General features: G+C 40.9%; 6 protein-coding genes and 1 pseudogene across 25 annotated transcripts; 5 read left to right on the top strand and 2 right to left on the bottom strand.

The window, feature by feature from the left end:
- Positions 1–405: 405 nt before the first annotated feature.
- On the top strand, positions 406–4,193 carry CycY (cyclin Y). 2 transcript variants are annotated; one of them, XM_017177364.2, is made up of 3 exons: positions 406–446; positions 1,741–2,815; positions 2,870–4,193. In XM_017177364.2, exons 2-3 carry the CDS (start codon positions 1,999–2,001, stop codon positions 3,250–3,252), a joined length of 1,200 nt encoding a protein of 399 aa, XP_017032853.1. In that variant the 5' UTR covers positions 406–446; positions 1,741–1,998; the 3' UTR covers positions 3,253–4,193. The 2 variants fall into 2 exon arrangements, with proteins under 2 accessions (XP_017032853.1, XP_017032854.1); XM_017177365.2 differs by having other exon boundaries at positions 419–541.
- A 363-nt stretch (positions 4,194–4,556) lies between these two features.
- Positions 4,557–21,634, top strand: crol (crooked legs). Of its 18 annotated transcripts, none has more exons than XM_070283458.1 (9): positions 7,361–7,508; positions 9,221–9,313; positions 11,646–11,767; positions 11,891–13,222; positions 15,366–15,533; positions 16,367–16,537; positions 16,622–17,107; positions 18,498–18,710; positions 18,801–21,634. In XM_070283458.1, exons 4-9 carry the CDS (start codon positions 12,148–12,150, stop codon positions 19,436–19,438), a joined length of 2,751 nt encoding a protein of 916 aa, XP_070139559.1. In that variant the 5' UTR covers positions 7,361–7,508; positions 9,221–9,313; positions 11,646–11,767; positions 11,891–12,147; the 3' UTR covers positions 19,439–21,634. The 18 variants fall into 18 exon arrangements, with proteins under 18 accessions (XP_070139552.1, XP_070139554.1, XP_070139556.1 ...); XM_070283456.1 differs by having other exon boundaries at positions 11,891–13,306; XM_070283451.1 differs by lacking the exon at positions 7,361–7,508 and adding an exon at positions 4,557–4,824 and having other exon boundaries at positions 11,891–13,306; positions 16,367–17,107.
- Positions 21,635–22,943: 1,309 nt separating this feature from the next.
- LOC108081990 (uncharacterized) lies at positions 22,944–24,447 on the top strand. Its single transcript, XM_017177231.3, has 2 exons — positions 22,944–22,988; positions 23,049–24,447. Exons 1-2 carry the CDS (start codon positions 22,967–22,969, stop codon positions 24,353–24,355), a joined length of 1,329 nt encoding a protein of 442 aa, XP_017032720.1. The 5' UTR covers positions 22,944–22,966; the 3' UTR covers positions 24,356–24,447.
- A 258-nt stretch (positions 24,448–24,705) lies between these two features.
- Tsp33B (Tetraspanin 33B) lies at positions 24,706–26,013 on the top strand. Its single transcript, XM_017177232.3, has 3 exons — positions 24,706–25,592; positions 25,654–25,761; positions 25,822–26,013. The coding sequence occupies exons 1-3, from the start codon at positions 24,834–24,836 to the stop codon at positions 25,939–25,941; spliced, it is 987 nt and encodes a 328-aa protein (XP_017032721.1). The 5' UTR covers positions 24,706–24,833; the 3' UTR covers positions 25,942–26,013.
- On the bottom strand, positions 25,957–28,018 carry LOC108081971 (U3 small nucleolar RNA-associated protein 15 homolog; annotated as a pseudogene).
- Positions 28,010–29,351, top strand: LOC108081993 (uncharacterized). 2 transcript variants are annotated; one of them, XM_017177237.3, is made up of 4 exons: positions 28,010–28,140; positions 28,205–28,267; positions 28,338–28,484; positions 28,538–29,349. In XM_017177237.3, coding segments are annotated over exons 1-4 (738 nt in total). In that variant the 5' UTR covers positions 28,010–28,138; the 3' UTR covers positions 29,064–29,349. The 2 variants fall into 2 exon arrangements, with proteins under 2 accessions (XP_017032726.1, XP_017032725.1); XM_017177236.3 differs by lacking the exon at positions 28,010–28,140 and having other exon boundaries at positions 28,193–28,267; positions 28,538–29,351.
- Positions 29,352–29,520: 169 nt separating this feature from the next.
- LOC108081986 (uncharacterized) lies at positions 29,521–30,557 on the bottom strand. The gene is made up of 3 exons (XM_017177224.3): positions 30,420–30,557; positions 30,275–30,369; positions 29,521–30,214 (listed from the first exon to the last, which is right to left on the bottom strand). Exons 1-3 carry the CDS (start codon positions 30,487–30,489, stop codon positions 29,711–29,713), a joined length of 669 nt encoding a protein of 222 aa, XP_017032713.1. The 5' UTR covers positions 30,490–30,557; the 3' UTR covers positions 29,521–29,710.
- Between the last annotated feature and the right edge of the window lie 30,391 nt (positions 30,558–60,948).

The raw sequence follows: 60,948 nt of genomic DNA, 5'->3' as shown, positions 1-60,948 counted from the left end.
TATAAAACCTTTGTTCAGTAGACTAAAAACTTTGGCATTGAAAAGGTAAAGAAAAGTATCCCTCTAGTAAAGCCCCTTTGCTCGGAATTGTTAATCTTACATAATAAATTTAATCTAACGGATTTTAAATAAACAATAATAAAGAACATATTCAAATAGTTTAATAAAATCAAATCAAGTTATTGAACTCGTAATTTAAACATTTCACTGAAAACATTTTTAGCAATTTTTCTTAAAAATAAATGTTTTATAAGCTTTTTATACACCTGCAACTAGAATGGCTCGATTCTTAATGATCCAATTACGAACTGCAAGGGTATACAAACTTCGGCGTGCCGAAGCTAGCTTTCTTTTTTGTTTATCTTGAAATAAGCTAGATCTAGCCAGAAATACGCTAGCCTGGCAGCACTGACCGAGTAGTCGACTACAAGTATCGAATGTTATTGGTAATTAAACTAAAAAACGGAAGAAAAACAACTAAAATGTGTGAAAAAGTGGCGAATTAAGTGACCAACCAGTTCGTGACCATAGCCAGACCCGGGTACTGACTGACGCCAATGTCCAGGACAAAGAATCTGGGTTTCCTTTGCGGTCGTGGGTGTTGCTCTGTTCCGGGCAGAGCGCCGTGCAGTGCTGCCGACGCCGACTGCGGCGCCAGCGCTGCCATTCATTCACTTTGCCGTGATTAATGTGCGGGGGAGGCGGTGGAGCACCGTTTGACGGTGATACCCTAATCTGGAACTGGGCCATCGGTTTCTGGTGACGCTTCAGTCAGTCACCCGTCCCCGGCAACCGCCAAGACACAGTCACAAGCCTCGCCGCAGCCCCGCCCCTCCCGAAAAAAATTAAAGGGGAGCAGCCGTGAGGCGGGGAAAAGAAATAAAAAAAAACAAAGACCTCGCCAAATTAGGCAACTTGCAGGCGAGTGTCGTGCCTGGGGTTAATTAATTTTTTGCACAACCGCCTAACAATCTGGCCCCGGCCTCTAAGCCGGAACGATTCCGCCTATAAACGGAGCAAATAAACGGAGTCGGCGGCCGAGATACATAGATAGTCAAATAAGGCAAGGCAAAGCCAACGCGAAAGCCGAAATATTAAATACCCTACCCGGACTGTCTTCCGCTGTCTCTAAAACTTGACTGGAACTTTGTCAGTCACATGCATCGTCATGTGACATGTCTTAAGATCAGATAATAGTGTTTTAAGCACTCGAAGCTATTCATGATAATATATTGGTGGATAATAATATATATATGTATATTACATAAACAATATTAGCAACACCAAAACTCTTAAAAGCGCCTTTCTGGCGTGAACAGAGATCATAAATATCTTCTATTTTATAGACATTCCTATTTTACTCTATTACTTTCTTAAAAGCTATACCATTCTTTAATTTGTTATAACAACTACAGAGAGAGTCCTCTATCCATTTAATGATTATCTCAGAAATCTCCTTTAGCAGTTTAGTAGTGGGCACGGATTTCCCTTTAATTTGTATCCCATAAATGACTACGGAGACTTTAAGAGACCTAAAAATTAATATCCCTACAATAAAGGGGAAATGACTCAGTCCCCTCCTCCTTTTTCCAAATTGCTTCTAAAAATCCAATTACCCTTTTAGAAGAACAGCAAATTGAATAATAATAATGGGCTAATGGGATGAGTAAAGCAGAGATTTGCCAGATAAGATCGAATAGAATCCGCCGCTAATCGCCGTTATCTCTATATTCTTTGCAGTGAAACTTGCGCTCGCTCGGCAACGGTAATTGTGGAGCGATAGGAACGCACACCAGCGCCATGCCCATAGACATAGACATAGACCCACGACGACCAAGTGCCAAAAGCGAGAATCGAGCGTGAGCGACTGCCAGGAGTCAGGAAGAGGATCAGGGTCCGGGTTCGGAGTCCATTCCGCTAGTCAAGAAAGCAAAAGCCAACCCAAGTTGCATTTAGTTTGAGCGCCCAAAACCAAACCCATTCAGCCACACCAGCAAAATGGGCAACAAGAACTCGTGCTGTGCGTACTCCAGTCCGCAGTCGGACCGCAAGTCCAAGGACATGCCGCCGGTGTTCGAGGAGCGCCACCAGCTAAGCCATCCGCCGCACACGTCGCAGCACCATCAGACAGACGGCCATCACGGCTCCATGGCAGCGGTGCACCTGCATCACCATCATGGACATCATCAACAGCCGAATCAGGGAGGCGGCAGTGGCGACAACTTCGAGAACCAGGCGAATCTGCAGCACATCTCAGAGCGCGAGGCGTTGGAAGGCGAGGAAGATCCGTCGGTGGATCCAACGGCGGCCACCATGTTCCTGGAGCGATCCAAAGTGGAGAACGGCGGCATGACGCGTAAGCGCTCGCAGCAGCAGATTGCCCAGCATGCCGGAAGCGGCGGGGGTGGCAGCACACCCGGTGGCACCAGTTCCGGCGGTGGTGGCGGCGGCATGAAGAAGAGCTCCTCCTGCTCGACCATTTATCTGGACGACAGCACCGTCTCGCAACCGAATCTGAAGAATACGGTCAAGTGCGTATCTCTAGCCATTTACTATCACATCAAGAACCGACAGTCGGACCGGCGGCTCGACATCTTCGACGAGAAGCTGCATCCACTCACCCACGATCCGGTGCCGGAGAACTATGATACGCACAATCCGGAGCACCGCCAAATCTACAAGTTCGTGCGCACGCTCTTCAACGCTGCCCAGCTGACGGCGGAGTGTGCGATCATCACGCTAGTCTACCTGGAGCGGCTGCTCACCTACGCTGAGCTGGATGTGGGGCCCTGCAACTGGAAGCGAATGGTGTTGGGTAAGCGGAGAAGTTTAATGTATTTCTTGTTTATTAACATTTCGTTTCCCCAAGGTGCCATCCTGCTCGCCTCGAAAGTGTGGGACGATCAGGCCGTTTGGAACGTTGACTACTGCCAGATACTCAAGGATATCACCGTGGAGGACATGAACGAGCTGGAGCGCCAGTTTCTCGAGCTGCTACAGTTCAACATCAACGTGCCATCCTCGGTGTACGCCAAATACTACTTCGACTTGCGAACGCTGGCCGAGGCCAACGAGCTCAATTTCCCCACAGAGCCGCTGTCCAAGGAGCGGGCCCAGAAGCTGGAGGCCATGTCGCGGGTGATGCAGGACAAGGTTACCGCCGAGGCGCTCAAGAACGGGATCAAAAAGTGGTCCTCCATGGACAACATCAGTCAGGGCGGGCCGCGCCGCAGCGTGGCCATACTATCGTGATTTATATTAGCCTACTAAAACTAATGCAGCAGTCAAGAAAAGTCAAGAAAAATCCGTATTCTGTAGTGCGTAGAGTGAGTCCGATCGACCGTAACTTGTGAGCTCTTTGTCAAGAGCTTTCCTTTTCCCCTCATTTCGTTAAAGTACACTTTTTGCGAGAGAGTTTTTTAGCCAGCGCACTGGGACGAAGAAATCCATGCCCTCACATTATTAAGTGCATAAAAGCACATATATATACAAAAGAACACACAGAAAGCGTTTTAACCACACTCACACACACACGTCTCGAATTAAGGACCACTTTTTACATATACATGAGAAGGATGTATATTCTTGTAAGCGAAACTACCGATATGCAGTCAAGGATTTGGATGGGGATTTTAACAGAGATACAACAGATACTACGGAAATGCAACGCGTAACCAATTGCCAAACGAAAATCACACAATTAGTAGGAAATTGTTTGTAAAAAAAAAAACAAGATAAAGCTTAAATATTCTAATTGACTTTTCTAATCAATTTAATCTCGAAGAAATCTTCACTTAGCGTCCGCGCCCAGAACATAACAATTCCTTGTACATTTGTTACGAATTTAATTTCATATCGCTCCATTTTCTTAATATATGATTTCGTCGTGTGATTCTTAGAGTTTCTTAGAGTTAGCTTTATACGATGAGCGATGTATAATTTAGCTTGCCCCCGGCATCGGGCTTTATAGGCACAAAGAGGGGGGCGCGGCAAAACTGATTTGTTTTTTGGTTCTTAGCATTAGAAAACAAAACAAATGGATGAGTAAGAAAGAGCACAGCGCAATATTAACCCAAAAGATTTGTGAGTAAATTAATGTACTAGACATATAAGGATACGAATTATATGCAAAATGTATTTTATTTTGTAATTTATTTTACGATAAAGCTAAATAAAAGCAAATCAAAGAGAGACCGTGTTGTGTATTCTTGGTTTTGTTGATCAAAATATCTTACGTAGTTTAAAAATAACGGAAAAGTTTTAAAAAAGTCCGAAAATTATTTTAATTTTCGATGGCATAGGGACATAAGTTCCACGACATATCCGCCCGTTACATTTTTCGGTCGGAATTATGTCGCTTTTTTTTTGGCGGAGTTATGTCGCGCGGACTTATGTCGCGCGGACTTATGTCGCTATGCCATTTTCGATAGCGCTGTTCTTAGTTATCGTCGCCCTGCCATCTCTATGTGCATCGTGGGGCTGCCAACCCGCCGCATAAACTCTTTTTGTATCTGGCAACGCCACATACAGTCGCCTCACTTCTCTTGCTCCTCCTCTCGCAACTACAGCTACAAACTCTGGATCCGTGCTAAGTGTTAAAAAAATATAGAAACCAAACTAATTAATAGGCCAACTACTGGCGTACAGTGCGCGCAATGCAATTAGTGACCAGTTGGGTGTGATAAGCAATAAGCGGAGACGCAGAGCGTCCGCCATTAAGTGATACAGGAAGGGCGTCTGGGGACGCTGCTGCACCGACCAATAAAAAGGAGTGGTAGCTGTTGTAGCTGGCATCTTGTGGATTAAATCTAACCAAACCGGCGGGTGAGTACAATTGGGACGTGCGAATCCTGCATTCAAATTGGCCAGTTGGACCGGCCATATTTATGCTCAACAAATTTTGCCGCCTTTTTATGCCCAAGCCCCGAAAAAGCAGCAGCAGTGAGAAGGCAGCGATTCGTTAATAAGAACAACGCAATCCCGCGCACACACACACGTATCTAGCACGCATTGTATCTGTATCTTGCGGTGTCTCTCGTTGATGCTCTCTCTCTCTCTCTCTTTCTCTCTCTCTCTCTGTCGCTGCCTCCACACCTCTTACCAGTGCAGTACTGCGGGAATATAGCTACTTTTAGCGGGAGGAAGTAATAGTTACTATGCTACACAAACGTACTGAGTGAAACACAAATCATATCCGATCCCATATCCGTCTCAAGGCAGACGTCGTAGATAAACTAATTTTCATAAACAATTATGAAATCTTCAAAAAATAAGATTAGAATTAATATTTGAGATCGCTAACATTTAAGTTTCAAGTTTGATCTCATTAGTGTTTTTCTTTGAGTTATGATAAATTCTGAAATTTGTAGAAATATCGTAGATGTACCTATGAAACATCGAAAAAAAACATCGATGTATTTTGAAAAAAAAAAAAAAAAAAAAACACCTATGATAATAGAACAACAAAGCCCATAGACTACCCAAACTAAATCCCTCCAAACCGACTGCACTGGCTCCCCTACAAACTTAAGTTTACCCAGCAGATAAAAACCAGCAACCATTTCTACTTCCAATTTTATTTTTTTAGAATTTCAGTTTTATTAAAATGTTAGTCAAACATACATTTATTTATGTTAATCCTTACTTATTTTTATTTAACTTCATAAGTAAACATTAAACTTCAGATTAATGAACTTAAAAAAAAAACATTTCACTTAAGGTTTTTTCTTACTTAATATTAATTCTTATGAATGCTTACTACTTCTATGAACGCTTATATTTTGTATATTTATAAAGTTGTTTTAAGTTATTTATTATTGGACTTAGTTACTAGGTTCTGTGCATATTAAAAGTATTTTTGTGTAATCAAAGTCTGCGTCCTCCAACGAACATTTTTTCTTAAAAGCGGCTGTAAAAATATAAATTATTATAAGTAAATAATTATTTAAAAAATATACGAAAAATATGCACATTTTCAAGTTTGTCCCATGCCAGGAGCGGGATACTTTTCGGATCCATCTGCTCTTTGTTTGCTGGGTTGTGCTTTCGGCTGGCAGCCGAATGCGCGACACGAAGAACTTTTACGTCGTTCGCTTTCGCCTGCTTTAGCCTGCTTTGCCTTCTGCTGCCTCCGCGTTTCATTTAATTTTCAGTTTGCTTTGCTCTGTATCTTGTATCTTGCGGTTACGTTGAATCTCTCTCTCTCTCTCTCTGTCGCTGTCCCACTCTTGCCAGTGCCAAAGTAAATCCCTCCAAACCGGCTGCACTGGCTCTCTCCTAAACTTGTGCTTTCGGCTTCGGCTCTCTCGGAGCAAAATTCTGTAGGCTCTCAATTTCGGAATTCCATAAGCAAATTACGTTAAGGAGTTCTAACAGGTTCGATCGAACATTTTACATTCTACATGAGAATTCGACCCCAAAATAATGTTAACTAACAAATTTGACACTGTTATTCTGTAAGCGTGTAGGATTAACTCTTGCTAAATATTAATTATATGCATACTAAATGTAAATATAAACTAAATAATTATAAAAAAATTCAAGAAATTAATGAAAGTTAATTTTTTAAATTAAATTAAATAGTATTTCGTTGCCGATTTTCTCAAAATAAAGCGGGAAAAGTAAAGCATTTAAAAAATAGATTTTTAAATTTAGAAAATCTAGAAAAACTTACAAATCGAGGGATAAGTTTTTTTTTCATTATAAATATAATTATAATTTTCATTATAAATAAGCCGAAAGGTATTACTTTTATTTTATTAGTCATTATTCCAATTTGAAAATAAAACTATTTGTCAATTCTTATTAGTTTCCATTTACTGATTGGTTTCCTTTTTAAATAAGAAGTGCGTTTTTTGGAATCGTTCTTCTCTTCGTCATCGTTCGCCGTCTCTCGTTGCGAACTCTCGTTTTTCACCTTCCGCCTTGCCTCCTTCTGCAGTGTGGTGGGTTGGTGCAGTGTTGTCAGCTTAGCTTGTTTTAAGCGAACTCTATTATTTATTAAAACTGAAAAAGCTTGTTAAATGTGCATCCTTATTTTAAAATGCATCTAGCATATTCTAGTTTTAAATGTCTTTTGTAAGAAAAATATGCTTTTTGGCATGACAGTACAGGATCTTGTTCTATTTTTATTTCGTTTGATTGAAATTGAAATTTGAAATTAATTTCTAATGTAATATGTGGGCTGAAGTGGGAAATGTTGGGAAAAAACAAACAACAAATTATATACATCATTTATATTATATTTTCTAAAAATCAGCTTTTTGTTTTCTTTCCCCTTAGAATTCGGCTCTTTTAGCCGTTTATTCTGGGCGATCCAGCCTTTTTTGCTCGGAAAAATGGCATCACTGGCTGCCTTTGCTGCCGTCTGCTTTCGCGCCTTATTCATTCAGTTTGCTTTGCTCTGTACACCGTTCACCACCGCCTCTCCACCCGCGCGGCGTTTCGATTCTGATTTTCCACTACACGCACACGGCCAGAGAGTGTTACCACCACCACTGCAATATCAAGTAATTTTCATATACTGGCGTCACAAGAACCGTACTTTCAGCGCTTATAAGAACTGCAGCGCGAGTGAGGGGGCGTGCTACGAACCGAGGGGACGGGGGGATGCCGGGGCTGATTGGAAACAATTGTGTTTATTTGTGAAATTCGCAGGCGAAAAAGAATGCGAGAAATATTAATCAAATGACTTTGCGGTCGACTTTACTGCCCCTGTGTTGGTGAGAGTGAGTGAGCGCGTTGCCAGTGTGTGTGTGAGCTGTGCACATCCACAGCCACAGAGTTCCCATTAACGTCATCATCGTGTCATCTTGTTTGCTAGGCGGGGGCAGGGGGGCGCAGGGTTGCATTTAAAAAATTATTAGCATTACCACACAAAACGATCGGCAACATAATGTGCAAACTACCGCTACAGATGTGAACCCCGCCATATGGTTAGAACGAAATAGCCGGACTTTCCACTCCGGTTTCCTTTTGGCTTTTCTTATTGTTTAACCCGCTCTGTTTTGTTAAACAATTATGAAATGCACACTAATTGGCTGTAATGAAAATGTGTCTCTCGGCTCGACCCCCCTGCCACCTCTGTCCCGTGTCCTCTCGTTCGCCGCTCTCTCGCTCAGAAAGGCGAGCGACAACCAAACAAAATTAAAAATAAAGCCAAGCGGCAATAATTATAACTATAACTCGAGTTTCGGATCTGGCATATAGAACGTGAGCAAAAAGCAAAACTTGTATCGACGCGCCGCCTGTACTCGCTTCTTCCTCTCCTCTCTTTCGGTGTTCGTCGCGCGCGCTCTCTCTCTCTGCTGGCAGCTCTCAGCTTTCGTTTTTGTCTCGCTTTATTTTGTACTTACGCTTTGCGATTCAATTCGTTTTTATTGGTTTTCCGCTTCAGGCGGTTGGGAATTGTACGTAGCGTCGTTCGTGCAAAACGTCGGTTGGGAAGAGCGCTGGTTGGAATCGGGGACGGGCGGGCACGGCGTTGTCGTTCAATGAATAATGAGAGACAATGTAGGCGAAAGAGAGCGAGAGAGGAGAGCGAAACGAGAACAACAAAATAAAGCAAAACCGAGTACAAAAGTGCACGAAAAGCAGTGGGCAAGGGAGCAGAGAAGAGGAGGCGGCGGCGGAAAAGCAAGAAAGATACAACTTTTTTCCCTGCTGGCAGCCAAAAGCAAAGTGGGAAGAGCGAGGAAGCAGGAGAGGAGGCGTAGCAGCCGAAGAGCCCCCCGTCTAGATTCTAGAAGACAAGAGGAGACAGAAGAGCGAGAACGATGCACGCAGCTCCCGTCTAGATATAGATACAATTAATTTGATTTCTTAGTGGAATAGTTGGAAATGTAAAATTCGCACTGCCCGTCCAACTTTTCGATTCCGATTCCCGTTCCCCTTCCAATTAGAGTTAGAATATTCCTGTTAGGTCTTTTCCCATTTTGCTCTGCTTTCGACGCAGACGCAGCTTTCGTTACTTTTGTGTGCGTGACTTTTGCATATATTGACTGCAAATAAATTTTCGCTTGATTTGCTTTCGCCCCCTGTCCGTTCTGCCGCCCGCATGAGTGTGTCTGTGTGAGTGTGGAAGTGGAAGCAAAGGGAAACGGGGAAGACTGTACCGCGGGCCGTTTGAATATTTCGCGTAAACATAAACACCGCAAACAAACTGTTGCTCTCGCTGGTTATTATGATTGTTGCCATGTCTCAACGTTGTCTCTGCTTGCAGGTGATGATATCTGCACTTATATCTGCCGGATAAATATATCTTCAAGTCCGCTCCTGGCGAGCAATAATCGGACCAAATAGAACGCTACATGAGGTAAGTGAAGTGATTTCAATTGCTTTCACATCTCGCATCCGCACATACAGGGTGACTTTGTTTGTTTGTTTGGCCAAACCCGAAAAGGGGTTATTCAACCCCAATTATTACATGGAATATACATTATTGTGCCATATGGCTCATTGTTTGTCCCTAGAATCCGTTTTCCCATAGTTTATAATCCTTTCGGCACAGTAAAATGGTTTTGATTTACTGAAAACTACCACTATTATTATTGCTTTTATATTAAACGAAAATGCAAAACTTTAGGAACGGTTCGGTACGATTTATATAGTGCACTGCAAAATAGCACAGCTTAGATAAAATATGGTAGCTTTTTTATAAAGCCTAAAATTTTAGGATTTTAATTTTAAAATACTTCCTTAGAGAGCGTTTTAAAATATCCAATGCATCATAGATAGGCTTATAAATATATTGGGTGGCTTACCCAACCTTACCTAGGGTTGCCAAAATTTTTATGGCTAGTTTGTGTCAACTTAAGAGTGATTTTGAGGTTGCAGTTTTATTTAAATTAAATGAGGATCGGGAATGAATGTCTATTTTTAAGCAAAAAATAAAATTAAAGTCTGATATTGGTAAGTCAGTTTACAACAGATACTCCGATTGGGAAAATATCTAATATCTAATCTAATTTTGGTTTTGAGGATTGATTGGAGATTTAATAGAATAATCCATAAGACTTAAAGTTCTTTATTGGATATATTTTAAAGTTTGAAATTTTAATTTTGATGTTTGAATCCAATCCAATCGTTCATGACTCTGCTTGATATTAATTCTACCATATTTAATAATAAGAAATGAAATAGTTCCGTCAAGTTATTGAAGTATTTGTTTTGAGAAAAGCTTGCGGTTGCAATACAATTTTGTATTTGCTGTGCAGCTATGCTGGTAGTGTTACAGTTACTTAATTGGAGGGCGGTTGTTTGAGTGGGGGATGGGTGGATCACCCGTTCGTAGATTGGGCCATTTGTCTTGTGTTTTGTGCTTGGCTTCATCAGCATTTTACATGCCGAACCCGCCCACTTTTTCATAGTTTTTTTTTTCTGCTGCCCGGGCTCCACTCACACCTAAACACACAAGTGCGTGCAGGAGAGATATGTATTTGTACACACATAGTCTTTCCTACCTCACCACATTAAAAGTGGCGCCCTTTTCAGTGTCCTTTTCTCCCGCTCCGCTCTCATCTCTCACCGCTGAATTATTTGCGCCGAAGAAGGAGCAAGAGAGGAGCGAAAGAGTGAGAGCGGTGCTTAGCCTGTAAGCTGTAACTGTAAATCGCTTAGCGAAAGGGACAAAACCAGGACCTATGCAAACACTCCCCTCCTCTCCCGCTCATGCGCGCTCTCCTTGATTGCTGCCCCTCTCTCTACGTTGTCCATCTCCATCTTTAATTCGCAGCTCAGTTTTTCTTGCACTCACTCACACAAACGCACACACTTACGCGTTGTCTTTAATCGATTTGTACTTCTTGATATTTACATCGGCTCCCCAGTCTCTCTTGCCCGTTTTCCCCTGACTTTGCGCTCACTTGCTCTCCCTGTCTCTCGGTGTTTCTATCAAAACGCTTGCATACTCTGATTGGATATCTAAATCCTGGATCCTGCCCCTCCCTCGGTTTTTCTCTGCCTCGAATCCCAGCTCCACTCCCTTTTGTGTTCCTTGTCATTCGTTTTGCTGCCTTTTGCCATTTACAATTTATATAAAGTTATTTCATTGTGCGCCTGCCTCTCCTTCATCCGCCTCTCTACCTCCTCATTCTGCTCCTCTTTTTCTGCTGCTGCTGATGAAGACATAGCAATATGGGTGTGTGTGTGTGGGGCAGGGTGTGGAAATGGGGGGCCTGCGGTTCGCTAATGGGCAATTTATATCACTTTTAATGCCCGGCAGCAAAATCAATAAAGCGCTGAGCTGCCCAACATCTTTTTACATGAATTAGTCCTGCCTGATAATTGTATGCTGTGTGCAAGTGTGTGTGTGAGGGAAATGTAACTGTACTTGCATAATATACATACAAATAGATACATGTTCTATGACTTTTGCATTGTTTCAAGGGTTAATGGTCTCAAAAGAAACCATCTGAAGGTGCGAAACTCACCCCCTCGCCCCATAGTTTGATAGAATCCTAATTATGATTTTAAAAAATCTTTAAGTTTCTGTATGTTATATTCACCTATTATTTTATTTTGTGCTAATTACAATATTTGCTCAATTATTACTGTAACCTTAATAATCCTTTTAATCCCTTCAATTCATTTTGTTACTCCATTTAATCCAATTGATTTGATTTCTACCAGTGTTATTCATGTTTCAGGTGGAATACCCATTGAAATTGACTGTCCAAATATCATCAACTGGACAGTAGTAGCGGCAGAGCAGAAGAACACACAATCCTCCAACGGCAACATCAACATCTGTAGCAGCAGCAACTTCATGGTAATTGTCCCCGTCAGCGTCGATTGAATAATACCAATACGAAGATAAATATATACCTGAGCGCAGTCAGAGACTAAGAGTGACACCACCTCTCCACCTTCCACTTGCATTTTTTGTTTGTAGCCACGCTCAGCGAAAGCAGTCGACAGCAGCAACAACATCAATATGTAGGCGCTCCACAGCAGCGGCAGCAGCAGCACACAAGAAATACAATCAAGAACAGCAGCAACAATAGCAACAGCATCACCAACAAGAACCCTCAACAACCAACCAACCTACAAATAAACTCCCGAAAACACACAAAACATTGATATACATTTAGAGAAAAAGCGGCTGATACACGGAAGCGCCACGACGATCGCCCGGATCTGGACACAAGAATGCAGCACGTGAGCGCTGCCAGCTCGGTGCCATCAGTTGTAGCCCCCGTTGTGACCACTGGTGGGACGACGATCACCTTGGGCGGCCCACCACCGCTCCCCAAATCGGAGCACAAGGAGGATGGCAAGCCGCCGCACGGCATCGAGATGTACAAGGTGAACATCGAGGACATATCTCAGCTCTTCACCTATCACGAGGTCTTTGGCAAGATCCATGGCGATGTTGTGAATCATCAATTGGCGGCGGCACATGGAGGCCAGCTTCCACCACCGCCGCCCCTTCCACCGCAGGCCACTAGTCATGCGGCCAGTGCGGCAGCAGCAGCCGCAGCAGCGTCCACAAATAATGCCGCTGTGGCGGCAGTGATGGCCTCCGCCAATGCGGCGGCGGCGGCAGCAGCGGCTGCATCCGCAGCGGGCGGAGGTCTGCCGCCGGCCACCAGCGGCAATGGGGGCCAGCAGGTGACGGTAACGACGACCAGCAGCTCGACGGCCAGCAGCGGCGGGAGCACCACCAGTGGGGGCACCACGACCACGGCGGGTGAGTTGCTTATGCCTAAAATGGAGGGCGGCATTCATGGCGTGGACGGCAGCGGCAATGGCGGCGGCAACGGCGGGCAGAACGTGGCGCTGGCGCCGGACGGTACGCCAATTGCGACGGGGACGCACGTCTGCGACATTTGCGGCAAGATGTTCCAGTTCCGGTACCAGCTGATCGTGCACCGGCGCTACCACAGTGAACGGAAACCGTTCATGTGCCAGGTGTGTGGCCAGGGCTTCACCACGTCGCAGGATTTGACGCGCCACGGCAAGATTCACATTGGCGGGCCCATGTTCACCTGCATCGTGTGCTTCAATGTGTTCGCGAACAATACGAGCCTGGAGCGGCACATGAAACGGCACTCGACGGACAAACCGTTCGCCTGCACCATTTGCCAAAAGACCTTTGCCCGCAAAGAGCATCTGGACAATCACTTTCGTTCGCATACGGGCGAAACGCCCTTCCGTTGCCAGTACTGCGCCAAGACGTTTACGCGCAAGGAGCACATGGTCAACCATGTGCGCAAACACACGGGTGAGACGCCACATCGTTGCGATATTTGTAAGAAGTCCTTTACGCGCAAGGAACACTATGTTAACCACTACATGTGGCACACTGGTGAGTGTGATTGATTGGTGGGGGCGGACAATGCGAGCGGCGAGCGCCACAAAAACAACCAGAACAAGAACAAGAACAGAAAAGACAGATCAGAATCAATCTCTCAGAACCAAAAAAAAAACCCAACCTAATATCAACTCCAAGACCAACTCCAGTCAGACCAAATTCAATTCATAGAGTACAAGAACAACTACAACAGCCATCACCACATCACACCAACCAAACCAAACCAACCAAGAACCAAATCAAAATCAACCAACCAAAACAAAACAAAAAATTGACAAAAAGCACCGCAAAAAAATAATTATATATAGACTTCATCGTGCGTCCTACGTCTTTTTCCTCCCTAACTGTCTATCTATATCTCTCATACGCTTCTATCTCGCTCATCGCTTGTGCTTATTCCACCCGCCAACTCCCACAGTCCCGTCCACTGTACTCCTCACAGAGAGAAAAATGTTGCCTTAGATTGGTAAATCATCTTGGTCAAAACAGCTCGGTAATGTGATAAATAGTATTTTATAGTTAAAAAATCATGTGCCTAAACTTATCCAATCATAATAATATTCTCTAGTCATTTTCCCATTTTTTTGGTCTAAAAGAGTAATATATTCTCTATATATTTTATACTATTGTTGGACATAAAACTGATAAGAAACCCTTTATTTATTCGTGGCTTTTTCGAAGCATTTGAGGCAATAATATATTTAACCTTAGCCATGCATTACTATTGTAATATCTACATTGCCTACTTTTCGACGCCTCAATATCCTTTGAATACTCAATTTAGATGCAACTTTAGATACAGCCCATATTGTTCTGAATTTTTTTCTCTGTGCAAAACTAACGCTTGAAGCGAATGCAACTCCAATGCATCCGCGCATTAATCCCGCAAAAAAAAAACCAAAGAAAACACGCTCACTCGCTCATACCGCTCCATTTCCCCCCAACCATGATCTCCGCATCACACATTCCCAACAATCTTCACCGACTACAAAAAAAGAACTCCAAATCATGCTCACACGCACCACCAAAAACATATCATCCAGTGCTCGTTCCACTCCACCACTCCACTACGTCCACGTCCACGTCCAAGTCCAAGTCCAATCCTTCACTCCCAATTCGGTATTTTTATAGTGCCTGTAAAACTTTGTCTACGCTCTCTCTGCTGTCGAACAGGGTGCCCAAAAATTATATGAAAAGTCGAGAAAAGAAAAGAAAAATATTTAAAAAAGTTCGTTGTTGCTGCTTGTCGATTGCCAACGTCTCTGTGTAACTGCGACATTAACACACTCAATGCACACACACACAAAGCAATTGGAACACACAACACAACAACACCAGAAACACTGACACACAGTTCAGATCACCTGCTATATAGGAATCCTAAAGCTTTTCGGCGAATCAGTCTTCTCCTGGAACTGAACGTTCTATGCAAAAAAATTAAGAAAAAATGAAAGTAAAGCATCCTGAAGATCAGCATTGAGTAGAAGCAGAGTTGACAGGCACACCAAACATCACATCACACACCACCACATCCAATGAACATCATCCACACCACATACAATCCACATCTGACACCACCACCACCACGCCCACGTCCATATGCCCGAGCCAGCAGCCTCCGTTCGCTTCGTTCGTTCGAAACCACAACAACGCAAGCCACGGCCAGTTTCACACCAAACAAAAAAGAAAAAATACAGAAAAGCAAAGAAAATGAAGCATTTAGTATAAAAATACATTTAAAAAGAAACCCACCCATTCACGCAGCCACCCAATCACCACGAAAAACCACAAAAAAAAAAAACACTAAGCGGTGCGCGGGCATGGGTCGGGACGATTTTGAAAACATTTTGTTTTTTCTTCGACTTACCACTAGTTTTCCCTGGGATCCCTAGGGGAAAACCAGCGAGTGTCGAGGGAAAAAGAAAATATGCTTGCGCTGCTAATGCGAATGCGATTTTGTCTTGTCGAACGAGATCAAACGTCATTCTCCCTTTGTACAACAATTCCGTTTTGTTCTGCTCTCTGCCCTCTCCCCAAAAAAATAAATATCCAGGTCAAACGCCGCACCAGTGTGATGTCTGCGGCAAGAAATATACGCGCAAGGAGCACCTAGCCAACCATATGCGCTCCCACACCAACGAGACGCCGTTCCGTTGCGAGATCTGCGGCAAGAGCTTTAGCCGCAAGGAGCACTTCACCAACCACATACTCTGGCACACAGGTAAAGAGACAAAACGAATCGGACGTTCCGTCCCTCGACCGATTCCGATTCCTGAATTCTCCCCCAATCCGTAACCGATCCTGCTTCAGTCCACTTGAACACATGAAATACCACACAAACAGACACTTGGCGGCGGCAGCGAGTGCACGAGCAGCGATGACGAACACTCGCTAGAAATAATGGGAAGAATTGAGCAGCGATGACGAACTCTCGTTAGAAGTAAAGTGATCTATAGAGTAGCGTTAACAAACTCTCGCTAGATGATCTATCGAGTAGCGTTAACGAACTTTCGCTAGATGATCTATCGAGTAGCGTTAACGAACTTTCGCTAGATGATCTATCGAGTAGCGTTAACGAACTTTCGCTAGATGATCTACTAACGACAACGAGCTCTTGGTAGAAATAACCGAGTGAATCAATGATTTTGTCTATTAGGCTATTTATATTTTGTGATCGTTTTTACAAAGCTAACCTTTTCGTCAAGTAAAACTAGATAATAGTAAAATGTTGACACACTAGTCAATTGATAATGAATATGCTCATTTAACTAACACACATTCTTCCCTTTAATAAGGTTTTTAACACGAAAAAAGTAATTTTCACTATGTATATTTTCACTATGTATGTAGTATAAAATGTGTTCTTTTCTTCATCGATGTATGCACCAAAGCCAAATGCCAAAATTGTCTAGTGATCTTCCGCATACACAGCTTAGACCATACCACCAATGACCGCTCCTGCCTCGCCTGTATGCGATTGATGGCGACGATTACTAATCTCTAAATGTTTTCTTGTCCCATTCGCGCGCGACACCCACACATTTGCCACGCAAGCAGGCGAGACGCCGCACCGGTGCGACTTCTGCTCAAAGACGTTTACGCGCAAGGAGCATTTGCTTAACCACGTGCGCCAGCACACGGGAGAGTCGCCACACCGCTGCTCCTACTGCATGAAGACGTTCACGCGCAAGGAGCATCTGGTCAACCACATACGCCAGCACACGGGTGAGACACCGTTCAAGTGCACGTACTGCACGAAAGCGTTCACGCGCAAAGATCACATGGTTAATCATGTACGGCAACATACAGGCGAGTCGCCGCACAAGTGCACATACTGCACCAAGACGTTTACGCGCAAGGAGCACCTGACGAACCATGTGCGCCAGCACACGGGCGACTCCCCGCACCGCTGCTCCTACTGCAAGAAGACGTTCACGCGGAAGGAGCACCTGACGAACCATGTGCGCCTCCATACGGGCGACTCGCCCCACAAGTGCGAGTACTGCCAGAAGACGTTTACGCGGAAGGAGCATCTCAACAACCATATGCGCCAGCATTCAAGCGACAATCCGCACTGCTGCAATGTCTGCAATAAGCCGTTCACGCGCAAGGAGCACCTGATCAATCATATGTCACGCTGCCACACCGGCGATCGGCCCTTCACCTGCGAGACATGCGGCAAATCGTTTCCGCTCAAGGGCAACCTGCTCTTCCATCAACGTAGCCACACCAAGGGCCAAGAGATGGAGAGACCATTTGCCTGCGAGAAGTGCCCCAAGAATTTCATCTGTAAAGGTAAGTGTGATTTGCTATGATTGCTGCTAAACGTTTGCATGCATCCAGTGGAGGCACGCGTGGCGTGGCGTCAGCATAGTGTCCCAGCCCCAGCTCCAGCTCCAAAAATGACCACCCACCTCGCCCGTTCCCGTCCTGCCCTCCACTTCCAGTTGCTGTTGTGTGGGGTTCGTTCTCTCGGATATAATGGGTTACGTCTAGTCAGAAAGTCAATTAGATTATTTTTTTAATATCTGCAATATTTTAACCTGTTTTATTATGATTTCTTTATTATTTTGTAAGGGAAAAGTATAAAATAGCAGGAGTAACACGGTAATTAAAATTAAAATAGTTAATTGATGTATCAAGAATCCATATTCTAAGTAAATTGGTTTTCTTTTTTATACCCTTGCAGGGTATTATAATTTCAGTCAGAAGTTTGCAACGCAGTGAAGGAGACGTTTCCGACCCTATAAAGTATATATATTCTTGATCAGCATCAACAGCCGAGTCGATCTAGCCATGTCCGTCTGTCCGTCTGTCCGTCTGTCCGTCTGTCCGTCTGTCCGTCTGTCCGTCTGTCCGTCTGTCCACCTGTCCGTTTCTACGCAAACTAGTCCCTCAGTTTAAAAGCTATCTGAATGAAACTTTGCATATAGTCTTCTATATACTCTCACTGCTATATATGTCGGAACGGGCCGGATCGGACGACTATATCATATAGCTGCCATACAAATGTCCGATAAATTTTTAGAAAAAAAATTATTACTTTGCTGTTTTTCAATATTTTTGCACCATTTTTGAGATATGGCCATTTTATATTATTTCTGAATTTTGGTAAAAATTTTATAAAAATCGGACGACTATATGATATAGCTGCCATAGGAACGATCGGGAAATTAATAGGAAAAAAATTATAGCTTCGTTGTTTTTCAACGTATTTGTATCTACTCTGAGATATAGGCTTTTTTTATTGTTCTAGAATTTTGGTATAAATTTCATAAAAATCGGACAACTATATCATATAGCTGCCATATAAACCGATCGGTAGATGTATACAAAATGTAAAGCTGGGAATGCAAAACTGTAACTGTCAAACTGTAAACATAATAAGTATAGGTAAAATGTAATGAAATAATATCTGCAAGGGTATACAAACTTCGGCGTGCCGAAGTTAGCTTCCTTTCTTGTTAAAGTTAAAAGTTTAAAGTTTTTTTTAACCAAAAATCTGAACAGACAAAATCCAAAAATCATGTTTGAAAGCAGCAAACAGCATCTGTGAGAGCGAGCCCCCCCACAATAAAAAAAATATAAATAAATAAAGAACTTACCCGAGCCGTTTTCGAAATTCGAGATCCAACAACCCCCCGACGATCAGATCTTCATGTCGCTTCCATTGTCCGTTTCGCAGGTCACTTGGTCTCGCACATGCGCTCCCATTCGGGCGAGAAACCGCACGCGTGCACTCTGTGCAGCAAGGCGTTCGTCGAGCGCGGCAATTTGAAGCGCCACATGAAGATGAATCACCCGGATGCTATGATGCCGCCACCACCCGTGCATCCGCATCCGCAAATACCGGCTGGTGTGCTGACGCAAGTCAAGCAGGAAGTGAAACCGATCATAAGTGAGTCGGCAAACACGACTGCGCTAGCGCAAGCGAGTCTTCTCCCCGTGCCCAAGTCGTTCAACTTATCCGGCCCTCCTACCGTTTCAGTTCCCCACCACTCGGCGACCACCACGATGCACACCATCCAGCAGATAACCGCTGGTGCGGCGGGCGGTGCCGGTGCCGTGCAGCTAACACCGGGTCTGGTGCCGCTGGTCACCTCAACGCTTATCTCGCACAATGCCGCCGCCCAGCAGCAGTCGCAGAAGCAACAGGCAGCCGCCGCTGCAGCGGCCCAGCAACAGGCTGCCGCAGCAGCAGCGGCTCAGCAGCAGGCTGCCCAGCAACAGGCGGCGGCCGCCCATCAGCAGCACCAGCAGCAAGTGGCGGCACAGCATCAGCAACAGGCGGCAGTGGCTGCCCATCAGCAGCAACAACAGCAGCTGCAGCAGCAGCAGCAATTGCTGCAGTTGTCCATCCAACAGGCGGCTCATCACCATCAGCAGGAGCAGCACCGTCAACAGCAGCAGCAGCAGCAACACCAGCAACAGCAGCAGCAACAACAGCAGCAGCAGCAACAGCACCATCAGCAGCAACAGCATCCAGGCCAAGCGCCGCCGCCGCAGCAACAGCCGCCACCTGGAGTGCCCATCGCCTTGATAAGTGATCCCAGTGCTTTGGCCCGCGCCGCCATGCAGCTGCAGCATCTGCCAGCGAACGTGGAGCAACACCCGGTTGTTTACTAACAGTAGCCCCTCTTGCACGGCTACACACCCACCACAGCCCACTCCAGCAGCACCACCAGCACCTCCATTGCCGCCACCACGGCAGCTGCCGCAACAGCGTCGACGCAAGCGGCGTGGTGAGATGGGCCAACCAGTGAGCTAGTGGGCTAGTTGGTGAGCCGGGCTGAAACGACATCCTTATATAGGACACACAGACCATAACAAGCACCCCCCATTTAAGCAGCTAGTTGTATGTACAATAGTTTTTAGCAGCGCGCTGGTTACGCTGATCTATGGCCCAGAAGTGAAAACGAAGCATTCAGAGGGGTTATTCTGGGGTGCCTCGATTTTTAATATCGAATGAAAGTGGCAATCCTCCAATTTTTAAGTGCAATCTAAAAAATTCTATATATTTTTCAAATATATTATTAATTATAAATAACAAATTAACAATTTAATTATGCAAAGTAAACCTGCTGATTGTAGAATATCAACTTTATTCATATTTCTAAAGTAAAATTTAATTCTTGTTTAAATTTTTTTGTAAATTTCTTTATTTTTTAAACTTACAAAATTTAAATGATAAGCAAAAGCCTAACTTTAACATGAATTAACCATAATCTCCCTGTGCGGAGCTCCTTGTTTTCCAGTCTGTTTGATTAATATCGCAGAGAAACACAATAGAATTCAATTTTGTAGCCTTAAAAATTCAAGCACCCCAGAAAGACCAGTTCAGTTCTTTCTCATTTCGCAAACAAACAAAACACTCCTCTACTAGTCTGACGCCGCCAGCTTTAACGTGCAATACGAATCATCTCATAGTTTGTTCTCGGTATCTCCACCCCTTTTCTTTCTCTGTATTTTTAATGCCCTTGGGCGCTTAGCGTTCAATTTTATTCACGTGTTTTCAACATTTCTGAAATGTGTGCCAGGCGGCGCCGCGTAGAGTTGAATTTTTAGCTGTGCTAAATGCCACTCTCTTCTCGCTAGACCTAGACATTATAAGCAAAACATTTTGAGGGGCGTAACCAGCAGAAGGCGCTTCATCTTGTATTTTTATTGTTTTGACTAAGTTAAGGTATATAACATCCATATACGGAGCGACATTCATAGAAAGCATCCTCGTCATCATAAACATAAACCTATGCATAGGCATACGATTATATATACATATACACTTTATAGTTTGTAAATAACACACGCAACAACAACAACAACAAGAAGAAGAAAAACCCTTGGAAATTTATCGAAAATTATCACAACTGTATTAGTTTTGCATTTTCCAAGGACAGAAGCGCGATCACTTTTACACATATTATTAACCCAGTTTAGAAAGCGTGATGATAATGAGAAATCGATTAGTGTCGATCAGGCGATATATTATTATATAGATATGACAGTGGAACCGAAGGAAGCCTAGGCTAAGTCAACAGCAACCACAACTAACGAGATAATGATGAGAGATGAGATGGATTTAAAAACACACAACAAATTATTATATTTAATGTTAGTTGAACTACTAAAAGTAATAATTGAGAACGTATGTAGATGCGATGATGAATAGAACATGAGTAGGAGGAGAAACGAGAGCGAGTAGTTTTTAGTTGGGCGTGCCGGTGCCGCCCAATCATTATGATTACAATTACAATTACGATTTCGATATATGGATACTAAAACCTATAACAACAAGTTATTACCCCACTATTAAAGTTAACAAACAACAACAACCCATACATATATATATATATATATATATACGACTAGGCACAACTCTAAAATTAATTATAACCCCTAAACTGTGCTTATGTTGAAAACAGCAACAACAACAACCATAAACATCAAGAAGAACAAGTTGAAGCCGTAATGAAAGTAATTAAAAAATTGCAAGACACGCCCCAACAAGCGCCACAAGCAACAACATATCGCTTTAAATTTAACAACAACAAATAAATAGAAATAACACGGAAAATATGGACAAGAGGAATATAAAACAATATATTAAAGATGAGTCAACAATGTTTAATAAGTTAACGAGGTAACAAACAAACAGACGATCGACCGACAGACAGACCTACACACACACACACACATTATGCTTCCTTTGAATGAAACATTTTAATAATAACATTTAATTGTCGAAGAATTAAATGCTTAAAATACAAGTTTAATTTAATTTAACAAATTGTAACTTTACACAAATAAACGGAAAATGTAAAACTGTTTGTTTTGACCATTTAAAGACGCCACTTGGTTTTTTATTTCATATTATCTAATCTTAATCTTAAACTTAAACTTGATTTATTCACGTCTATATTGGCAGCAATGTGAATGTTTTAATTACACTCAGAATGCAGGGAACAATTGAAAATTGTAAAATAGAAAAACAAAACACCAACTCATTATACTTTACTCGAAATTTATATTTTTGGGAAATCGCAAACACACAACACACACGCGTCTATAATTATGTAGCTGTTTATCCGTGTTAGTTTTCGGTGTTTTTGCTTTTAGTGATGTGTATAGAGCGCAGTATATAGAGTATGCATATAGAGATATATATTATTGTACGGTTATTATCTAATATATAACGGATATGTATGTGTAGAGTATGCAAAAAGGCAATTTAAAGTACCGAGAACCGAAGATGGAAGAAATTCACTTGTGTTGCAATAATTTATTTGTAAGTTGCGTAGTTGCATAATGTGAGAAAAGCAGTACTTCCTTCCCAACACCACAGACAGACGCGACGCATTAAACTTTATGTTTAAAATAATGAAACCACAGTACGCTGGGAGAGCGCTGAATATGTTTCCTAAAACGCAGCAAAGTATGAGGAGGACGTTTGACAGGATTAAGCTGAAGAAAACGCTTAGAGTGCCCCACAATTAACATTAACATAAAAAAAGCAACAAACAGTAACAATACTAAATAGAAACAATAATGTACTATAAATCAGATACAATACAACACTATATATACCTACAATATATGCCTATACGACAGAAATTGGACAACAAATGAAATGCATATAAATATATATATATATACATATATTATATATAGTATATATTGTACAAGTTACGAGTAAATGTAATTAAAATTGATGACGTAGTAAGCACTAAACAAAAACAAATAAATGAGCAGCAAACAACGCGCAGCATAAGCATAAAAACCATGTTTTTTATATATTTTTTACATTTATATTATATATATTTAACTTGAATTTCGGGATGGGATCGTCGCGAAAGAGCTCACAATAATATCTGTTTCTTCGATGCGCAATTTCATAAATTATTGTGGCGTTCTTCTAATATTTAAATATTTGCCTTTAAAAGTCAATTTCATATTTAAATCATCGTAAAAATATCGCCTTGGTTTGACCATCCCTAGAAGGATAAATGCATAGCTTAGGTAGCGCGAATTCCGCCTGTTTTGCCTGGAAAACCACCCCTAAATGACCTTCGGCCTTGGTAGGTAGCGATCATCTGGCCATGACAACGGCGCAGTTTCGTTAGTATTCCAAACACCGCCTTCGAGAGCACAACACAGATGACGTCAACCGCAAATACAGGTAAGGAATGGGCCTGAGGAATAGCCTTGAAAGGATTTAACAGTTGTTTACTTCGAGTAGGATCTACGGCAGCAGCTTCTCTCCTGCAACTAAACGACGATGTCCTGGCTTTAATCGTCCGACAAGTGAATGTTTACCAGCAGTACGAGATCGGTAGGATGAACCGTCGATTGGAGAGCATAGTCCAGATGTTATGGAGGACCCGAGTCCGTAGTGTGGCCCTTCAAGACGAGATGTTCCGTCGATCTGGAACCAATTCGCGACAGTTTTTGGCCTTTATCCTGGCCTTGGCGCCTTACATGCAACGTCTGAGCTGCCAGCAGTTGGACGTTCGCCGCCTGCGAGTCCTGAGCAGCCACACCCTAGAGGGGATCACCTCGCTGGAATGGCTGGGCGACGGGAATCGGCGGGGACGTGTTCGCTTCGTGGACGAGGATGTGCGATTGCTAAGACGAGTATTTCCCAATTTAAGGAGGCTCAAGCTGAGGAGCTGCCAAATAACCGGAAAGTACCTGTGCGATCTAGAGTTCCTTAACGAACTCTGCCTGGATGACTGCCAGTTTCTGGAGTCGCAGCACTTTAGAGATCTCTTCCGACAGCTGCGCCTCCGCAAATTCGATATTATGGAGGATTGCGACGAGGTGAACTGCTGTGATCTTGCTGACTTGCATCTGTGCCCCACGTTGGAGCACATTAAGATTGCCGATTATCACCTGTGCATGGAGTCGGATATTACACAGCAGCTCCTCCGCCTGCCACGCCTTCAAAAACTGTCGATATACTCCAAGAATTTTGTCTTCGATGTTCTGTCACGGATAGCGCGTCCCAGTAATCCACCCGCAGCAGGCAGACCCATCGAAGGCTTTCGCTTCAGCGGCATACTGCACGACCATGAACGGTTTTTCCGGGAGCTGGGCAACCTCCGTCTGCTGAAACGACTGGAGTTGCATGGTCAGGCGGAGGAGGAGGAGGGCGGCCAGCTGCAGTGCCTGGAGGATCGGATGCTGCGACAACTTGCTAGTCAGCTTCCGGAGCTAACCGAACTCCATCTGTGTGGCTATCAGCTGGAAAGTCCCTTGGGCCTGTTGGAGTTCGTGATTAATTGTCGGCAGCTAAGGATCTTGGATATCACGCGCACCCGATGCCACGGAGAGTCCTTTGTTTGGAGCTGCCTCGGGATCTTAGCCAAGCAAAGGTGGCGCAGCCAGCCCCTGGAACTGTGGATCCGACTTAGCGACGTCAAGCCGGAGATAGTCCAAAGTCCTCGTTGCTTGGACAATGTGAATCTAATAAAGATCGATGCAAAGCAGATCGGACCTAGTATGGACTGCTTCTCCGGGGTTCTTAAGTTCAGCTTCGCGCGGTGACTGAAGACAGAACTAAGTAATATACCTAGGGCCTTCCAAATACAGCACTCTATACTGATCGCTTCAGAATCGATTAAGAAGTTTTAAACTGAACTCTAATTAAGTGTCTTTGTCATATAAATAAATAAATATTTCAAATAAAACTCTACGGCTTGCTTCGAAGATTTAAGCTAAAAATATTATTATTACCATATACTATATAGTCCAAATTAAAATACTAATCTTGGAGCCCTACAAGTAGGTTGACCTGAAAACAAGAAAGGAAACTAACTTCGGAAAGCCGAAATAGGATCATGGCATCCATCCCAAAATCGATCATAACTAAGCCAAAAGAGGATCAAAGTCAATTTGGAAAGCTTTTCTGTGCTAGTCTGTACAAAAAGTCTGTGCAATCAGCGTCAACTCCAAATGAAATTCGAATTCAGAGCAAACACGACGACTAATTAAACTTTGTGCCGATGTCCACAACGATGACCAAATGCAACAGCCCTTTCGCCGAGTCAACATCTACGTCACCCTGCTGTTGATAACCGAGGCTCTGATCGGAGTGCTGATGCTGGCGGTGACCACCTACTACCACAAGCTTTTTACAGGTTACTTGTCGCAGATCGAGTGCCGACTGGTTTACGGCTACCTGTTTGGGGTGTACATGTTCGGCGCCCAGTTGGCGGTGATCTTTCTTTGCAGCATCCTGATGTGGCGGCGACTATGGAAGCGCCGCTGCACTCCCAATGTGCGCCTGCTCCTGGACGTGTGGCTCTTCTACTCCTGCGTAATAATTGCAGCCGGCTTCGGGTGCGTGTGGATCATTTACCGGGGCGTTGATGTGCTGGAGAATGCAGCGGAGACGTCTCTTATCCGAGGCATAGACATGTACTACTCTTGTCCGGAGTGGAAGCTCCTGTGGGACAGCTTGCAATGGGATAAGCAGTGCTGCGGCGTTCATAGCTATAAGGATTGGGCGAACGCCGATTGGATGCCGAGGCGGGAGGATAACTGTTCGTCTTCGGTCCTGGCACCATATACATGCTGCAAGCGATCCTGTGAGAGCTGCTTTAACCACTTCCTACCAGGCGCTGGTCAGTCGTCCGGCTACGGCAGTGGCCGTCAGCAACCGTTTCCCCCACTCGCTGTGAACTCTATCAACGTGGATGGGTGTTTACCGGTGTTTAGCCGTGCTGTGTGGAATTACTTGTATATCCTGCTCGGACTCTGGGTTATGGCTCTGAAATTTCTGGTGAGCATATCTCTGCTTATAATGATAAGACTTCTAATAATATTTAAATTCACTACCTTAGATTACAATCTGCTGTTTGACCAAGTACATCCTCACCAAACAGAACTTGGGGAATGGCTGCTCCAACATGGGTCTTACCGATGACGATGGATATCCGCTGGTCGTGGTGGTGGGTTTAAAAATACAATACAATACAATATTTTCCTTAATACGATCTTAATTGGATCAGAAATACCCCCCTAATGTGCGCTGTGTGACAATTTCCGAGGACGATCTAGCCTCCGATAATGCCCCCGAAGTCAAGTACTGCAACTGCAGCGAATTGGATGATGAACAACATGATTACTAAGCTGTTATTTTATTATTTTCGTTAGAATTTATGTATATTTTTTATATTAATTTCGATGAATTCAAGCACGTACAAATTTTGTTCTATTATTTGGCAATGTTTATGCGTTGAAACAATTTCGAGAACTTTAGTTTATTAATTGAAATATGTGGCTAAATGTGCGAAGGTTCACGTTTAAAGATCAATCCCCGAAGATCGTATACCTATCCGCCGCCTTGGAGGGCAGCATTCTTGGTGCCTTGACCTCCTTGACATAGGCGGGCGGCTTGCGCGGCACATCGTCGCCATCCATTGAGATGCCAATGAGCATGTCCATGGCGCCCTTGAGCTGCATCAGCTCGGCGGTTAGCTGGATTTCCGCTTGGACAGCTGCCGCCAGCCGCTTTAAAGCCTTGATAAGCGGCTGACTGTTGGCCACCAGCTGCCGTTCGAAGACATCCAATAATGTGCTGGAGGCATTCATCAGCGGCCTCATAAATCGCGACTCGCTCAGATGCGTGCACAAAAAATCGATGAACTGGATGAGCACGGGCTCGGGGCGATCAATTAAAGCCTTGTCCAGGGAGCGTCGGTGAAGCAGGTCTACGATTACGGCCACCACTAGCTCCGGCTGCTTCTCCATCTTTTGGGGCTGCATTACATCGTCGAGAGCCTTTTTGTGACTAAACTGCCGCAGATGCACATCGTAGGTTTTCAGGCCTGTCCCCTTGGTTTTGTCCTTGATTACATGGTCCACCGGCTGGGCGGGGACATCGGGTGCCGCAGCCATTTTAGTTTGCTGCTGCTGCTGCTTTCGCGCCCTATCTGCACGGATCTTTTTCAGGTGACTCGGCTTGCTTTCCACCATCATCCGGCGAATCGAGATCAATCCATCGACCATGCCGGCTATGACAGCCTGATCCCCGCGCAACACGGCCAGGCTGACGACGGCATTTGGATAGTTCAGCGTGTGTACCGTCTTGTAAGTGCTTACATCGTAGATCTTTACGTGCCGATCCAATCCGCCGGAGAATAAGCGCCGACCATCAGATCCCAGACGCAGGCAGGTGACAGTCTTGTGGTGCTGCGACATCATTGTCAGCAGCCGGCAGCCGCTGATCATGTCCCACACGCGCACCTGGGTGCCGCCGGCGCTGACGAAGATCCCTCCGTTGGGCAGGAAGAGCATGGACTCCACGGGCGCCCCGTGATTCAGGGTGTGCACCACTTCCGTCTCCTGTCGCGTATCGTACAGATTGATCTTGCCGTCATAGCCGCCGGAAACGAATATGTACCCCGCCTGCGGATGCATGGCACCCGCCCGGATGTAGTCCGTGTGCGAATCCTCGTATGTCTGTACCAACTTCTCGTTGGCCACATCCCACAGTCGCACCGTCTTGTCGTCGCCAAAGCTGGCCAGTTGCTGTTTATCCACCGTGAAGAAGGTTCGATGTACCGGCGCGGTGTGTCCCTTGAATAGGCGCAGGATACTCCGGTTGCTGGTGTCGAAGAGCTTAACATGGCCCTCCTCATCGCCGGCGGCCAACAGCCGGCCATCCTGCCTAAATGTGGCTCCATAGGCGGTCTTCTGGAACCTCGAGAGATTCTTCACCACCAGTTTGGTCACCAAATTGTAGATTTCCACACGCACCGAGCAGGTCACCACAAAGTTGCCTGCTCGCTGGCACTGAAGTCCACGTAGTCGATGGTGTTGTGCTTCTTAAGCTGTTCCGGTTTCGCCAGGCGCTCCCAGTAGACTGTGTCCGGGGTCTTCACGTGCGCCTGCTGCTGGAGCCTTCGTATGTTCAGTGGGAGGAAGTTGCTGCTGTGCATTCTGGCTGTGGTAATATTTTTGGTTTGGTGTGCCAATCGTTTTGTTCAGAGAAACTTAGTATTTTTTTAGTTTTTTAATTTTTTTAAATAAAAAAAAAATAAAATAAAATAAAATTAAGTTCATTTAGTTGGAAATTTATCAATATATTTAAATAAAATTTGTTTCATTAAAATATCTTTATATTTAATGGATAAAAACTGAGTCAAAGTCAGAAATGCCAACTGTGCCAATAATTTAGTTGGTCACTGTAGGTACCAAACACGTGGTTTAACCAATGTGTACACATCCTTTTTTATAAAGTTGATTGAACTTTTCTCCTCTCGTCGTCACTTGGCGTTGAATTCTGTAGAATATTGGTTGATTTTCTTTTTTTTTCTGTGAAAAATGTAATTATAAATGCAAATTAAGTTACATATATGTATGTGTTTAATTATTAAGCATGCTTTACAGGCCCTTGCCACCAAATCTTCCTGTTCCCCATATCGTGGGCGACGATGAACTCGAGGCAAATGCGTAAGTTTTCTTCAACTCTTATTTTTCACAATTGTAAATATCGTGCGAGAAATATAATGTGTGCTCTCAGTCCAATATATCAAGATCATCAGCTGGAGACGGACTCGAGTCTCTCGGATTCGCCCTACGATGATGATGACGAGGTTGTGGAAGAGGGTTCCTCCAGCTCGGAGGGGGCTGATTGGTCCATGAATGTCACTCGCATAGCGGCCACCCCGTAAGTGTTTCATTATACCTTATAAGCAGTCTTGAATCCAGAATTTTTTGTAGGGGACGTGTTCCGACCTTTGGTGCCTCCACTCCGGTTATGGCAGAGGAGCCTTCGATTCTAGCCGGTGAAGCTAATGCTCTTCCAATGCCGAAAATGGAGGTTGAGGTGGTTAAGCAGTCGTCGTTGCCTTCTTTTCTCAATTTACACCCAACCAGTGACCAGGTGACTACCAATGGAGTTGACGTGGCCGCTGGCAATATCGAGGCAGAGGTGTCCGCCTCCACATCACCCAAGGATGACTCGTCGCCGAAACCAGGTTCGTCGAGGAACTTGAGAAATGCTGGCGCTGCTGCCCCAACCCAATCCAGGCGCATACTCCGTTCCGCTTCGGCAACTATATCAGGACGCATTACCAGGATGAGAACTAGAGAAATTAATGATAATACTCCGGTTAAACCACTCGAAATCACAAGTTACTTTCGTGTATTGTCGGCCTCTCTTGTCCGTAATCGCATGACGGTTAATTCGTTCCAATTACTTCGCGGTACCATCGATCGTGTTTTGTCCGAGATGGAGGTCCCATGAAGATCACTCTGTTATTCCCAGGTCGACTCATTCATCTTATTAGAAGGCCAGCCCCAGTCCAAGCTCGCATGTTTTTTTTTTTTTAATACAATATTGGTAAAAATTAGTCGTAATCTAAGATTTTTTTTTTTTTACAAATGAGTAACAAAACGTTATATTAACACAACATGTCTTGGTTTATGAACTTGTAAACCAGTTTTAAAAAGAAGAAATATGTAGAAAATGTATTGTACAAGGAGTTTTGGATAAATTAACGAAAGTCATAAACGAAATTTGTATTTAATTTCTATGAATAAAAATACTGATAAAAAACATAAACTATGATAAAAGAAAAACTAAACAACTAAACTTTTAGCCTGCACCTGAATGAAGTATACTTGAATTTATTAAATAAATTTTATTTCATTAGCAGATAACCCTTTATTTTACGAATTAAGTACTATAAATAAGCAGCAAATGAAAAATGGTTCACATATATTTCTGAAAACATGTTTACTAAATTTACTTAATACAAATCATAATAGATTATTGGTTTCTGCAATCGAATTTATTAGAATTTTACGGTTTTTTTTTTTTTTTCAAAAATTCGATTCATAGAAATTTATAACATCTATAAGACTACGTTCCAAGTTTTGCACAAGAAACTATTATTCGAATTGATCACGGCTAGATTCGTCGCGGCTTTCAGAGGATTCCGAGACGGCAACACTGCTGGTGCTGACCATATGACCACTGGGCATCTCTCCAATAGAGGGAATCGAGCTGCCAACGCTGGAAAGGGAAATTTCTTCCCAACTGATGCCCGAATCCTCCACTTCGTTTTCGTTCAGTGAAACGGGCGTGGCATCGGGATTATAGGGCGGCTCGTCCTGCTGCTCATCCACTTGTGTCTCCACACGGTCGCCCAGCAGCCGCAGGGAACGCTTGGCACCCGGCCCATGGCTATCCGCAGAGTTTCTCTTACGAGCGAGACCTAGCTCTTGGTCCTTCTGCGGACTCCAATCCATGGCATGATGCACCAAAGCCTGCACGGTCATGTAAATGGGTTCGGAGACCGGACTATCGCAAGGGTCGATGACAGTGCTGGTGGCCGCCTGAGTCACAATCAAAGTGGAGCTGTGCAGATCACCCAGAAACTCCAGCTCGTTCTCCTGCGGAAACTCACGTCAATTTGAGGGGGAAGAAAGGTAAATAATTACATTGAGACTCACCTGCTGTGGGCAAGTGTCAATAATTGACATTTGCATTGCGCGCGCCATCTGCTGCATCTCCTCTTCATCCATGCCATCCTCGTAGACACCAGCGTCTGCGGAGATGGGTTAGTGAAAATATAATATATAAGTGCCATTCTCATACCTTTGAGTATTTTCACCAATCTTTCGTGGCATGCTCCGACCGATTCCATGTCAACTAAAAATGACAACATACAAAAACACAGAAAAGTTCTACGAATATTATTTTTTTGTTCTTGTTCTTGCTTCTAACGGCATAACTGACCAGGTTGAAATCGATTGGCAAAAGCGCCATATCGATAGCTGGCAACTGATCTGTGGCGATAGTCACGAATAGAGATGGCAAGCCATGATAAGTTTTTAAGGTGGTTTAATTTTAAAAAGCTTCATTTTAAGACTTTAAAACTTTTTAAATAAAATATTTATATAATATATATAATTTGGTTTATTTAATTTTTTTAAAAATAAAAACCATTAAATGTTTTAAGTGATAGTTATTAAATAAAATATATAGTATTAAAACAACAATATATATTGAAATATTCTTTCAGTTTATATATTATTTGGTTGGCTTGTTTACTTTTAATATAACGGCTGCCGAAAGCGTCACAAAAATATTTAAAAATGATATCAGGCTTAAAAAACAATTTATTTATTAAAGGTTAAAGTAAAAAACAGCAAGAACTTTTAACACCATCCTTGTCAAGTTGTGAAATATAACGTGTAAAAAGTAAACGCTTTGAAAACTTTTTGTGTGGTCAACCTGCGAACCAAAGTTGCAGCTTTTCCTACCCGCAACGTTGGCAATTGTTTTTCTAATTTACCAAAAACAAAAAAAAATAAAATAAAAGAAAAATGTAAATGCGTCTCTCTGCGTTTCGTTTGCATGGTCAGCCACCTGCGAGTCCTCTGCCCTTTGACCCTTTCTCCTTTCACTTTTTAGCTCCCAAGCCAACGCACCTTCCCCCTTGACCCCCAGTGCCGTTCCCCAACGACAGCTGAGCTGAAATTCAACAAAATGTCAAAATGCCACTTGAAGTCAGTTTGGCTTTTTCGCTGCCATCCGCCCAAAAAATGTCGCTTTGTGGGGTCAGTTTTCTGCATGAATTTTCTACTCCTGGTAAGTTGGAATGCCCAGTATTTTTAATAAAGATCTTGTTTAATTTTAAAAAACTAATTAAAGTTTGATCTTTAATACAGTATAAAAACCAAACGTAATAATAAAAAAACTGAGTGCAATTTATAAAAAAATTGCAATATTAAGTTATACATTATTTTAATACTTTTTTATATCGACCATTTTAAATTATCTACTTATATTTTTTATAAAGCTCCTCATTTCATTAAACTATAAACTGATTTAATTTTTGTATGTTTTAATACATAAGAAATCTCCCAGGGTATTTTTTCTTGCGAGCCCCTAAAGCTTAGCTTGAGCCATCTCCTTTTTTGTATATTTTCAGTTTAATTTTTTTCCTGACACATTTTTCTATATGACCAAACTTTCTCACTGGCCAAGCCAACGCAGTGAAAATAAAACAAGCGCCGCAAAAATGAAAAGCACAAAAATGCTGCAAAAGTTTCGATGTCGTCGCGTTGGCGGGGCGTTGCTTCTTTTGCATAAGAGTCGCCATGCAGTCCCAACTGCATTCGGGTCCGACTCACCCTGGCCACCCACCCGACTTAACCTCAGCTAGAGTCGTCGCCCATCAAATGCAAATAAATAAAAAAGGTAATGAAAAAAAAAACTCGGAGCAAAGCCGTTTGTGTTAGCCCGCATTTTGTGCAATTTTTTTGGCTGGCATTTAAAGTCCGTTCAATTACCGCGAAACAAGTTTGACAGCGCTAAAATAAAATAAACGAATGGCCAACGGAGTAAAACCTTAAGTCCCCCGGGCTGTGGCTAAATTTACACAAAAATTTTCTGGCCTCACTTTAACCCTTTATGGCCACCCTTTGCAGCCAGTGAAGCAGCTAACACTCATTTGATTAGCAAATATGTATGTATGGGAGCCCCTCTCGATTTGCTTTTAGTGGCTACGTTTTATGTTTTCATTTTCATCGGGGGACTAAAGGATTTTCGCCATTAACTTTTGCTCGCCAGCTTTCCGGCACATTAGGCAGCCATTATTTGGCTAATTTTGCATCTTTCGGCCATATAATTTACACCAAATAACACACGACTGCACATACATACACACAAGCCCCATCGTACCTTGGCCACGCCCAGTTGTAAGTGCTGCGTGACTGCTGTTGCTGCTGAAATATATTCGCGTAACACTCATACGCCGCGTTGGCCAGGTCTGCTTAAAGGCTCAAAGCTGCCCTAATCAATGATTTGGAAATACCTTACACAACATTAATTTTACGCTTCGATCATTTCCTCATTGAGCTAAAGCCTTTGAGGTTTCGTATTGTGCGATTTACGCAATTTTTTAACATTTTAGTTAAGGGGTTTATGGAAAATAAATCCAGAAAATCTATTAAAATAGTGTGTTAAATAATAGGGAGCTTAGTTCTTTGTACTTTATTCCTTTGTTCCTTTATTAACAATACATGAGCACTTAAAACAGAATAAATGTATTTATATTAACAATATTTTTCATATACATTTCTCTACAATCTTTCAATTATGAGTTAAATTCGAAACTACAAACAGCATTCTACCAGCAAACGAAAATAAATAAAAGATTTTGCCAAATGTGAGCTATTATACAACAAAATATCTTTCCAACTAACATTTTAATCATATTTAAATGGCTTAGAAAATTTGTTTGGTAAATAAAATATCTTGTGAAATATAAGCCAATAGTTTTTTGCAATTTTAAAACGCCTATCCTTGGTCCTACGTTCACAAAAAGGGTTGAGTATTTGCATTTGCATTTTCACAACATACGCTACACAAATAAAATATGCAGGCAACAAATTTGTAGCCAGACATAGTCAATAGCACAAATTTATTGGCATTTTTGGAGATTTGCAGACTGTGTTGGCTCCTGCATCCTATAACCCGAGTTCCAGTGCCATTTCCATTTCCACTCCCATTTCCATTTCGAGTTCCTGCCTCCTGCAAGCCTTGCCAAGAGTTTGATTGTGCAAAATTGCAAATCAAACATGACTATGGAACACGCTCGTTTCCAGGGGAGAGGACAAAATCTGGGTGTTCTGTTTACAAATGGCAACAAAATGGTTAGAAAATTTCACTAATGGAGTATGGGAGTGTTGCATTCCCCGTTTGTCGTTTATCTAGCACAGCTGTTGCCAGCAGGTTGGAGTTGTGTCCAAGTGAAAGGATTTTTAATAATTTGTTCTCTAGCGAAATTTATGCAAAAATTGTAGCTGCTTCTATTATACAATTATTTATATTTATTTACTTTATTAACTTTATTAACATTTCTAGTATATTTCCCAATTAATTGTTTATCCGATTGGTTGGAATTTGTTGGTCAGCTTATAACCCACAAATGCATTTGCATATATGTACGCCTGAACACCATTATCGTAAACAAGTTGCTATAGTCTATGCAAAGATTTATAAAGGCACACCAGTTTGTATCACGTTGCCTTTGGCATTTGCTTCTATTTATTTAAGCAGACACCCTGGCAGAGTTCAAGAAACTCAGGAGCTTTAAATTTGCACCTCTACACGTTCTGACCATTACAGATACTTGTGTGCTTATTTATCGCATGAAGAAACAGGGAAGAAGCCAGAAAATTTACTAAAGGGGTAAATAATAAAGTGTTTTATCTTAAATATACTAAAATTATAAAACGTATTTTAATTTAAAATATGACAAATCTAATTATAATTTCTGGTAATTTAATTTCTGCTTTGTTTTAGTTTGAAGCTTTGAGAAAAAGGCTAAAATAGGATTTGAAATAAGCAACAGGTAATAGCTTTTCAGCACAGGAGCAGCACGTGCAAGTGTTTTTAACAATTTTTAACAAAATGACCCATGACACGAAAAAAGCAAAAGAAGCGTACATCACATGGAGAAATCCTTGTTAATGGGACGTCTAACCTTCAAGACTCTATCGTAGCCCGAAGAGTCGAAGTCACAACCCGAGAAGCATTGACTAAAATGTGGTGGTGAAGCAGGAAGAGGAGGATTCTGTTACGGAAGCCACGCCTCGATACCGGAAGAAGCTGAAGGATTAGATATACTTAACTATGTATGTCACCTGAAGTAGTTTTAAATAAGGTTACCAGCATCAACTGGGTGAATACTAAAGGGTTCAAATGGAGCAAAAACCCAGTTTGCCTGTTAAGAGACGGTTCTTTTTAATCCGTTTTTTTTTTATTAGTATAAAATCTAAAGTTTATGATTAAGTAAACTACTCCCTAGCCCCCCTAACCACACCTATGAAAAGAAATTCAAATGCAATTGTATATTCACCGCGGGGTGCCGAGAAGTATGCTATGTTTCATCTGGTTAAACCACAAATTTTGCGTGGTGTATGCTGAGATAAATGAGCGTGTTTTAGCCGCACTTCCTCTCCGCTCGTTTCGCAAGCAAACTAAAATAAAATAAAATAAAATATATGCAAATAAACATAAATAACGTGAAAAGAAGGAAACCGCAAGCAGACATAACTAACAGTGAAAAGTGAGTGCAAAATAAAAATGAAATGAATGCCGGGGCCACAACTAATGTGTGTCATGTGTGTGCATATGCTTATATTTATGCTTGTGTGCAGTTTGGAGCCATTCCCCCCTTCCCCTACATTCATCTAGCCCCAGCGGAATGCATTTATGTACAAGGGGCGGAAAATGTGTACATGTGTGTGTGTGTGCTCCTCATTGTTGCAAATTTCGTTTCCTTGCCCGCTTTTATTTCCGCTTTCTGGTAGTTGAGTTGAGTTTGATTAGCCGGCCATGAATGCAAAATATGTGTATTGGGAAATACGAGTGTGTACTATTTGTATTTGTGCTTTTCGGAAATTAATTTATTCGATTCGAGGAAGAAGTAGCAACTATTTAAAAAAAAAAGATACAGATATAGACAGTGCTGGCCTGGCACCAAAATATCGAGATTTTTGAAAAAATATAATAAATACTTTGAAATCTATAAATACAGTTAAATATTAAGCATATTTTCGTGCATTATTTATACTTCTTATATTTAATCCAAACAATTTGTGAAATACATATATAATACTATAGTAATCCACGACCAATAAATCCATATGTCAGTGCCCATAAAAAACACCAGCTTTTGCCTAGTTTGTGGTATGCCCATTTTGGATTGCATTTTATTTCGTTTTATTGCATTTGCATGTGCTTGGTGAGCTGACAACGTTATGTGCGGATGTCCTCAAGCCCTCGCATCGTGATCCTTCGAATGCAGTCCAACATCCGGTGCGTCCTTTTGCCACTTCCTTCGCTTTTCAATGGAGCGAATTTTCCTTAAAATGTGTTTTGCATTTTCTGCGGTGGCTTCCCTCTGTCTGTGTGATTGTGTGTTTGCACACATTAACACTTTATTGTTGCTGTTGTTGCGCATGCACACCGAAAAACTTAACGAAGCAACACATTTTTTGTTGCTTGTTGCATTTCCATTTTTCTGCTGCATTTTATGTCAATGTTTTGTTGTTGTCTCTCTTTCTATATTTGAGCTTAATTCTCATCCTGTTCGTTTTGCTTTTTGGCATTGCATATGTAATTGTACATTTTGTGCAGCAAAAGCAACAATAGCGCCAGAACTTGTTTAACAGCTAATATTTTCTAGCTGAAGGGGAAAAGGGAGGGGCCAACAGACTGTTACCTAAACCTTGGTTTTAGCTGCCAAACCGGGAAAAGGGGTGTCAGTGCAGGGCAAGGAAGGTTAATTGGGATATTTTAAGGGTTTTTTGAATAAATTTTTTGTAAATAAAGCATTTTATAAATTGGACATCAAGTAAATAATGTAAAAATAAACACATTTGAAAAATTAACGTACTATTTCTTGGTTTAAAATTGATTTAAAAGTAAAAATAATCATTTGAGTAACTTTAATCACTTGGGGGATCTTGCAACATTGGCAAAAGACTTCTCTTTCTCCGGAAAAATCTCCCCTTGGAATGCCCAACCCTGGAAGGGGTATTCATGGTTTTTTTTGCTAGCCAAACAACGTCGACATCGACATTGACAACTATGTTGTCTTGTTGCTTGCATGTAATTTCTTCTTCCTGCTGTTGCCGCTTGTTTGGCTTGTGGCTGTATTGGGCGGCTGTGGCCTTCAGCAGCTCCCATTTTTATCCACACCCTTCCGTCTGCCTTTAATGTGCCAATCTCAAGTCCCTGTCTTGGTGCACTTTGATTGCTCTGCTGCAGCCTCCTTCCGGTGGCGTGGAAAAGTGTCAAACGCAACTACAAGTTGCTTGGGGAAAACTCTCGAGGAGCTCACTTTCAGGTGGGGCAGCTAATTTTCCAATGTCCAGCTGTGGGCTTGGCCAGCCAAGGCATCTTTATGCTTTTAGTTACACTATTATTGCAAAATTTATCTAATTTCCTGCGATAAAGAAACTTTATTTCGTTGATTTATATATTTTATTATGCATTTATTAGAAAAACTCTACTAAAATTTACCTAATCAATCCAATGCAGCTTTTTATTATTTTTCGTTATTATTTTTGTATATATTTATTTTTTGTTATTTTTTTGGAGTTACACAAAACACATGTCTTTATGATATATATTAACATAACCAATAACACAATTTTACAACTAGCAAGCTTAAAAATTAAAACAAAAGTAAATATGATTAAATTTTTAGCCATTCAATTAGCATTTTTAATTTTTATTTATTTGTTTTGATGTATATTTGTACAAATAGCCTGTGGGCATTACAGGTGCAGGAAATCCATCGCCGACCCATATAGCTGAATAATTATAGTGAATAATTAATTTGCATAAATATGAAATGCTATTAGTCTCTCATCACAAAGCGTTGTGATGCCTAAACAATTGGTTTTAGGAGTGAGTTCATTGACCCAATATGCATTTAAATATTCAAAATACGTACTTTAAGATACGCAAATTTACTGAGTTTTAGTGGCTTTTTAAAGCTTCGATGCCTTCGATTCAGCTTACACTGTTATCCTTGCTACCCGCCGCAGGAGGCGTTTGAGAGCGCAATTAGTTGGCACTGTGTATATACGGGCAAACCCTAAAACGTTTACACTATAAAATATACGTTTTCTTCTCTTTTTTTTTTTTAGAAGCCAAAACGAGGTAAAATATAAAATTTTTTAGTGCTACTCCAGCAAGGTGTAAAATGTGTCCAGGCAGCGGGCGGTCCTTGTTGTCGTTGCCGGTGTCCTTGTCATTCTTACCCGCTATTCACCATTCGCCATTCGCAGCGTCAGTTGCCGGCGTTTGCTTAATGTCTTCTTTATTATACGAAATTTATCACCGAAACTGAAATTGGCCCAGACTGCTGGCTAGCGTGTCGTCGTTTAAGCCAAAGCTGCTGGAGAATCTCAAGCCAAGAGTAAAGGAAGGCCAAAAGCTGAAACTGCTTTAATGCTGTTTATATATGTTTCTGAAATAAATCATTAAAAATGAACTTGTAAGGGTTTTGATTTCATCTAAATTATTTTAGGTCAGTTTCAAGTAATACCTTTATTTTATAGCAGACATTTATTGCCATTAAAGCCTTGAATAATCCACAACTGATCCTTTCATATCCTTTAGAATCTTTGTTTAAACGGTTTTCAAGCGCCTTTTGGGTATGCAACGTTTTTTTTATTCATAAACTGGCAGTTATTGCCAGGTATCTCAAAGTCGGGACACTCAGCCAAAGTTATCTCCTGTTTTTGTCTACATTGGCACTGCATAAAGTAAGTAACACAAGCACACTTGCACAGAGCGTGCTAAAAACACGGCTTATATCCTTTATGGCGACAAAGGCAACATACATGAGCACACATACACAGACATACAGGGCTGCATTTTTACTCCCCCAGGATTAGCACCAGTTCTTTCTTACACAACCACCCACCCACACACACACAGAGACACACGAAATTAATGTGTGGGTTTTGTGCTAATGAACGGCACATGGGTACGCTAGTGTGTGTGTGTTTGTTGGCGCTGTTTTTGAATTATAGCATAATTTTTACCACGAAAGTGGGTGGCAACACTGGCTTTTTTACAGCGTGCTTGTAAATTGTTCAAGGAAATTTATACCACATATATTTGGACAGCGATTAAAGCGAGCAAGGGAGAGGGAGAGAGATGCATAAGGATAATATGCAAATGTCTGTGCTTACATCTTTTTTATTTAAATTTTTTTGTGGCAAGAAATGAGCGTATTTGAGGTTTGTCTGGGTGTTATGAGTGATTTAAAGTTTAAGAATTCAGTGGGAATTTGAATTTAAAAAGATTTATTTATCAAACAATAATACAATAATACAATACAGTAAAATTAGATCAATATATATCGTATGTCATACCTTTAAATACAGTTAGAACATTTTTAAAATTTAAAAAGCTTAAAAAGATTGCAGCCGAAGCCCGGCAACAGTTTCCCTCAAAGTCCTAGGATAAACACTGAATCCTGCCACAATGAGACTCAAAGGCAAAAAAAGAAGCTCGAAATCGCTTTGCGTAGATAAGGAAAAAGTCAGCAGATGTTTGGTCCTTGAAGCCGCGAAGCTGGCACGGTGTTCAACTGCCGAAAGGAGGGACAGAGAACGGCAGATGCCCCAATTGCACTTGTCATTTGTCGGCCCTTTTTTTGTCGACATTTCTGGAAAGAGAAGGACATAAAGACTCAAGAGTCTTGAGCGGACTTATGTGTGCACTTTATACCCTTTACCATAATAATTCAATCAAATAAATCAGATTGGAGAGTTGCTGATAGCTAAGGTACTTTTAACAATTTCAAGAGATGGGTTTGAGTTTTCTGAAGAAGAAAAAATTGTAATTTTTCATTGATAAAAAGACTTAAATAATTTTATATTCTTCCAAAAATTTGCTAGATTATTAAAGTTAATAATTACTATTTTGAAATTAAGTTATTAAAAGTTTACAAATTTTCTTAATTATTATTATTTTTTTCTTTTATATTTACTCTACTTTGCAATCAAGATTTTCTGAAAAGGGATACGCTTTTCGGGAAATCAATTCTCACTCCCTGACTACTTTTTGTTGCTCTCCTCACCTGCCACTCACTTTGCGACTCGCGACTTTTGAACGCATGTCGCCTTGTTTTTTCGAGCGTTTTTCCAGACCCCGGTCCTTTGGCCAAATTGAATTTGCATGGCTGAAGGCTAAGGCCAGCGTTAAGCGGCCAAAGGATCGGAGATGGACATGGAAATGGAAATGGAGACGGCCCGGCTGGCAATTGTCGCTCATTGGCCGAAATGGCATTGCATTTTCCGTGTGCTTTTCCTACGTTAACGTAATGAAAATGCATGACGCTTCTTGGGCCAGCGATTTCAGTTCAGAATCGCTTGAATGGCTCTTTGTGCACTTGCTGACTGCTGTTCCTTTTTGGTGAACTGTGCCGAGTGCGTTTGCTGCAATTATTTTCGCATTTTTAAGCAATCAAGTGGCGCCGGGCTCACCTTGGCCACAGGTGTGTGCCCCATCAGCCCATTCGGCGGAAGAAGGGAACTGCAAAGAACAGGAGCAGGAGCCCGGAGCAGAAGCGAAACCAAAGCAGCTGCCACTTGCATTGTTAACCTCTTGTCCTCGGCAACCTAAGTGCAAATAAATTGAGGCTGTTCCGGTTACTTGCTCGTCCCATCATCCCTTTTGTCCTGCCCCACCCTTCGATTAGCCCCAGTGAACTACCAACCCCTTCCTTTTGGCGCCCCCGTCAAATGACATGCAGCAAAAGCTGTTTTGCGGGTATAAAAAAACTATGATGATCGGTGAAAAAAGAAAAACGAAGCGGGCGGGGAAGCTGTGCTGACAAGCGGCGCGATAAACCGACAGCCATGTCAAAGACAACATTTCACTTGGTTAGTTCTGCACTGGTCTGCAGCTAGAGGTGGTGGCTTTAATCACGACTAGGGGTTAGAAAAATGTCACGCACATACGCATTAAAAAGAAAAATATGAAAAAACTTATGGTAGATTTTGTAAAAATATTTCAAGGCAACAATAATGTTAAATACCACACCACAGATTTAAATCATCAAAGAACAGAAACTTTCAAAATCTATAAAACTATAATGTAAACTGTCAATTTGAATAAGTTTTTCTGTGTGCAATCTCCTTAAAAAAAACTACTTTTCCCCCCGACACCAGCTGGGGTTAAATCAGCCAACAGAGTGCTGCCAAACAAAGTTTCAACTCCATTGGGAGTCCTTCTGCACATCTCTAGAACGGGGTTTAAGGGGCAGCCACTCGAGTGTTGGCTGGCTAACTGGCCAAATCCTTTGTGGTGGACACAGACTGGCAAACGACTTGACGCTTCGCTTAACTTAAGCGATTTTTTATGCGGCCAGTGGAGGAGTTGGAAAAATATGCCATTCATGTTCTAGCTTGGCTCAGATGTTGCCGGGTGGCTTTTTTCTTGGTTTTCTTTCTTTCTTCTCCGGTTGCAAATCTGCCAGCAGCTAATTAGCGGGACTCCAGAGTCCGGAGTGGCAAATGTCGACATCATGTATACGCCCTGTAACAAGTGCCAAACAAATTGCATTTCCCGTTTTGTTTCTCTTTGTGTTTAACTCGGGTTTCCTACACTTGCTCGATATTTTTTTAGGGTTTTATAATTTCAGTAAGAAGGTTCTCCCGGGTATCATATGGACGGACTACAGAAATTTATCTTGCTTGCTGAGCTACTGTCCAAAGGTTTCCACGACAAAGTGAAAATATGTTTGCTGGGAGAAATTGTGTTGGCGTTTGCTACCTTATCGAAGGATTGTGGGTGCGCCGGCTGTGGGCGGAAATTGCATTAAGCTCCATTACAAGCAAACTGCGTTGCCCTTGCCCTGGTAACATCTTTTGAAGCAGCCGTCGCCCTCCCGAGTTGGACCCAGAAACCCCTGGCGACTACCAACATTTCGCCCAATATGCCAGTGCATTTACTTTTGCCAAATTTATGTGTGCACTTCGACGCACTCACAGGGGAGCAGAAGAGGAGGGGGATAATGAAATATTATCGATATATATATTATGGGGCTTACACACTTGGCACAATGTGTGCCCCAACGCAGGACCACAAGAGAGGAACACGAGATTGCCTTCTCATGTAGCTCAGGATCCCCTTCAATGCCAAGGAAAACATTTGCCATGGAAGTTGGCAGAGATTTTCAAGATTATCCACTGTTTATTATTACTTTTACTTAACAGATTGAGTTTGATAATCCTAGAAAAGGCTTTGATGTAACAGTAACCCCAAGCGAAAGACTATGATAATAGCATTAAATTCATTTGAACAAAATTTTTTATATGGCCATAAAAAATTTTAATCAGGCATCGTTAATTTTATTCAATTAATTAAGTCGTTAACATTGTTTTTAGGTATATTTTTTTAAATATAATGGGATAATTAATTTGCCAGGAAAAAATGTGCTCAGCTGGCCTTGCTTTGACATGAATTTAAAACACAAATTTTCGCAGTGGAAAGGTAAATATATATGTATTTACCGACTCCCTCGAAAGTTTATATAAAGTTGCCATTTTTTTACACTTCGATTTTGTCTATAGGCACTGTGTATTGATTAACAATTTTGATTTATGCAACTTTCAGTCAAGTAAAAATGCAAAATGCACAACGCCCATGCACACACGAAAGAAGAGTTGGCAAAAAAACAAAAATAATATAGAAATATAATAAATATGGTTTTACTTTTGCTGGTAAGAGAGATTTTCAATGGGAATGTGCGCTTAAAATGTATAAATAAAAATTGATTTCTCTTTTTATTTTCATAAATTTAATGAACGGCTGACTGGTTGTCTGACTGGCGCCCCATTTGCCAGGTCTCGTTGCACAACGAATGAATAATTGACAAAGAAATGATTTTTAATTGAATACAAATTTACAGCTGAACGATTGCCCATCTGGAGTGTGAGCTACTAAAGGTTGGTCCCTCTGCCAAAGGATTGCAATCATTTACATATATGATACATTGAATCAAAAATTTTAAGCGTCAGTTCAGTCATCGCTTTATTTAATTAATTGCCCACAGGAGAATTAAGTTGAAATTTCAATAATTAATGCTTGTTGGTGGTATTTTCAATTAAAAAGCTGAAAAATAAAGAAAATTTCATAGTTTGCTCAAAATTATGCCAAAAGAAAAGTATAAACTTCAATTATCAAAACCTAAACTCTGTAGAAGTAAACAGATTCAGTGTCAGCTAACTATTTCAAAATTTATTACTTGGCCAGAATGGTCGTTCATCACGGTCTTACGCTAAACACAATTTGAATTTGAATTTGCCGACTTGGAGCCGGAGCCAGGACAATCAGCAAACAGCACAAAAGCCAAGTGCAGCTGCTCATGTTTAAGCCGAACAGAAACAGGAACAGCAATAGCGAACAGGAGCAGCAACCAAAATCGAGGAAGTCGGGTAAGTTTCGAGTAATGGAGCCCGGAGCCGGTTTTGGTATTAGAGCTAGGGTTGGGGTCTCCCCATTACCCCTTTCAGGCGGTGGCAATAAATGCCAAATGCAAACCGCCTTCATGGACCAAAAACATCTGCCCATCTCTATGCTGGGGTCCAAGCAATTGGAAAATCCCACGCCCATTACAATCCCACCGATACCTCCTTTGATGGTCGAATGCAGGGCCAAGCTGTAAATCTTTGATGCAGTCGAGTGAATTTACAGTTGAGCGGCCAATTAAATGTTTTGTGGGGCAGTAAAGTGCGTTGTTGTGTTTTTAGCAGCCAACACAGACACCAGGTAGAAGGTATCCATTAAAAGGGAAAGCCATTGAAAACCAATAGAATGTAGCTTACTTTAATTATCAGATTTGGACTAGACCAGCTCTGGGCTAAAATGGAGTTAAAGTTGTGCACAAAAGGTAAAAATATAGGTTAATAACACAGAAATGTGGAAAATTAGTTATGTTTGTTTTTATAATTAAATTTATTTCGAATTTTTTTTTCTTTTAATGTGAATTATATTTAATACAACCTAAAGCACTTCATTAATAATAAACACCCACCAAAATGCATCCTCTTGTGGTGCGCGTTGAGCGTTAATTGATGAGCTCATTTGTAGTCCACTTATCCTGCAACCTCAATGCAGTAAATATTCCCTGGAAGCCATTGAATGGGAAGCCCCAAAAAAAAAAAGTACAGCAAACCAAATCCAAACAACTTTGGCTATTTTTCCCAGGCAGCTTTGGACTGGCTTCGCCATGGCCACAAGTAAGCACAAGTACAGGGGCAAGAAAAAAGCAAAGCGACTTCAATAAATAATTGATTAAGCTCAGTTAAAGGAATTGTGCCCCGGCAAGGATGGCGAATGCAGCTGGACTGGGCTAGGATAAGGTCTGGCAACCACAATGTTGGCTAATTACTCAACGATGCTCATTAAGAGCGCTGAATTTTCACTTTTCAACGCTTTCCACCTCGCCCGCCATCGCCATAGCAGTGCACTAATGAAGATTTATGAAGGCCAACCCGAGACGGGAGCGCCCAGAGCTGGGAATTTGTATTCTTTAAACTTTAACTGCCCCAGACATTGTGCGCTGTATTGTTGATGAAAGTTTAATGCATTTTTTAGGTTGTGCGCTAATTGTAAGGCAAACTGCAATGAATTATGCATTTGCCGGCAGTATGTATTCCCCCATTGTCTTTATGGCAAACTTTAATCAAGTTCTGCATATCGAAATGAAGCAAAGACGGAGTTCAGAACAGATACAAAAATGAATACAGATGCACTGGAAATAAATGCAGATAATAAATATAAATTTTAGGTAATAATATAACATTTTTAAATATAAACTGTAAGATACATTTAGCTTTTTCAGACGCATTTATTATTTTATTTATTTAATTTATTTTATTATACGTGTATAGTGTCTAAGTTTAAGTTAGAGTTAAATAATTGCTGCGTTTTCCAGTTAATAAGCCGGAATTAAACACATTTTCTTTTGCAGTGTTTACATATTTAAAGACACAGGCAAGAAGGCAGCACAAACATTCTTAATTCAGCATAATTCAAATTCAAATAATCCAAGAACGAGAACCCCCCGCGTGGCAAACTTTGTGTTACATTTTTATTTAATTTTACTATCTGGTTGCTGGCGGCCAAGTGGAACTTGCAGCTCGGAGCCTGGCTTTGTGTGCTGCGCGTGCTGCTAAAAAATGCGCCGGCAAAAGCAATTTGATAGCTGCGCGGAATACGTAAAAACAATACACCCGGCCAGCCCTCTAGTTAAGACAAAAAAAAAAATCCCAACAAAAAAATGAACAGGAAAAATGAAAATGAAAACCCAATGCTAACCGTTCGCAGTCCCTCTTGCCTGTGTGTGTGTGCCTGTGTGTGTTGTGTAGTTGTGGCAGCTAATTTTCATTATTCTTTCAAAATGCAATCAAGAAATGTTGCTCTAGCCTGGCTGCAGCATCTCTGCCAGGAAAAAGAGAAGGAGAGGCAGCCTCCGGCAGACAGCGCAAGAGGAAGGAGTCCTCGCGGAGGGCTGTCCCGGCCAAAAGGCCCTCTGGAGGGATTCGAGGTCTGATTCTGATGCGTTGGTTTAGTGAATTGGACAACACGCTCTCAGGTAAGTAAGTAGTTCCTTAAATTGCTCCCTGCCCAAGTGCTGGGATTACGATTTAAAAGGGCCAAGTCGAGTTGAACATTTAAATGGGAATTACAGGGCTAAAGCCGCTTGAAAGACACTCGGCTCATTGCAGCTTATGCAAAGTGCATTTAGCAGAGTCAGTTGGTATTTAAGCAAAAGAATTAAAGTCGTAGATAAGAAATACAACTTAGCTTTACTTAATATAAAATTATAACTACGACATCCTTGTCTTAGTCAGAAATATACTTTAAGATAGGCAAATAGTAAAGTAAATAGAAAGTATTAAAGAACATTTTCTCCAGCTCTTTATTGGCAAAATAGCGCAATCAAGATTCTAAGCTGATTATATTTTATTATCCTCGTCTCTATTCTGTTCTGCTGACTTAATCCAATCCAATTAGACTTCCTGTGGCTTCCTTTCAATCCCTCTTTGAAAGGAATATAATTTGACAATCAATCAATATGCATACGCTACATGCATATTCTTTGTTGCGAACTTTCTCCCTCAAACTGCAGTTCAAGTCAAAGGCAAACAATGCGGTAAATGCAACAAAGGAGCCACTTCATTTATATTTATAAGAAAAATGGAAGATGCAGGCTGCCCTGCAGGTTGGCACCGCTATGCAAACACAATGGGAAACCGCTGAGGTAGCCAAACATTAAATGTTATTAAATGCACAGCATGTGGTGGGCGAAACCAAACAATGGCCAAAAACTTTCGATGGCCTGAAACTGGGGCCATAACATATTGCTAATACATGGTGGGGTCTGGGGTTAAGACTGGCAAGTCGACTTGAGAGTTCCGTCTTTTAGCTAATTATTAATTTCTTAGTATTCAGGTAAGAACTATATTTTTTATATCAAATCTATTTACGAATATAAATTAATAATTAAATATTTTTAAAGGTCTTTAAGGAGTTTAGTTTAAGCAGTTGTAATTTTGTAAAATTTTACAAAATAAAAAAGGGAAAAAGCGAATATTTTTTTCAAGAATATATACTCTTTTTACCCTCTTCTTGTAGCCAAAATATCCATCACGCAACAACAACTTGAACCACGAACTGTGAAGCCACTGCAATTACAAGGACTTGAGGATGCAACCCGGGAATGATGTCGAAACGGGATATGGGGATAAGGGATAGTAACGAGGACCCCCTTCATTCAATGGCAGACGACAGGCATCGGGAATTGTGTCAGCCACAAAATACACATACGCGCACACACAGCCAGCCTGTTGTCGTTGGTGTAACATGGGCCGAAAAGCTAACCAATTTAAACGGCACCATTGTGCACCATAACCCAGAAACAATGGTGGCGAGAGCGGAAACGCCGCCTGGTGATAAAGGCTGCCAGTCCTGCAAAAGAGTATGTATGTGTGAGTGTGCCTGAATTCGGCGTATTAATGCCACTTCAAAGTTTTTGCCTCCACCACAAGTTTTACCCACCAGCTAGCCTCTCCTCCCCTCTGAATTATCAAAATTTACAACAATGCGAAGTAGCTGTGGCAGGAGCAGCGGTAGCGGCAGCGGCAGCAGTTTGCTATCAGCAGTCGGGCTGCATTGAAATATGGCCAAAACAGTGGAAAAGTACCTGCGGGCATTTTATAGATAATACCCATTTGGCCACATATGCAGCGCAGTGGGAAAGGGCCAGAAGCAGGAGGAGAGCCTTGTGGCCAAGACAAGGGGGAACATTTTCCAAAGAAAATGCAAGGCAAACGCTGCTGAAAGGCAGCCAATTTTATACGATATGCATATTATAAAACTTCTTAGGGTTTCACTGCACTGCTGAAAATATATAGTAAATGAATAACGAAATATAATTGGGGAAACTTTTTACTTTTGGAAATGATTAACTTAAAAATGAATAAGCTGAGAAAAAAAATGTAGATATTTATAGTGTAAAAAATGCAAGATTGAAACAGTTTTTCTGGTTTGGTTTGCATGTATCGACTTTCCACTTTCCATTTAAGTTAATTCTACATTTTTTATTGTGTATATATATTCCCGTTTTTGGACAAAAAACATAACAAGGTATGGGTGACTTCAGAGGAGAAGCATACTGAGCGACAAGTAGGAGGAGAAAGTTGGTTCGAGCGATGCATTTGTCTGATTTGCATAGTTTGCGGCTGCCTGCTGCTGTTTCTCCTGCATTTATAATGTTGCCAATGTGGCAAACATGAAGCAGAATCTGAAAAAAAGGAGCAGACATCACCACGCATGCAACTTTTGTGCGGGGCAAACATACATCGCTGAACATGGAACGACCCCTGTTCCACAGCCCCTAGCTGAGTTTTTCCCCGCTGTTGCATTTTAAACAGAGCCCGTTTGGCTTTTTCGCGCTGACAGCAGCAGTTACATACATTCAAATTACGCACACGCAATCGGAGCAGTATCCCATAAAATATGAATAAAATAGCCCTGATTTTGTGGAGCCACATCAGTGGTTATGGATATAATATACGCTATATTTCAGTCGAGGGAGAGAACTTATTTTTTATACATTTTTGTTAGGGAATAAACCAAGTATTAACTAGTAGTTGTAAGAACTAGTATGTGGAACCGACTTATAAGCCATAAGCTGGCATAATCGGCTTAAAAATAAATTATAGCAATGCATAAACTAAAGGATTTATTTAATTTACAAATATATACATAAAGTTTCAGTTAATTTTCTTTCCTGGCATTTTCTAACCAAACCCATGAAGGATGCAAAAATGATTCCGTACCGCAAACTCATTTTCTTCTCACAATATTTCCCCTGCCTTCTGCTGGGTTCAGCTGGAGCCAAGCCAGTGTCAAGACGCCGGCCACAGGAGGAGCTGTCGCCCAGTTTTGATGAGTTTGGCTTGCAGCCACCTTTCATCCTTGAGAAGTGTGTGTGTGGGTGGGAGGTGCAGCAGCGTGTTTGCTTGGCATGCAAAGCCCAGGAAAAGTGCCAAAACTAACGAAGATTAAGCGTGGCCAAGTGGCACGTGCTGACCTCAAGGAGAGTTGTGAAATATTTTACGTGCTCGCCATTGGCTGGCCATTGATTTATGCCACTCGAATGGAGCTTCAAAGTGTCAATAGCTGGACCTCGACCCCGATGCTTGGCTCGGTTGCATTTTAGCCAAATTGCTTGGCGGATACAAAAAAAAAAAAAAATAGAAGAAAGTGGCAAGCAGCAAGCAGCAGCCAAAGAAGCCGAAGCAGCCGCTTTGGCAGTTGCTTCCGGTGTTGTTAAGTGCGCACATGGTTGGCACTTAAAAATAATATAATAGCCCAAGCTCGAGTAAACTTTGTAACTAAATACGAGCGCCCCTTTTCGTGCTTATGCCATGCACTCGAACACATACACAAAATATATATATATATGTGTATATATATATATGGCATTTAAGTGTAAGTGTGTACAAAGGTCTACAGAAATGTATATAAAACTGTAATTCCATTAAAGTCCATTACATGAAATGCGCTTCGCGGAAACTTACTCACACATACAAAAGCGAAATGGGTTTCCAAGTATCGACTGTGAAATTTCCAGCTTTTTCCACTGATTTAAAACCTAGTTAATAAGATAAATGTTTATGAATCGAAACTTATTAAGGTATATAATATAAGTTCAAATGTATAGTTGAAAATTAAAGGTTTTTGGAGTAATAATTAAAGATGCTCATCTTGTCCAAAGGCTTTTATTACAAATTCAACATTTTCTCTTCAACCCCTAACATCAACACAGATATACCCACCCAAGGTGGGCATTCCAGGGTATCAAAAGAACTCAAGCAAGTGCAGCATGGAGGCAAACTGCAACTGTAAGTTAAAAGAAGCAAAAATTTTGCCCTTTCACTCGAATTTGTTGGCGCTGTAGCATTTGTAGCTGCTCCTGCCGTTGCAAAGTTTGCCCTTGGACGGTAGCATAACATTTCAGCATTGAAAATAATAACTTAAGTAATATCATTAGCTGGCCAAAATGGATTAGTTGATGCCGCGACCGGATTGCTCTACTACTCTATTTCGAGTACTTTTTTCGTACACAGTCCAAATTCTAGTTTATTTTCCCGGATGGGGGACAAACACTCTGTTTTGGGATATAGTATTAAATATAGATTGTGCAATTTACCGTTTTTGACTTGCAGCTGCATTTCTATTTAAGCTGGCCATAAATTTGGGGATTGTTCGATGGCAATGGGAAATCTATGGTCTTCATATGCGTGCGTGATTACAAAATTTCTGGCAAGGCAGGATTGCCAACGAATCAAATCGAGAACTCATGCAATGCATCCGAAAAACCGCATTGATGAAGTTCTAGTTCGGTTTTGTGGTTTTCCCCCCGATGTTTCACGCATAATGAATGGCTTCTGGTGCTGTTGTCGTTATTATTGCTTTGCTTGTTGCTATTGCTTTTGCTTTGACGGCAATGGAAAACAAGATGCCTGTTGCTGACAACGACTGCAGACAAATACACAAAGCCATATGGGGTTGTCCTGTTTGACAGTTGTACAAAAACAAAAAGATTTCGATGTGAAACAAGGAATTAATTAATAAAATTTTATATAAAAATAAATACAAAATATAAGAAATGCATTACAAATCATTAAAATAATAATTCGGCCCAGCGTGGGCCGAAGAAATTCTTGTTTTATATTTAAAATACTTTTAAATATAACAAGTAATTTTTCAATAGAAAAAGTCTTATTTCGATTTTTTTTTTCAAGTGCATTCAATTTCTCACCCGCTGTGACTGTAGACATTTTTAGCATATTTTCCGGGGGCAATTGCGCATCAAGCCTGACAATTATATGATGAATGGTGATAATACCTGCTGTTCACTCCTTCTCAAGGCTGCAAAGTGCCCCTCTTCACATTTTCAACTGTTTCCTGTCTAGGGTGAATGTCTTTTTGATGGAGAATGCATATCACTGGGCTTTCCCATAATTAACCAAGGTACTCCTAGCTGGTAGCCACCCGATAAACAACAACCCACAGCAGACTTGAATCACGTGTTTACAATCCCTACAGCTGGCGACAGGTCTCATGTCGAAGGGTGCTTCTCATCATGCAGGGCATGTAAAAAATTCAAGCACGAGCTTATGAAATATTTGACGCCATGTGCCGGGAGTGTCGTCACTCGCATTTTACGACACGCCAATGATGGCCGTCGTAAAAAGCCATAAGATGTACAAAGAAGTCCACGGAAATTGCGACAAAAGCAGGATACAGATGCAGATTCAAATGCTCATCCTTAAAATACTTTGGCTTAAAAAGTAAAGCCTTGTTTTAAATTGAAAAGTATACTATAAAGATTAAATTTCCTTTAAAATTATTTATTAGGGAAACGGTTTATGATTCTACTTGTACATATTTTTCATATTATGTCTAGTCTCATCACCTTTCCTCTACTTTTGTTACTTTCCTTTCAGCTAATTGCCTTTCCCCGTAAATTTTTCTGAAAATTTGCAAAAGAGATGCCTGAAATATGTCTACTTGGATGGTTATGGTTCAGACTTGATGCCGGAAACCGTCACGCAGCGCAAAATGGCGCAACTTCCGCTGGAGACTTGTCAACCAAAAAGTGGCAGACGACCAGACTTCGCTCTCGACGTCTCCACTGGCCGCCTGATTTATTGCACTTTAAATTTGGCGACATTTTTTCGTTGCATGTCGTTTATCTTCATTGCGAATGCCAAAAACTAAAGCGCACGAAAATTTCTGCCCATGGCCCATAAATATAATGCCAGAAAGTATATGTAGATTCCATAGAGTGTTGTGTTTGTGCACAGACAAATCCTTATCAAGCTCTGGACTTGTAATTTTCTAAAAGCTTACTTCAGAGTTTTGCATATTTTTTGCATGCAAAATGCATCAACAGAAGCGAAGTGCCTCTGAGAATACTTTAGGCCAGAGCCTGGGCTTTCTTTGCATTTGTTTTCAGTTAGTTTTCTGTAAGTATTTCGCTTTTTAAAACACACAACCTGAATTGGATTCGCACCGACTTGCTTAATCAATTCTCACAATAAATGTAAGTGAAATTTGCAATATGAAAGCAATAACATTTTGCCGAATTTCTGAGTTTACAAATAATTAATTAAAATATGCCATAATCTGCTAAAACGTTTCCACATTCAACAGGCCAGTGCCTTAATAACCACTAAAATCTTTAGTAAGCTGCTTTTAAAATTCAAATTCCAGCCAAAGGGGATTTAATTTAAAGAAAATCGCATGAATATTAAGTCTTTGCATTCCACAGATTGGCCGCAGCCTGTCAATTTAACCACATTTTAATGATTTGGAGTCGAATGTCCTCTGGTCATGCAATTTTTGGGTTTGCCTAAAAGCCAAGCTAAACCCAAGACCCATCATTTTGTGGCAGAGAAATATCAGCAATTTGCTAAATGCATTTTATGGAATGGGCAAACTATCTGGCACGTCACATGCACAACGGATTACTCATACGCCCCATGAACATCAGCGCACGAAATGTGTTTGGGCGTCTCGTATTATATATATATTTTTTTTTGTCTGGACTCTAGCTGCACCTAGTATGGGGGCTTAAACGAAGCGCGAAAAACGCCACTAAATCTTGAGCGCCAATAATTCAATAATTTTACGCTTAAATCATAGCAAATTAACCCATTTCCGGCGTAGACAGCGCCACATAAATTATGCTGCGCGACGTGAGACTTGTGAAGGCTGAAAAGGTGGCGCTGATGATGACGGTGTTTCTCAGTCTCCGCTTGGCCGTTGGCTAGGATCAAAGAATCTCTCTTGGTTAATACCCTATATTCAGATTGGAAATAAGAAAGAGGCATACTTTAATGGAATATGTTGCTAGTTCCCTCTGATAATTAGCATCTCTTTAGCATGTTGTATTTCTTGTAAGTCTTTCTCCTTTTTTTATCTGATTTCCTAATACATATCCTTGAAATAGGTATCAAGTAGTTGACTCCCATATATCTTAAAGTTCGAAAAAAAAATGCAGAACGCCTTTTGAGCGGTCGTGCTGGTGCTTATCTCTGGGGCCAAGAAAGTGGCCAGTTGAGGCAAGACAAGCAACTTGGTGGATTGCCAGGTGTGAGTCAGTTGATAGTTGTGGCAGTGGCTGCAGAAAATAAAAAGGAAAAAAGGAAAACCAAAGCGGAAGGAAAACGAAAACTTGCTACAAGCATTCGCGTGAGCGTGAAAATGGTTTTTCGTTTCGCTGTCGCCCACGACCACGCCCCCTCCCCTCTGAGATTCTCGAGACCAATGGGCGTTGGCTTTGTGTTGCGCTTCGCCGAAGACAAGCTGACAAATGCTGAAACGTATCGTATGCCATCTATCATCGTGCATTAGAGCGCTGTCCGTCCGGCAGTCCGCCTGTCCGTCCGCTTGGCTCTCCGACGTTTCCGTCGGTTAGTTGGCAGCAAGTTAAGTGCCCGTTCAATGGCCAGTTTGGGCCACGTTTTAGGTTACAATGTTAATTTCCTCCTTGGGCCGTGGTCTAGACTCTGCTTAAAACTGATTGCTAAAGTCGAAGGGCTGCTACTGGGGATTTTAGTGGGGGGGGGGGGGCTTAGGCCTTTTTGCGGGGCTAGAGGGCCTGGTACCAGAGAGTGCTAGAGATTTATGCGCCAGCGGGGCAATCATGTGGAATGCATGTTAATTATAGTACATGGAACGAAACCAACCGAAATGAAATGAAATGAAGCAGAGCGACACAGCAAAAAATTAAATATTTGTCGCTTGAGTTGAGAAATCAGAAATACTAAGTTATTTCTTGGAAAACTATAAACAAGACTTTAATTTTAAAATAATTTATATTATTAACCAAGGAATATACATTTATTTCAACTTGTTTTTTGTCAAGACCCCAAGTTAAAGTCAGTTGATATGTTATTTTTCCAGTGCAAGGGTACCGAAGCGAGTGAGCCATGTGGGCCCTATGATCTGGATGTTGTTGCAAATCAATTTGATGTTATTAGTTAATAATTAGAAGCCGAGTGAGGCAGAGGCAGAGGCAGCACCACCATCAACAGCGTCGCGCACTTAACCAGGCAGCCTGGGGTTAATGCATGCGACGTGTTTGAACTGTAAATGAGGTGGAAATGTCAGATGGCAACGGAGGGCGTTGTACTCCTCACCTGCTTCCTGCTCATCGAGTTTAAATCGGTGGCAGTTTGCGGCTCTTATTTATGAGTGGAAAATGTCTGCGAATAATGCCACTTAATGAATAACTCAGCAACAGACGAGGCAATTTACAGTGCCAACAACTACAACAGTGTATTGGCAATAATTTGACAATATTTCCGCACGTGCCCTCCAAACATCCGAGTCACCCCCCAAAATATATACATACAAGGTATACATGTACATAGGACGAGGACCTGGGGAACCCATCGATCTGCTCTCTCACGCAGCCAATTGGCCGGAAATGTTGCTGCGGCATAATTTGTCAATTGTGCGTGTTGATTTCTGAATTAGCTAATTTGGATTTTAGTTATTAGATGCTGATTACGTGTGTTTCTCCGTTCGCTGTGTGCGTGCAATTTTCTATTTATATTCGTGTCGGTGAGCGAGTGTTTGTCAGTGTGCCTGTTAGCCTCGAAAATTGCCCCCCCGCTTTGTCAAATGAGCTTTATAATTATTTTTTAACTATCACAATTTGTCGATTTCCTGCCGGTTGAACTGCTTATTTTTGTGGCCGCGGTTTAGCCCAGTTACAGAATGCCAAGCGTAGTTCTAATTTCTATGTTTAAGTCCATTGTTGGAAGGGATTGAACGAGGGAATACTCTTGTCTATATATTTAGGATAATAAAATACCAATTCCTTATAATTCTATATGATTTACATTCGGATATTAATCGAAACCTAACTTTTTTCCTTAATTTTATTACGTTTTTATTTAATATTTATCTAAACGTATGCAACAATTTTTAATAACAGAGCCTGGGGTATGCCATGGTCTTTATTTATTTAATATTTATATTTTTTTCGTTTTTTTTCTTTTGCTCATATCACATTTTTATTACATATATGCTTATTTGTTGCAAAAGGCTTTAACCTTCAAAATGTTTAATTAGAAACGTTTGGGAATTTTGGCATTAGCAAATTACATTTATTGCATTTATGATAATAAGCGCGTTGTGGAAAAATGCATCCTCTAATAGATGCCAAATTATTTTCTGATGTACACATTTAGGCGGACTTAAATGTTATTTAGTTTGTTAACACATTTTTCGTGGTCGTGTGTATAATTATTATAGCCCCAAAATGGATTTTATTTTTCCCTATTGAATAATTATTAGTTTTTGCAAATAATTTATTCCAGGAATATTCAGCAAAAACGGAAATGGATTTAATTGATATTAATATACGGTGAATGGATGTATATATTTATGTTTGTCTTGTGGCATATACATAGCTCATATTTTGGATGAAAATAATTAAGTGCATGAAAATAATTAAGTGCATTGTTGATGATATTTAGGCAGAAGTTATTGTATTTTAAAATGGAGTTTTGCATAAATGTGTTTTTGTTTTTATTAGCTATGCATATTTATTATATTGACCTCAATAACATAGAATCTAGTTACCGTTGTCACACATAAATAAATTATGCCTAAGTAGGTGTATGCTTTTATTTATTTATGTTTATGAGTCACTTAAGATTGCAATTTATAATTAAACTAAAATCTATTATGTTAACTATATCTTTGCTTATTTATTGTTTAATATTTATAATTAGTTTTATTTTGCTCGTAACTCTTAAGTATTTAATATAATCATTAACCCAAACTGTTCCCACTATAAAAATTCCCATTGCTGAACCCAAATCGCCGTATAATTATTAACTCTTATATTTAGTCGGCTTAGTCTTAAAAAGCTTTTGCTCTTTTTAAGCCAAATACTCTCCCAGTGTTGTTATACAATGATTTTGGGAGTAAAAGCTCTCCGAGCAAAGCTGCCTGAATTTAGGTTTGCAGCGGTGTGAGCACTCCAACAACTAAGAACAGCTGATACCTGACCAAACCCAAGAATCAAATACTTTACCTACCTACCTATCCAACATTTTTAGTCTTGAAAATTTCATTGGTCTTTGCATTTAACAATAAATAAATATTTGAGACGTCTTTAAAGTTGGATGAGATGGCCAAACATCCGTTTGAAGCAGGTAAGCCGATGCGTTTGCTCTTTTGCCATTGGCAATTACCCACGTTTGACATTTCGTCTTGAGAAAAAAAGATCAAATCTGTTTTTATAATCAATTATTATTGATTATGTGTAATGCTTGTAAAAGAATCCAGAATAATTCAACAAATACTCATTGATATTTATATAAAGACATTTTCAAGCGTATGAATATGGTAACTTGGAAAAAAGTATAAGCCCAAAGCACGTATTGATAATTTTTTAAGTAAACTGGACTTGTTTTTATGACAAATATTTAATTTTCTACGGGTAATATGAAGTAGTATAAAAAAAATAACAGCAAATGAATTAATTGGTGTGTGATTTTATTTAAAAGCGTTAGACCGCATTATTTATTGAGAGCAATGCTTTGGAAAATATAAATGAAAAAACTGAACTTTAAATAAATATATCAATGTGATAAATATATGATTTTTATTTATAAGTGAAAACAATCATGAACAGAGCTAAGATTTCCAAACAATAAATTCCATTTACTATCTGAACATTTAATATTGAATTTGCCTTAAGGAAATAGTTCAAACATATTTTATTTTCTTTTGTTGGCTCGGTAAAGTTCTAAAGATATATGTATGTATGTATATAGCTGAACAAAATGCTTCGGCGTTGGCATTTTCCCACACACACCAACGAACTGTGTGCATTTAGCAACAAAACAACAAGAAAAAATAATAACGTGGCAGCGCATTTAAGTGAGCTTGCGAGCGTATTATTGGCTTTAAGAGATAAGATGGAAATAAACTACTTTTAGTGAGCAGTATCTGTGCGATACACATCCGTACACATGCGAATGCAGAACACATTGCACTGCCACCGACCGCAAATTGACTAAAACCATGCCCAAAGGGGGCCACATGAGGAGGCGGAGGTTGGAAAGGGTTCGTTGGTGTGGATGGAGAAAGGAGGTAGCCACAAAATCCCCGGCGCCGCTTCTGTAGTTTTCACTGTCTGTCACAAGACAATTTGTGCGCGCAAAACACAAAATAATACACACTCAAACGGGTTCACTGAAAAAAAAAGAAAGCTTAGTAAGCAAAATATATATAAAAATGGTTTAAATCTTTAAGAATCTGTTAACTAAACATTTAAGGACTTATTACTATTTCAAGCAATACTTTTAGGACAAGGAAATGTAAAATTAATATTAATAAGTATAAGAAATAAATCATTGTTTTAAAATAAATTATGAATTTCATAAGGATTTTGCATACTTGAAACGTAAATCCTTAAATTTGCAACTATTTTTTAACCGTGTTAAAATGCACATACATATTTATAGGACCCCCTTCACACAAATAAGCATATGCATGGCCCTGTTGTTCAGCTGCTGCCTGGCATCAGACTCGTGGGACGTTGTTCCACCGCCTTTGGCTTTGGCACACATCGCGTATACGTAACGCAGCCAACTACAATACGTCTAGAATATGTGATACACATACGTAGAGTATAAGTATATATATATAGGGATATACGGATGCTGGAGTACAAGGATACCCCAACACATATACACGTAGAGCCCGCTGCAGTGTAGAGATTTCAAGTGAATAACTTGTGCGGGTAAACATTTTAGATTTTGATAAATTGCAACTTATACGTTCTCTGTATAAATAAAAGATTTACGTAAATCGCCTGGTAAATGGCTGTAAAGAAAATGTGCGCGGTGTCTTCGCCTTCCCTTAGCCAGGACCTGGTGTGGCTGTTGTGTGTGTGTGTGTGTGGGCATAACAAATGCTTACCAACTTAGCCACTGACTCATCTGGCAACTGTGCCTGGACAGCTTATATCATAGCCAGTTTGGTAACGAGAGGGAAGGGGAGATCTGCTGGTAAGGTAAACCATACGAGTATCATGAATTTGGCTATAACATTTTTCACGAAACCATTTTCATTGTAATTCTTAAGCGGAAGCGAAGGGAGAGAGAGAAAATCAGTTGGCTATGGAGAATGTGAAAGAATGTATAAGAATTTAATAAAGCAAACACTTTTATCTATTTTTGGTAAGAGAGTTTCAAGGGGGAAAATAAAGAATTTTTCGGAGAAAAGTTTGCATATAGGAAAAGATATTTCTCGATTGTTTTTTTTGAAAGAAAGAGGTAGAACATAAAGCATAAAAGTTAAATAAATAATAATTGTTAAATAATAAATAAATAACGTCAGGAACCTTCTAAAAATGGCTTTAATTAACAATTTTTTTTTATTTCAAACAACTTAATTATTTTGATCATATTTATATTTCTAGCTCTTGTAGAGCATGCCATGTCCAAACGAGTCACTTTTTAGCTCCCAACTCAAGCTCATCTCCATGGTGATGGCTTCTGTATGCGCCTCCACGTAGTTAAATTCAGCTATCCCTGGGGATTTTCAGGGCCACCGCAACGAGTGCAATCTGCGCCTGCATGCGTGACTCCGACGCCATTTAATCAACATTAGTGGAGCCACAGAGGACCCCAGAACACCAGATCCCCAGCACACTGGGCCCATGTGTGTGTGGGGCGACGAGGACGAGGTCGAGAAGAAAAACATACACCAAATGGCATATTAATTGCTGTCAGCTTGCCGGTTTTTAACAACATTTTATGCGAGCACAACAAATGAACTTGAAAAGGGTTCGCAGCGGGATTTGCTGTGATGTGAAAAAAAGTGTTAGGAAGATGGTAACGTTTATAAATTATTCACTAATGGCCATTTAAATGATTGGTTTTTAGTCGGTGAATCTGTACAGTGGAAGTGACAGCGGATCAGAGGACGTAAGTTTCCATTTGATTAATTTTGTTTCCATTTACTTGTCATTCTGTATATCAAACTAAGGATTATCAAGTTTATTATTTGTAAATACAATAAGGTATAATATACTAAATGGTAATCAATAATTTGTTTATATTCTCTGTATGTCATTTCTAGTTTTTTATTTCAAGCTGCAAACTATTAGCTATCCGTAATAGATTTTGTACTTTAGCTTAGCCATTCCACAACTCATTAAACTATCAAAACACAAGTCCCAATTTTATAGCACATTTTAACCCTAGCAAACTCTCTGCTGTTTTCCCCAGCTTCTGCCTCATTTCATCATATCGCATATCAGCATTTCAGCGCTAATGCCTGCTGCAACTTTGCTTCCATTTAGCGCTAACTGCCATTATTTTCAGTTTTATTTCCGCACAAGGTCAAAATCCACTACACCAACTACAGCTGCAACTCGCGCAAAACGAGTGGGGTTCAAAAAAAGGGAGCAAAATCGTGCCATCGATACTCGATTATGGAAATACCCTTTGCTAAGAAACTATTCTACATATTCAAACAAAAAAATTATGGCTACACCGAGTATAACTTAATTTATAAACATTGTTTTTAATAATTTCCTTTTATTTAGTAAAACATTTTATATTTAAGTCTTGTTAAACTTTTACATCAAAACTTAAGCCGATTAAGTGGAAGTACTTTAATGCATTTGGCATTTACTTTTTTGGGGTTTACAAACAAGAATGCTTAATTGAAATAACCTCTGCTTGGCAAAGAGTATAACAACTATGGAAAAATGTTATTTACTACACATAAATTACACAAGGGGGTAGCTTTGGACGAGCAGTGAGAGGATCCGAGAGCCAGAGGACCTGGGTGGGTCTGCTGGGGTTGCTGGAAGTTGGGTAGCCTCAAACAACAAGAAGAACTATCAAACTTTTTTTTTTCACAGCATACCGCAGAGCGTTTGTTTAGTGGGCGTGACCTGGTTCTGACTGAAGCCCCGGTACCCTGGAAAATGGATGGAAAAGTGCAGGGGTGGTGCCATAGGAGAGGTGCGCATATGTACATGCTACATTTGACCGCAAAGTAAAACGGTTTTTTGGTTGAGTAAAACGCTGAGAAGCAATTTCGGACCGAAGTTGCAATGAATGCGAACGTTGGTATGAATGACGGACGCTTTGGCAGAACTTTGATGGAACTTTGAGTTCCCATTTCAGTTCCATTTTCCCGCATTCAAGGTCAACGCACGTCGAAAATCTGAAAATGTGATTGAAAGCGAACAAATAGAATCTTTCCGTGGATTTCCCCCCTCAGATCTAATGTCACACAGATGTCAAGCGACGCGTATTCGATTTCGAACATATCCTTGATATTGCAACTCGACTGACGTGAAAGGAGATTTTCATCTTTTTCGAAGGGGGATTTTATCAGCATGAAAGATAATTGAGGATTTGAGATTGTTACCCTCTGCACAGGAAAAAACAGTAAATATATTAAATATATTTATTCTAGTTTATCTGCCTGTACTATATTTTACAAGTGGATTTGATATTTTATAAACTCAGTTAGATATCGCCTAACTTCTCCAATTGCTTTGAAAATCTATATATATTTTTCGAGTGCAGCTCAAGGATAATGTTATCCTCCCCAGAAACTTTTACTGGGCACTCAAAGTAGTTTTTATTAACAGTTTACTTCCGATTCATTGAGCTAAAGCCCGTTTAAGCTGCAACTGCAGCAGCGGCATCATCCGAGGACCATAAAAACTTAATTTGATTTCAGCTTAACTATGTGCTAAATGCATTTTTATATCCAGCGATTTTTAAGGGACTCCAAGGGCTTCGGTTCGACCTTCCCCTTCCGCCACCCCGTTGGTCGGCGGCCTACTTTCGGCTGTTGAAAAACTTGGCGCAACTATGCAAACAACACTCGTAAATAAGTTCGACGACATTTTTAATTACATTTAAGGAAAAGTTACTCGCCCTGAATGGGCTCTGTGTTGCTGCCGGCGGTTCAAGATCGATCGATACGCAATGCCAGCCATAAATAAGCAATGCCAACGGCAATGGCAACGAGAAACTTAATTTCAAAATAATTTCAGCAGTCGGGCAAAAGTTTTCGCTTAGCCAAAAGTTTTCGGCTCTGTCTAAGTTGGTGTTGACTTGGCCTGCTTCTTCAACTGCTTTTGCTTTTGCTTCCACTTCTGCTTCTGGGTTTGCTTTGCCGCTGCTTATGTTTTGTTTATGGTGGCAGAAGCTGCTGTGCACTAAATATTAATAGTTTTATGTTGTTAAAAACGCTAATGAAATGCACTTGCCGACAGTCCTGGCCACGTGAAAGTTTTCACGGCATATTAATAGCTGATTCTGCGAAGGCGGTGACCTGGCCAAAAACAGCTTCACTCGAGGACATGACCAAAAAGTGCTTGCCACAAGCCTTCTGCCATGTTGTTCCTGCGGAAGCATGCGTGCGTGCAAGGACGACAAACTGCAGAATTTTCAGCGCGTTACGTGTCTCCCTTTTTCACACACACAGGCACACACACACCCACTCTCGGTCTGCCCGGCAAGTGGCATTAGATTTTTCAACAAGAATTTGCAGCGTTTGTGTATTTTTGCCTTCCATGCCCTTGTGTGTGTGGGTGTGAATGGTGTAACCACAGCAAAAACAAGGCATATTGGCACTTTAATAATTTTAAATATAGCAGACTTTAAACAAGTACATTTTAGGAAATAAAAATAGATCAAATAAAAGGAACAATGGGTGAGATCTACTAATTTAGAAGGAATTCTAATAGCTTAAAGTAAAACATTATAAATTATTACATTTAAATTTAATGAATAAAATAAATAAAATATAATTAATTATGCTTGTTTTCCATGAAATTAAGTAAATATTGTGTACAAATTAAATATTATTTTAATAGAAATAAAAAAAGGTATACAAATTCAAAACCATTGCAAATAAGGTGTTTATATTTGTAAGTTGCTTTTTATCAATTTATATTTATTAAATTCAAGATTTAATTTAAATGTGTTTTTAGTTTTAA

Source organism: Drosophila kikkawai, chromosome 2L (assembly GCF_030179895.1).
Source record: "Drosophila kikkawai strain 14028-0561.14 chromosome 2L, DkikHiC1v2, whole genome shotgun sequence".
In the NCBI taxonomy this organism is placed as follows: Eukaryota; Metazoa; Arthropoda; class Insecta; order Diptera; family Drosophilidae; genus Drosophila; species Drosophila kikkawai.
Note: the sequence above shows the minus strand (reverse complement) of the source record. Positions and strands in the feature narration are given on the sequence as shown.

What these genes read in the sequence shown, in the direction of transcription:
- CycY (XM_017177364.2), top strand. Translation starts at nt 1,999, where the DNA reads ATGGGCAACAAGAACTCGTGCTGTGCGTACTCCAGTCCGCAGTCGGAC. An exon ending in CTGGAAGCGAATGGTGTTGG is followed by an intron (nt 2,816 to 2,869) that starts GTAAGCGGAGAA and finishes CGTTTCCCCAAG; the next exon opens with GTGCCATCCTGCTCGCCTCG.
- crol (XM_070283455.1), top strand. Translation starts at nt 12,148, where the DNA reads ATGCAGCACGTGAGCGCTGCCAGCTCGGTGCCATCAGTTGTAGCCCCC. An exon ending in CAAGAATTTCATCTGTAAAG is followed by an intron (nt 17,108 to 18,497) that starts GTAAGTGTGATT and finishes TCCGTTTCGCAG; the next exon opens with GTCACTTGGTCTCGCACATG. An exon ending in GGAAGTGAAACCGATCATAA is followed by an intron (nt 18,711 to 18,800) that starts GTGAGTCGGCAA and finishes CTACCGTTTCAG; the next exon opens with TTCCCCACCACTCGGCGACC.
- LOC108081990 (XM_017177231.3), top strand. Translation starts at nt 22,967, where the DNA reads ATGACGTCAACCGCAAATACAG. An exon ending in GACGTCAACCGCAAATACAG is followed by an intron (nt 22,989 to 23,048) that starts GTAAGGAATGGG and finishes TACTTCGAGTAG; the next exon opens with GATCTACGGCAGCAGCTTCT.
- Tsp33B (XM_017177232.3), top strand. Translation starts at nt 24,834, where the DNA reads ATGCAACAGCCCTTTCGCCGAGTCAACATCTACGTCACCCTGCTGTTG. An exon ending in TTATGGCTCTGAAATTTCTG is followed by an intron (nt 25,593 to 25,653) that starts GTGAGCATATCT and finishes TCACTACCTTAG; the next exon opens with ATTACAATCTGCTGTTTGAC. An exon ending in GATATCCGCTGGTCGTGGTG is followed by an intron (nt 25,762 to 25,821) that starts GTGGGTTTAAAA and finishes TAATTGGATCAG; the next exon opens with AAATACCCCCCTAATGTGCG.
- LOC108081993 (XM_017177236.3), top strand. Translation starts at nt 28,194, where the DNA reads ATGCTTTACAGGCCCTTGCCACCAAATCTTCCTGTTCCCCATATCGTG. An exon ending in GATGAACTCGAGGCAAATGC is followed by an intron (nt 28,268 to 28,337) that starts GTAAGTTTTCTT and finishes GTGTGCTCTCAG; the next exon opens with TCCAATATATCAAGATCATC. An exon ending in ACTCGCATAGCGGCCACCCC is followed by an intron (nt 28,485 to 28,537) that starts GTAAGTGTTTCA and finishes AATTTTTTGTAG; the next exon opens with GGGACGTGTTCCGACCTTTG.
- LOC108081986 (XM_017177224.3), bottom strand. Translation starts at nt 30,489, where the DNA reads ATGTTGTCATTTTTAGTTGACATGGAATCGGTCGGAGCATGCCACGAA. An exon ending in ATTGGTGAAAATACTCAAAG is followed by an intron (nt 30,370 to 30,419) that starts GTATGAGAATGG and finishes CCATCTCCGCAG; the next exon opens with ACGCTGGTGTCTACGAGGAT. An exon ending in TTGACACTTGCCCACAGCAG is followed by an intron (nt 30,215 to 30,274) that starts GTGAGTCTCAAT and finishes GAGTTTCCGCAG; the next exon opens with GAGAACGAGCTGGAGTTTCT.